The 72,089-nt window shown below is 29.9% G+C and overlaps 1 protein-coding gene across 2 annotated transcripts; it reads left to right on the top strand.

The window, feature by feature from the left end:
• Positions 1–37,005: 37,005 nt before the first annotated feature.
• Positions 37,006–71,341, top strand: LOC129969230 (uncharacterized). 2 transcript variants are annotated; one of them, XM_056083694.1, is made up of 5 exons: positions 37,006–37,167; positions 66,185–66,320; positions 66,419–66,498; positions 68,092–68,210; positions 71,110–71,341. In XM_056083694.1, the coding sequence occupies exons 2-5, from the start codon at positions 66,202–66,204 to the stop codon at positions 71,263–71,265; spliced, it is 474 nt and encodes a 157-aa protein (XP_055939669.1). In that variant the 5' UTR covers positions 37,006–37,167; positions 66,185–66,201; the 3' UTR covers positions 71,266–71,341. The 2 variants fall into 2 exon arrangements, with proteins under 2 accessions (XP_055939669.1, XP_055939677.1); XM_056083702.1 differs by lacking the exon at positions 37,006–37,167 and adding an exon at positions 55,148–55,279.
• Positions 71,342–72,089: the final 748 nt, after the last annotated feature.

Genomic DNA, 72,089 nt, shown 5'->3' with positions numbered 1-72,089 from the left:
TCTTTCTTTTACAAGAAATTAAAATAATAATAATAATAATGAATGCTTATTAATTATATTAACATATCGTAAAATTTGGATGACAAATCTAAAATGCGTTAGGCAACTAAAGATCGTGAAAATTGCCACAGCCTCTTCTTGTTTTTGAATTATTCATTGTAATGGCAATGCGCAAGATAAAAAGAAAAAATTACTTGCAAATAAGGAACCTTTTTTCATAATGTCAAATGTTATTGAATAAAACTGATAATGTGTTTTTGAAAGCCATTTTTCTTTGAAAGATTATGACAAAAATTAAGCAAAAATGTATCATCTGGTATAAGAACCACATGCTAAATTTCATCCATTAGAATTACTGGGTCATCGTATTCTCATGGGCATGAGCAGCCACAAAAACGTAATCTTAAATTTGTTATTTCAGATTCAAATGTTGAAAGAAATCTAAAACGTTAAAAGGCAACCAAATTTGGGAATCAAATTTTTGAGAAATTATGTTACTTTTTCGATGTAAGCTTTATGTATGAAAAACGTTTTTTTATACTGAAATGATTGCAAACTTTATCATCAAAATAAAATCGAATTAGATACTTATCTTTGTACAAAGTAGATAGCAAATTAGAAAATAATTCTCCATAGTTTTCTTGTAAGAGAAATAAGTTTAATAAAAATAATTTTAAAAACATACATTTATATCTATGCCAACAAGTATATCGTTTTATTTAAATTATTTCAACTTTAAAATTTTTCATTAATAATTCATTATTATAAATTTAATCTACCGGATCTATCTAAAATTGGAGTATGTCGTATTATTATGACAAATGAATGTTTCTTTTTTTTTTAAAATGTAGTATTTAAACTTTGATTTACCTGAAAAATACACCATATTATTTGCTGCAGGACAAACTCATATATTTTTCCAATTAAATTAAAAAAACATATGGGTTCAAATATTCATTTGATATGCATCACAGTATTTTTTAAATAATAAATCATTTAAGAAATATAAAGTCAAATTAAAAAAATATATGGATTCAAATACTTATTGCTGATAAACATCATAATTTTTGCTAAATAATAAAATTATTTTTTATATTTATGTAATTGCCTAAATGATAGGATTAAAATGGATACAAAACGAAACGTTATTGCGATTTAGAATATATACATGTAATGATATCTCTTAATCTTTTTTAAATCTTAATTAAGTTCCTATTTTTTTTAAACTCTTAAAATAACCCATACAACTTTATTCTAAATTGTACTCTTATTTCCTGATCCGAATCCCACTTTTTTATTTAATTATTTCTAACATATGCTTTCAAAAGTTGATGAGCATGTAATTTTCACGGTATAAGTGCAGAGATAAAAATCTCTAACACCCAAGGGATTCTTTTTAAAGATACCTGAGATTTCCTTTCCTGAATCGACACCTCAAAGAAATCCCTATGATAATCTCTCAACAAAAAAAGCATAGAGGGAAAAAACTCGATACACTTTTTCTTTTTATCCCCTCCTATAAGCCACACACTCCCATGGAAAGATGGGCCGCTGTGGCCTGGTGGTAAGGTCTCGGCTTGTGAGCCATAGGGTTTCAGGTTCGTGACCCGATTCCACCGAATAAGCATCGTGTAAGGGGGTCAGTTGCACGTTAAATGCGTCAGACGAAACGTCCTCCCGCTGGTGTGGTGCGGTGTGGAGAAGGGGTTGCCAGCTCAGGTGTCGTCCTCGTCATCTGACCGCGGTTCAAAATTACGTGGTCCGGCCCAAAATAGCCCTAGTGTTGCTTCAAACGGGACGTTAATATAACTAAACCAAACCTACTAACTAAATTAAACCCGTGGAAAGACATATTTAAGTTAATTCTAATTTTGCTCTTCTTGTCGGCTTGGCTCAAGAAAAATATGTCACATCCATGCCTTTACGCGCTAAATTATATTTGTATGGTTTATGTTAAAGAATAAAATGTTAGGGGTCTAAAATGTTGTACACTAATTATAACTAACATGATTAGTAAAATGATTAACTTTTTTCAGTTGAAAATATTACTTTGGTAATTTGAATAATAGTATAAATTTTAGGTTTCGAAAATTTAATTAAATACTTCAAATTATTCTTCGAGGGTTAACTTTTCTTATCGCTGCAATATCCTCTCATTTAATTAAATTCAAAACGGATGTTTAATAGGTGTATTTGTATTGCTTAATATATTTAAATTGTAGTTGATGTGTTTATTGATTATTTAAATAATCTTTCGATTAGGTTGTGAAATTTATTTAATTTTGCATAATAAGTTAGATGATGGGAAATTTCGGTTTTGAAATTTATAATCTATTTGTATTGCAAACTAAATGAAGGATAAAAACAAGATTAATGGAAGGTGCCGCTCATGTTATTTGTTTTAGAGTTTTAAATTGTGTTTATGTTATCTCAAGGTCTAATGACTACTAACAGGGATGTTTTTTTTTTAAAGTTGTTTTGCTATTTAAATTTTGGAAACTATGCAATTTCGATAAAAGTTTTTGACATTAATTATCTGTCAGTTATTTTGGTTGAGCAATTTTGAGGATAGGAGGGAGAAAGTGAACTCAACAATAATATTGCTTTATTCTGAACCTGGTTATTATCAAAATATGCGAAGTTGTAATCATGCATTGACAGTTCTGTCAATGCATGACAAATCAACCAGTTTTACTCAAATTCACTGTTACATAGTAAAACACTTGCGATTCTAAGTTCAATTAACTAGTAGCTAAATTCTGGAAATATCAAAATAGTATTATTTCCGAGAATTTAATTATCAAGAATACACACGGAGTATAATTTGAAAACTTTAACTTATCAGGTATGCGATTAAAAGATCGGTTACAAAATGCTGTCTTTGTAAACATGAAATAAGTCAATTTAACCCCTTAACTGTTTTGAGTGCTATATTATCTAATTAGAAAATACCTTCAGTTTCGAGAATGTACTGTATTATTGATTCAATTAAGATTCCTTTAGAATACTTGAGATGTTTGTACATTATGAACAACTCTTTTTAACGAATTAGAATGATTTAATCTCAAATTATAAGTTTTTAATGATTATAATTCGATCCTATTTGACATACGAGCACGAGAATTAAGTTGTTAAGTTTAGTTTAGTTATATTAACATCTCATTTTAAAGCAACACTAGAGCTATTTTGGGATGGACCTCGTCATTTTGAACCGTGGTCAAATGGCGAAGAGGACACCTGAATTGGCATCCCCTCTCCAAATTTCCACACCACACCAGCGGGAGGGCGTTTGCCCCCGACGGATTTTTCTTGCATCGGAGCCACTTACACGAGAATTCTTCGGTGGAATCGGGTCTCGAACCTGAAACCCTCCGGTCCCGAAGCCGAGACCTTACCCTCCAGGTCCAATTAAGTGGTTAAATAAATGTGTTTACATCAAATATTTGAAAGCAAAAACTTCGAAGGAAGTCGGAAAGAAAAAATATTCTATCAAAATAAAAGACATCCTGATTACAATTTTTAGCGAGCAATATTTTTTGAAATTACAATTATTGCAAGGAAAAAAAAAACACATTAATATTATCATCAAAATGTTTTACAAAAATGTAGATGATATAATATTCATCGTCACAAAATATTTATTAAAAATTCTTATGCAAAACACATATGATAAAAACAATTCACGCTTCAGAAAATTTTGGAACGAATTAATTCTATTTTTTCAGATGACTTGGAGTATATTTATCGGCGATATCGTCTGCTGCATATAAATTCATATCTCGAATTATGAATTTCAGTTAAAAAGAGAAATATAACTTTTCTATGTAAATTTAAATTATGGGATTTTTTATGGCATGGAAACTTCTTTCATAATGTATGGCCAAATAAAGAAAAATAATGATTGTCTCCTTAAAGAAACCCTCAAACAAATTTGCTTCATGATAAATGGATTTAAATAAAAGGAAATGATGGTGACAATTTGCTGAAAACGTTCTTTAGTAAACAAATTTGTCGCCAAATTTATGACTTAAAATTAAAGGAAATGGGTTCTAACTTCAATAAACCATTCATTCAAATGGTCACACAAGACTAACCAACCAAGTTAACATTTTAAAACTAGTAATCAGTAAACGGTTGAAAATAACATTAAGACCCTAAAAAGTCCATAATCGATTAAAATTATTTTAATCCAAATATGTTTGACTATAATAATCCTCATCTGAAGGATTTAATTTTTATATGATTAAAAATACTCTTTATAATGTGTAATTTGATTTAAGTAACAATTTTCTATTTTAAAATCAAAAATAATGTTTAAAAAATTATTTTTATAAAAATGTTTTTCAAAACACACCTCTATTAGTGTGCTTGTAGAATTTTTTTTTAATTTCAATTATTTTTAGACTTATTTATAATTCTTAATTATAAATATTATAGAGCTTTGGAATCAGTTTTATGGTCAATTTTCCTTTCTAAGCGTGCTATTCATAATGAATCAAAATTTTATTACATTATAGATTAAGTGTTAAAATTTCGAAATTCTAACTTATGTGGAAGTAAGAGAAAACCTATTCCGAAATTTCAACTTTACAAACTTGAAGCATGTCGAATTAAATTAAAGCGTGTAACTAAAGGTTTTGACTATCTGAGCTTTTATCTTTCGATCTTATAATGTACTGCCTGTAAGGATATTACAAACAATAAGAGTTGTGTAGCGAAGAATACTACTATATGTATAAGGATATAGCATATGAAAAGTAAATAATTTTTCCAATGAAATATTAAAACTCTTACAACAGCGAACGAAAATATTTATACTAAGCAGCATCATAAATATGGCGGGCTTATAACAACAAAAGAAAATGCTTAAAATCTCTAATTTTTTTTATAAAAAAAGCAAGTGTAAAAGGGAATTCGATTGAAGTTATTGAATCTAGTAGATAAATTACGTTCAGGTCTTTGCACACTGATTAAAATGGTATTTTTCCCAGTGGCAGGTTTCCGACTAGACAGGTCCTCCTACTGTTCTGGTGTGGAGAGGGAGAAGTGCCAACTCAGATGTCGTCCTCGTCATCTGACCGAGGTTTAAATTTACGAGGTCTGTCCTAAAATAGCTCTAGTGTTGCTTTAAAACGGGAAGTTAATATAACTAAACTAAACCCACTCGGCAGCCGTCTAGGGTGTCGCAGGTATAGAGAGAGTTACAAACAGATCAATTAACAGAAATTCTATTTTCCTAATTGCCAGGTAAATAATTTTGACAAGGTATAATTTGACAGATTATATATGTTTGATTTGCTAACTTTGTTATTAAAATATTTAGACATCATGCATTTGATTCAATAATTTTATAACATAAGTGAACATAAGTGTCTGTAATATAAGGATATAAATAAAAACTAAAACATTTTCGTAAAATTAATAAAGTAAGAAGGATTAATCTAAAATAAACAATTAAAGCTTTGTAACTGTATTGAAATATGAAACTAAATTATCAAACTGATTTAAAGAGAAGCCGCATTATGTACACTGCCCAGAACAGCAAAGAGCCTAAATTTTCCACTCATTTTCACTGAATTGAGAAGTACTGCGTTTGAGAGAAATACAGGATTCATTTACAACTAATTATATTTATAATTGATTATTTTAGTAAGTTTTAAAAGGTAGAATGCACTTTATTACACTTTTATTTGAAAGATTAGGACCAACTCTTGAAAACGGTGAAAAATATATTGAATAAAACACATGCAGAATTTTATCTATCTATTTCAGTGCGTTTCTGAGTTATGAGTATCTGTAATCTGAGTTAAGTATTTCTGAATTTCTGTAATGCAGACGGAAAGCCATTCTGGAATCACTTATTATTGTTTTTTACTAACTGGTACCTGGCACGTTGCTGCCGCAGAAGAAACAATTTTGGAAATATCGTTTTTGGAATATCTATCTTGTTTAAATAGGAATGGTAGAAAGAATTACGTTTATTTTCTTCCCGACAATGAATACATTCATTGAAATTGAATGATATATAAAGGAGAAGTATAAATAATATTTATTTTATTATTATTTTTAACTTTAAGTCTTCGCGCAAGTGCAAACAATAAGTTGGTAAAGTTTTATCGCAATCGGATGAACAGTACGGCAGCGGGTAAAATACGCCATTCATTTTTATACATTAGATTAAAAATAAACAATAAAACATCTCAAGATAACTTCCTAAAACAGCGAATGTGTTACTATTTTCCAGACTAAAAGTGTTAATATTTTCATTACTTAAACAGTAAGTGTTTCTGCAATGTTACTATTTTTCGTAGTTCCTTCTCCCTCCAAACGTATTTCTTACTTATTACTTAACTAGCCGCCTTTGGCGACCAGTCGGTTCGCCAATCTTAATGTTCGTTTAAATTTTAATAATTAAATATTTTATGCAATTCCTGCTTTAATAGATTCTTCATCAAAATATTTTAAAACGTCAAATTTTGATAGTCATATAATTCACTCATAATATTATAAAGGCCTTCAGTCATAACGTAATATGTATCGCTCTAATTTTCTGTTAGCTCTCGTAGAATGTATGCTTTAAATTAAAGTGGAAAGAATTAATCTGCAATTAATATAATAATATTTTTTACAGAAAAAAAAGCATTTTTTTTTCATAATATGACTACTGATAACAGAGTCACTGAGCATTTAAACTTTATGGGCACTAAAGAATATCTTTCTTAATTTATGTAATATCTCAAGAATTTGTCAACAAAATTTTCTCAGATTCATCATGAACAGATCGATTCATTAACAATGTTTCATTTTAAATGCATCAAACACTAAGAAAATAAAATGAATCGTTTAAAATAATCGGTCAAAAACATTTTTTAAAAAACTACTTAAAAAAAGATGTACTTAAAACTATAAGCATATACAAAAAAATATATACTCCAGTTGGGGTAACGCTATGCAGATTAGAAATTTTTAATTTCCTTTATTCGGTGTTATTTTAATTCAAAAGTACTTCAGAATGAAGCTGAAAGATCGATTAATTAACAATGTTTAATTTTAAGTGCATAAAACATTAAGAAAATAAACAGAATCGTTTGAAATAATCGGCCGAAAAATGTTAATCCTAGCCTCATTACTGTTGGGGAAAAAAACTGAAGCCTTACTCGTTTGGCGTTGGGGAAAATGAAGTTTAGTTTAGTTTAGTTATATTAACGTCCCGTTTGAAGCAACACTAGGGCTATTTTGGGACGGATCTCGTAATTTTGAACCGCGGTCATATGACGAGGACGACACCTGAGCTGGCACCCCCCTCTCCACACCACACCAGCGGGAGGACTGGGGAAAATGAAAAGATTTTTTGGCTGGAAAGTTAGTTTTTAATTAATAATTAAAATTCTAATGAAAAAAAGGGACCCCAGATGCACATTCCCGACCTCTAAGGTATACATGTACCAAATTTGGTAGCTGTAGGTCAAATGGTCTTTTCTGTAGAGGGCCAACACACCCACACACATTGAGCTTTATATATAAGTATAGATAACAGCTTCTCTTTCTCACAAAGATTGTCAACTGACTTTCCTTAAAAAACTGATTTAAATATCTAGGGAAGATTTTCATTAATCCAAATGCATGTTGATCAGTTAGGAACCAACAGGACTGGTTTACCTGAAATGTTCTCACATAACCCCTAATAAAATGTTACTTCCATCTCCCACCCCGCATAAAAAGGTCAAGGCAGTGAACACTAGCAGTGCTCAGTTCCGCACATTAACGCTTTCGAATTATATAGTATAATATAGAAACACGAATATGTATTTTGAAAGGTCTTTTCTTCAACATATTCTTCTATAAACCAAAATTGACACAAAACTGCAATTTAATAACAAGATCACTTGTCAAATTTTATTTATCTAAGTTTTTGCGTTTTTGTATTGGCGTATTTTCGTGTGAGCGAATCGATAGCCTTACAGATGGCCAACCCCTTGATTGATTTGGTTTAAAATGTGATAATGATCTACGTTATGCGTGCTAAATATGTGCCAAAAGCTTTTATCAATCCAGCCTTTTACATTTTGAATATATCTTGTTACTTGCACTCGAACAGGCAAAGTTCCTGTGAATGGGTTTCATTCAAAATGTAATAAAAATCTACAAATTTGGTGCTAATACGACGTTTAAAATTCAGTTCTTCCTGCTCGCGGATGTATTGAAAATTACCTAACCGTTTCTTAATTAATTGTTGTAATGTGATAATGAATCGGTATTCCTCAAGTAGGGTCATTTGACGCGTAATCGAAAGCGATGTTAGAAGTACGAGACATGGAACATGCATTGAAAGAGTGATTTGTCGAAATGAAAGAAAAAGACGGATTTGTGAGTGAATTAGTATTTATTTCTGCAGAAGACCGAAGATAGCAAGAAGACCGGTCATTAAAATAGCGTGTTCAATCTTTTAACGAACATCTTTAATACGAAAGGTTTATCTAAGGATTGCTCGATAGCTCAAAGAATACAGAGTCGGTACAAATGATAGATCCGATTTTTTAAAAATCATGTTTTCGAAACCACTGCACATATTACAATAAGTGATACATGAATTTAAAGAGAAATATACCTATTTTTTTTTAGTTACAAATGTTTGATATGTGACTCTCTTGCAGACTCAGCATATGTCCAATTTGTAATCCAGTTCGTTCCAAACATTTTGTAATATTACTCTGTCAATGGGTCTGAATGCTGCATAAAAGCGTTCTTTAAGTTCTGGCAGTGTTTTCGTCATTGGTGGTACATAAGCAATGTCTTGTCTCAATGATTTCTTTTTGTGGGGTCATATCAAAGATAACAGACAAAACAAAATGCTTCAAAATGTTTGTAACGAACTGGATTACAAATTGGACATATGCTGAGTCTGCAAGAGAGTCACATATCAAACATTTGTAACTAAAAAAAATAGGTATATTTCTCTTTAAATTCGTGTATCACTTATTGTAATATGTGCAGTAGTTTCAAAAATATGATTTTTTAAAAATCGAGTCCATCATTTGCACTCACCCTGTATATTAGACTCGATAACCCTTTTTTAAAAAAGCTTAAAATTTTAAATATTATGATATATTTTTTTATACATTATGTTTTACAATTTTATACATTGAATTTTTTTTATCTAAAATGAATGAATAATACGGGTGATGTCATGTAGTCTACTTTTACTACTGTCTTGTATACTTATAAAATTATACAATTTTTAAAGCATTTTATAAGCTCTGGTTACTATAAGCGATATCTACTGTATCACAAAATCAAGTCTCGGCGTAAAAAGGTTACATTTGCTACCCTTTTTATAGATATTTGCTAAAACATTTACTACAACTTTGTATAGGGTTTAATTAGGTATAATTAGGGATTGCAATACCGGTATACCGGGATACCGAATACCGGTATTTTGAGCCATTTGTACAATTTTGTAATACCGGTATTCACAAGTTTAAATACCGGTTTTTCGGTATTTACTAGAAATTTTTAAAATTGTCTCCACTATATGTTCAGGGATCGCCAACATAGCAAAATAGTATACGTTTTTTGTTTTTATGTCTCCCTAACGGGCGAAATTAATTAGCTAATTAATGGCTGAATTAATTGCTTAAATCTAAATTAGCGAAACATGGATTATCCTTGAAAGAAGATATTGTATCCATAACGACTGATGGAGCAACAATTATGAAAAAAGTTGGAAAGTTGATTGGTGCAAATTAGCAGTTCTGCTATGCACATGGAATTCAATTAGGAGTAATAGATGTATTATACCAAAAAGATAAAGAACAGAAGAATCCAAATGCTGTGGATATAGAAACTTCGGATTCCAACTTTGAAAAGAGTAAGAGTGAGAGCTCTATTGACAATGAAGATACTGTCAATGTAATTGTTGAAGAAGATATTGCTAATGAGGATGAAATATTAATCTATCAAGAATTGTTTCCTATAATTTATAAAGTTTGAAAAATTGTTAAGATATTTAAACGTTCCCCTATAAAAAGGATATATTACTAAAATATAAACTAACTGAAAATAAAACAAAATATATGTTAATATGAGATTCTAAAACACGTTGGAACAGTTTACTCTTAATGATGGAACGATTTTTGAAACTGAGACATCCAATCCTAAAAGCAATAATCGACTTAAACCTGTAAATTAATTTTTTAGATAGTGAATTCGACTTAATGTCCAGAACTATATCAGCTCTACTTCCAATAAAACTGACTATTCAGGCATTATGTCGGAGAGATTCTAATTTATTAACAGCTAATGCAACAATAAATTTCATGTTGCAGTCACTGGAAGAACAGCACACATCACTATCTGAAGAATTATATATTACATTGAAAAATCGCACAGAAGAAAGGCATACCGAAATAGAAAATGTCTTGTGCTTTCTTTCTTTTTCTAAAATTTCTAATACCGGTATTAAAACCGGTATTCCGGTATTAAGATTTAAAAAATACCGAATACCGGTATTGAAATTTTGGTCCGGTATTGCAATCCCTAGGTATAATTCATTATTGCATACTCTATAAATAAGACATATCGTATGTTCGACATGTAGGAGTTTACGTTAAATTTTATTTTTGATGTCACTAACGACTTAACCAGGCAGGAAATTGAGCAATTCACGAAAGGATAAGGATCCGAACGTTTCAACAAATGCACAAATGTATTTTTCTACTTGCAAGAACAACAGCAATGCGCTATTTTCCAACATTTATTTTCATTATTTCTTTCCCAGTATGCTAATGTGGTTTCAAAACAAAGACAAAACAGTTATTTCGCAACAGAAAACCATGTGAAAAGAGTTGAATGAACAGAAAAAAAGGTCCCACGCGGAGGAAGAGCCAAGGTCTTTTATTCCAGAGGAGATAAACCATATAGTACCGGCGTGCGCTTCTGTAACAGTTACTGAAAGAACAATGGAAAGGAAGAAAGCATGCAGTTTTCAGCGGCTCGACCTTGCCCATAAGTTATGGACCATTACAGCATTTTTCGCACCATTGCGCACAGCCGCTTTGCAATTTCGGAAGTTTGCACAGAACCCGTTAATTCACTTCTCTCGGCGAGTACATCAAAGGGTTGGGCTCGCTACTATGTAAAACAGACTTTTAGCAAACCTGTTTTCCTTTGCCTTTAAAGTTTTTTTTTCTTCTAGTGTTCTTTCAACCGTGCAGGAAAAGACCTTTTAAAAGGAAATCTTGAGTTACATGTATATTATGCTTTTTCAAGGTGTTGGATTTTGTGCAGATAAATAAACTGGATTACTTATCCTGGATAAACGGGATTATCTTTATTTCGTGGGATGTTCTTTCATTCGAGTAGGAAAAGGTGTTTTAAGAAGAAAGATCTTCAGTTTTCTAAGACTTATATATTTGATCAAGGTGCTACTACTGAACAAGCTGTTACTTTGAATTGTTTTTCCTAGACAATGGCGTAATTATAGTGGAAGAGGTAAGAGTAGGTGCGCCGAGCATCATATTCAGGGGGTTCAAAATGGTGGAATAAATTAGTTCCATTTAAGAGAGAAACTACTTTTTCTTCAACTCTTATTTCCTGGAACTAAAATAATACTTCCTAAAAGTAAAAATGATGGTTTTTCCTCTCATTTTAATACCTCGATGACTAGAATTATCTTGGAAATTCCTAAATCACAATTTAAATTTCATATGAAAATATCGTATCTGACATTGACGATCTAGTCAAGAACGTCTGAAAATATTTTGTGTCTAATGAACAAAAATAGATACATTGCTATATCTATTTTTGTTTATTAGAAAAAAAAATGCAGATAATATTTGATGAGGTTAAATTCAACGTGAAATAGAACTTATTATAAATAAATATAGAGGACATATTTCAATTCACCAAACATTCCATCAAGCAGAAAACAAACTGATTAGTATTTTGATACGTCAATAGAATTGCTATGTATTACTAAAATTAAATGTCATTAATAATAAAGTATAAAAATATAAGCAGAAAGAAAAGCAAACAAACCTTCGACGTGATGAAAGATGGTATACATAGATTAACGAACTATTAATCGTATGTTTTTGCTTCTTTTTTGCGTATGGAATAAATTTATTTCGTTTGAATTTTTTAAAAATGTGAACGACACTTCTTTTTTTCACAGAACTTGAAAATGAATTATTTTGCTGTAGTTACAACTGTGGTTGCTTCTCTGTTTCAATTTGAGTTTTGAAACCAATAATCATTTAATTACAGCAGAATAATTGGAAATGAATGATTAATCGAACAAGTTCTGTACTATGCATAGGCTCATTTAATTCAAGGGCGGATATAAATTTCATAAAAATTCTAAATATTTCCAAGTACTGGTGTTTAGTTTTAAATTCTTTGCTTTATCTCCCCCCCCCGAAATACAGAATTGTAATATCATAATCTTTATTTAATTTCAACGTAATATTTTTAAATTTGTTAAAAATTAACATAATTTCTTTATTTTGCAGCATAAAAGTATTAAATATTTTAATTAGCATTTTACATTAGCATTTTTTTATATATTTTTAGTGATTATATCGTCGATTGCTAAGTTATTTTCTTTAGATTAATCTGATGAAAACGATTAACCTAAAGAAATGGATCGTTAAAAATAATGCACTTCAAAGATTCCAGTGAAAGCTTATGCTAGTTGAATCTGCAAATCTGTAATAAAAATAAAACGAGTAACTGCATAATAGACATTAAATATGTACGCTCTTTCTTTTCTAAAAAGATACATCATAAAAATGTGTTTTAAAAAATTAAATTCGTCTTGAAGATTTTGAATGAATTTTTATAAAATTTTCTCAAAAAAATATTTGATATATTTATTTTTGAAACCATCGAAAAAAATGCTTAAATGAGAATTTAGAATAATTTATCTATGTGAAAATTTCGATAAGCATTCAAATCTCGCTTAATAGGTACCTTTCATAGCGAGTGATTCGTATAAGAAACAAAACAAAATGTAAATAAGTGCGTCTCTTAACGATCGATATTTTACAGAATGTATAGGAGGGGATACCGTGAAGTTACATAACGGATTCATCCGTATCAGTCTGTGCTCTAAGTGCAACTCCGAGAGTTTTGAGGACATGCCTTGTGGGCCCTTAATCGATTTTAATTAAAATTCTAATCAAAATTTCAAAGAAATAGCTTCGAGATGCACATTCCTACCCTCTAAAGTATGTATGTGCTAAGTTTAGTAATGAAATAATCAAACGTTCTGGCCTGTAAAACGCCAACACACACACAAACGCATATTCATCTTTATTATAAGTCGAAATAAAAGCTATATACAACTTTTAATTTGCACGCTCAGTGATTTGTAGTAGAATAATAACATTAAATAATTTGTAATAGATTGATTCTATTAAATTCATAATGTTTAGTCATCAAATAACAAGGTGGACTTTTCAATAAATTCATTCCAGTTTATTAATTTAATAATCAGGAAAATCAATATTGTTGGCGTACAAACTAATCGCCAAAGCTGATTAGTTTTGCTTAAAAAATGCGATAAAATCTATATCGTACCAATTTATATCATAACTGTACTAATTGTAACTATACTTTACCAATCCTATTATTAAAAGTAAGATTACTTTACTTTAAAGTAAATTTATTCCTCTGTAATTTCATTAAACTTTTTACGATTTTATCCCTATATGAACGGAAAAGAATGTTGATAAATATATGTACTTCCCTTGCCGTATCTGAAACTTCGATCAGACTTTCTTTATGGTGATTCACAAATTACTTAAGCAGTAGCTTTTATCGGTCAAATTCCTGCGAGTAGTCTTCAAAATGCTAGATTCAAATCCACGATCCGAATACCTGATAAAGGGATTAAGATGCTAAATTGGCCATTAAAGCATGACCGATATTTCTTTGTTTTTAGTTGCGACAAACGCCGATTTGCTATCAGAAGGTTATACATTCTTGGAGAATTTCTTCACGCAGGAAGAAGCATTGCGAATCGAAGATAACCGATATTGTTCGGTCGAAGAAAGAAAATGAAATATCTCCGAGCAAAATAAATTATGATATGGAAGTTATTTCTTTTTTCTCTGTAATGTAACCATGTTTAAACTTGCATTGAAACAAAATTTAGATGTTTATTTTCAAAGGAATTAAAAGTGATGTGAGCATCTAATTCGAATATGATATCATTTTAGGAATTTTTTTATTTATTTAGGATAGCCGCGTTTGGCCACTTGTTGATACACCGAGATTAATGGTTGTTAAAAATTTCAATTAAATATTTCGTGTAACTGTATGGCATCCTCAACAAACAACTTTTAAATTTCAAATTTTGGGGAAATATAATTCGTATTATTTTAGAAGTTTCACATTGTTTTATTCATTGTGCAATGCAATTCTGTAATTTCCGATCAGGTCTTTATGCATCCAATTATATCACTGGAAAGAGCATCAGTGTGTTTAAAAATGAATGCAAGTTAAAACGTTTCCGCCGTTTCTTGATTTTGTTAACTATCAATTGTAAAATCAATAAAATTTCAAAAATATTGTTAAAAGTTTATCTTAGACTGTAACGCGACTCAATATGATAAAATTTTATATAGATTATATTTTTCAAAACGTAAGCCGAATTTTTATGTCTTGATCCTCAAACAATGGTAAAAAAAAGCATGAAATATAAGTAGCAACTGTTAAAACTATTTCAGTTTCAATTCAATAATGAATCATATTTTAGAAAATTTTACACAAAATTTATTTCTGAAAAAATTGCATTTTCTGAAAAAAATTCAAATTTCCGCAGGAAAACAAATTTTTTTCTTATTTTTCAAATAACTAACATTTCAGAAGGCACATTTCTGTACTCCTAAATATATATGCACCACATTTGCTATTTCTAGGTCAAATATCCTGACGTGGAAAACGTCAACACGTACACTTTCATATTTATTATTAGTAGAAAAGGATCTTGATTTCTTTATTTTATTATTATTAAAATTGACTTTTAAATATAACAGTGGTAATGTACATGATAAAAATGTGTTTAATACTGTTCAACACGTACAGTTTCATATTTATTATTAGTAGAAAATGATCTTGATTTCTTTATTTTATTATTATTAAAATTGACTTTTAAATATAACAGTGGTAATGTACATGATAAAAATGTGTTTAATACTCTTGCGTGTATAAACTTCAGTTGCTGAAACATAAAAAGTATAAAATAACTGAAAAGATATTTCGAAAAATTTAATAAATAAGAGAAAAAAACTGTACTGAAATAAAATTGATGTCACTAAAAATAAACTTTTGTATTTTAAAGTGCTATAAAAATGATTATTGTGTAATATTATGTTCCAAAATTATTAAGAAAAAAAGCATTAAAGTTTTTATTAACTTTTTAATTAAGAATCTTATTAAAATGTTCAAAAATTCTTTCTTGATGAGTACCTACTACCCAAATAGTAGCTTGCATATTTGCCATATTTGGTGACTGCAGAGCCAACGATCTGCTCTTTAGAGCGTTTTAAGCTTTTTTTAAAAAGGCAATATAACAATTTACACATATAATTATGCTACAAATGTTTTTCTCGTTCAGTTGGTTTGATAGTTAACAATTTCAGTTGTCGTTTAACGTTGGCATTCAAATTTTCATAAACTATTATAAATAATAATAATTAAAATAAACTATTTCAGAATTTTCATAAATTATTCAACATTTTAATCAATCCACTTGTGCCATGGTAACCAGTTGATATTTTCGAACATGAAATCATGCTTGCAACGTCCGTCTAGCCTTTTATAAAATAAATTTAATCATTTGACCTATCTGTCCACCAATCTTTGCAACATATTCAGTTTCATAATTCGACTTAAGAAAATTTATTATTTGTTTCCACAAACGAATTGAAAAATATTTTATTTTGATAATTTGGTTTTAATATTCTAAGTGCGACACCATAAAAACCTCATAAAAGTTTGGCATGTTGATCTGAGCATCTTGTTTTCATATCTCGGTTTCAATTTTTGGACCATCTATGAAGCACACTTCGTCAAATGTTAATCTAATAATTATAAATATTAGTAATTGTGTTGATAGTTTATTTCGAAATTGTAGAGCATGAAAAAAGTATAATTTTCTTATAATTCATATTAAGATTTATTTCTATATTATTATTATTACCATTCATTAATAATCATTTATTAATATCATTCATTAATAATCATTCATTATTTTCATTCATTAACATCATTCATTAATATCATTCATTAATAATATCAAATAATAAAATGAAACAAAAGGCATGCAATAAAAACTCCATTTAACGATTTTTTTTTTTCTTTAAAGAACTAAATTTTCAGCAAAAACTTTACTTTGAAAGAAATTCTATGTTATTTGCAGTCCATATTACGAAAATTTTTTTTTTCTTTTTAATGAAATTTTATCGAAGTTGCAGGGAAAAAAATATCAAATTTATTCCCGTGAAGTCACGCCCTCTTGCTCTATTTCAGAACGTAAAGACAATCTAATTTTTTTTTTCCACGTGAATGAAAATTTTGATAGTTGCACATCCTACGAAGCATGAGATATTCGCGAAGATTTATGAAAAGTATGAAGACAAAACAGTGAGTGTTGAAGACGATGAAGAAAAGATTATTAAAAAATCTTCACTAGAAAATAGTACTTACTACATTTGAGATGGTACTAAAAATATTATAGATGTGTTTCAATCTTTACAAAAGAATGACATTTTTTTAATGATGAATGTAGGTATTTTTTTTAACTTAAGCCTTACAACACAGAATTACAAACTTTTTCTCCACTTGATACATGGATGATAGTCATTTAAATGGATAGGTAGGATTCAGTCTTAATTTTTTTTTTCTAATTTTTATGATTTAATTTACAAATTTCGATTAAACGAATTTTTTTTATAACGAAGTTTTTAAGTAAAACGATGGCTCTTTAAATAGAGACTCAAATGTAGTTTTTAACACATCTTTCTTGTAAAATTGCTCGAAAGGCCTGATGTGTGGAAATGCAGGATAATCAAGTTAAATTAACTATTTAAAATTTTGAGTAAAATAGTACTTTAGGAGATTTATAATTCTATATGCTTATGAAGGTTTATATTTTATTTCGGTCTTCCCAAAAAATTCTCTCATATTCTCCTATAAAGATATTCCCCTATATATCCCTACATATAAAGATATCCCCTGTAAAGGAGATCCCCTACCTTTACCCCTTCCCCATCCGCATAAAACTGTGGACCTTGGGTAATGCAGCCAAAGCTCTTCACAGCATTGGTGAAAAATAGTTATGAAATATAGATCTTTGGCCAAAATCCAGCACTTTTATTGATCTATCGGGAAAATTTGTATTTTATACGACTTTTTCCAGACCGATTGAAACCAAAATTTTGACATGGAACAGCAGTTGTAGTCATAATATCTCATACCGAATTTCATTGATAAAGTTTACGAATTATTGCATTTTACATGTATGCAACAGTACAGACCGGTTGATGATCAAACTAGATTAACTTAGTTCGAAATTTGATAAGAATCTATATTTTGCATGCTAAACATGTGTATCAAATTTCATCTGCCCACTGTTTAATATTTTGTAGTTAATAAGTTCCCTCATACACGAACAACCAGAAAACTTCCTATGAATTGATTTCGATCAAAATTTAATCAAAATCTACGAATTTGGCCATCAGTCCATGTACCAAATTTCATTCGTCTAGCTCATAGCAGAATTTGAATTATCGTGTTTACAGACAGATAGACTGAGAGACATAATCCAAAAAAATGTGTTTTCCGAACTCAGGGAGATCTAAAACGTGGAGATTCGTCAAAACACACATTCGAATTTTTTTTGACGATTACAATACTTTCTGAAAATATTTTATAAGAGAAGGTAAAAATTAAGTAGATTTCTACAGATTTTATTATTACCCTTTGCGTGGAAAATATTTCTTTATAATCACATATCGGATCGGACCAATGATTCAATCGGTTCTACATTTTTTTTTTTTTTTTTTTGGAACTGAACGTTTAGCTTTTATGCCAGATTGAAATAAGGACATGAAAAACGAATATAAAAATGCAACTACAGAGATGCAAGTTTGTTTATAGCAATTAAAAATAAATAAATATAAAATGAAAGTGCGCAATTTAATATTTGTGAAGATGACTTTGAAATAAATTGTATATATATGTAAGATATGGAAGAACATAAAATTCAATGCGATCAATTCATGCTCATATGATAAAGATATGTCTCAGATAAATTCAAATTGTGAATTTATTCCAAGTCGCTACAATGAACTCTTTTAATTGTGGAAATAATTTCTTTATCTTTCCTTTTGAAAACACTTCTTTATTTTTTCCTTTAACTTTTATGTTAAAATATAAAGTCATATCACTGACTCTCCGACCCGCCCGAAGGCACACGGATAAAGAAAACTGAATGATCGGACCGCCGCAACAGTAACACTGGCAGGAACTGTGGTTGAGTCCTAAGGCCATCACCGGCCAAGGTACAATCCTTCCCGAAGGAAGTACGTCCCGTTATCGATGGGAGGAGCCAGATCCCCCACCTTCTTGTGTACCCTAGAGGGTGGCGAGATCCAACTACCATACCGGAAGCATCTCATCCTCTTTTCGAGGTGCCTCTCCGGAGTCTCTGTAATAATATAAAATTATAATTCTCACATTGCAAGTTTAACTGATATATTTGATATTTCTTAAATGTTGCTCAATTAATTTCAAATCTTTTTTATATTTACAATAGGATCCTTCGTGAATGGTAGTGTCAGAAATGTAAAATTGCGAAGCATTGAGGAATTAATTTAATCACTTCAACAACAAAATTTTAAATGGGCGAAATTTAATTTATAGTTTGCCTCTTTAGTTATTTTTAAATAATTGGATTTATTATAATAATTTTTTTAGATCTTATTAATAATTTAGTAGAATTATCATTGCTTAACGCTTTTCCTGATTTTCGTCCACTAGCATTGTTACGTTCTCACATCCGCTGCTGAAATATGGGCAATGATTAAGAAAGATGAAGAGACTCTTAATGTATCTGAAAGAAGAATTTTAATAAGCAAATTTGGTGGAATTAAATATGATAATTATTGGAGAAGAAGAATCAACTCGAAAATTTGCAAATTATTTAAAGAGCCAAGTATTTTTTATAGCAATATAAAGAATTAAATGGGCAGAACATTTAAGATTGGGTAAAAATAGAGCAGAGGAAGGCCAGGGCCAAACCGAGGCGGCTGTGACAGTGAAGAAGGAGCATTATTACAGTAAGCTTAATCTACATTGTTATCATGATTTATAAAATACTAGCCGCCTTTGGCGACCAGCCGGTTCGCCAATCTTAATGTTCGTTAAAATTTTAATAATTAAAAATTTTATGCAATTCCTACTTTAATAGCTTCTTCATCAAAATATTTTAAAACTTCAAATTTTGATTGACATATAATTCATTCATAATACTATAAAGGCCTTCAGTTATAACGTAATATATATCTCTCTAATTTTCTGTTAGCACCCGTAGAATTTATGCTTTAAATTAAAGTGGAAAGAATTAATCTTCAATTAATATAATAATATTTTTTACTGAAACAAAGCATTTTTTTTATAATCTAATTACTGAAAATAGAGTCACTCAGCGTTAAAACTTTATGGGCACTAAAGAATATCTTTTTTAATTTATGTAATATCCCAAGAATTTGTCAACAAAATTTTCTCAGATTCATCATGAACAGATCGATTCATTAACAATGTTTCATTTTAAATGCATCAAATACTAAGAAAATAAAACAAATCCTTTAAAATAAACGGTTGAAAACAGGTTTAAAAAAAAACTACTTAAAAAACGATGTACTTAAAACTATAAGCATATACAAAAAATATATAACTAACATAAATACATTTTAATTACAAAAGCATACAACGAACCTAAAAATAATTTAAATCCAGTCCGCATCTGTTGATAATAATTGTCAACACAATGCGAAATTCAGAACACAATGCTCGTGCGTGAATTTTCAACGCCAGTTACGTAACGCAAATACGTGATTTTTTCTACGCCAGTTGGGGTAACGCTATGCGGATTAGACATTTTTAATTTCCTTTATTCTGTTTTATTTTAATTCAAAAGTACTTCAGAATGAATCTGAAAGATCGATTAATTAACAATGTTTAATTTTAAATACATCAAACATTAAGAAAATAAACAGAATCGTTTGAAATAATCCGGCGAAAAATATTAACCCTAGCCTCATTACTGTTGGGAGGAAAAAAAAAACTGAAACCTTTCTCGTTTGGCGCTGGGGATAATGGAAGATTTTTTTGGCGGAAAAGTTGGCGGTGGGGAAAATGGAAGATTTTTTTGGCGGGAAAGTTAGTTTTTAATTAATAATTAAAATTCTAATTAAAAATTCGACCCCAGGTGCACATTCGCAACCTCCAAGGTATACATGTACCAAATTTGGTAGCTGTAGGTCAAACGGTCTGGCCTGTAGAGCGCCAACACACACACACACACACACACACACACACACTGAGCTTTATTATAAGTATATAGATAATAATAATATATTTAGTTAATGCAACGAAAATCTTTTATTTGATTACATTTTTTTAAAAAAATATTAATATAAATGCTCTAGTTAAATAAAATTTTGCACTTAAACGAAAGTATTCTGATGTTCGTCGAATTCTCAATCAGTTAGTCTTTTACTATTATGAATTCGTATACGCTAATTTTGACAACCTCATACATTTTCATACATACTCTAACTCATACATTTTCGAGCGCATAGTTGGAATGAAAGGGGGAAAGGTGATTCGTGGCTAGCAGTTCATATGAAAGGGACGATATCATTCTATTTTCGTGCTCGAAAAATTAACCCGGGGTTTTGAGGTACTGGAATTCTTATACTACCAAGCCCATAGAGTTAATAACTAAGGACTTCTGAGTGAAAACTTAAAAGACCTTTTCATATATTAATCGAATGTCGCAAATACATTTTAATAGACAAATGTTGCATAGAACAGCATTTTTATATGAAGGATGCAAAGAGAATATTCTGCAATCGGTTAAAAAAAAAAATCAGATGTTGCATTTCAATAAATTTCCGTCTTTTAAACCACTCAAAGATTGAAAAGAAAACACTTTTGGAATTCTGCCTGTGTATCGATCCATGTATCAATACAACACTTTAAAGAGTCAAAGACCTAGGTAAATGAAAATTGAAATAGCCTTGCGATTTGAATTACAGATTTAAATTAGGTTTTTGAACCGTCCTTCAATCAGTTTATTCATGCGAAGCGAATATGATAACTCAAAAACGCAACGGGTTAGATCTATGAATTTTAGCATAACAGTTTTACGCCAAAATCGGTGATCAGTATCTAATTTTGGAGTAGAAACAAACACTAATTCCAAAATACAAGGTAAAAAATTGAAATTTAGTATGTGATACCGACAACAAAATTATAGATCTTTATCAAATTTTATTGCCTAAAAGCTCAAAGAGATTAGGACCAAAAGGCATAATTCTATTCATTATATTACAAAGTTAAATTCAAAACGCAACATATTGACAAGTTTACAGCAAAATCGATTGAAGAACAATCTTTTGGTTTCAACTCAAAAAGTTCGTGTAAAATGTAACTACAGAGTACGGTGTTAGGTAATAATCGGCAGGCATATTTTGCCATGCCGCTTAACATTTACATTTGTTGCTTAGATGGGATGTGCAATTTCCTTTGTCATGTGCTTCCTGGCATATGAATTTAGCTTTGTTGCTTTTAAATGACACTTTTGATGAACATTTCTATATTTTGTTGTGGACATTCCTTTTCAATTTCCTTTTTTGCCTCTCAAATTGTATTAATTTTTCAAAGCTATTTGACTAATTTTCGAATGATAAACAAAAGTAAAATCCTTACATTTAAATTCAAGTGAGCTAAATTTGCACAATGAGCCATCATGCTACTGTCGTTGTTTGGTGAAAACCTTATTTGTGTTTCCGCAATTCTCTTTCATCTAAATATTGTTAGTTGATAAATGATAGCATTCTGTTTCCTAGAATGAAACCACTCCCACTTTTGTCTCCTTTAAATAAATTTCTACTTCTAGAATTGAAAAATTATTCATTAACATTGTACTTTGCTTTATAAAGGCATTAAGTCATTTCTGTAACAGTATTGTAAAATGTTTATAGGTTTGATCTCTCTATTCTTAATCAAATACAATGTGTCTGCTCTAAACCTGCTCCAATAGCTGATTTCTAAATTTTTGAAGATAGATATATATATCTAATTTGATAAAAACTCTGACCGACTTAAAAAATTATATTTTATGCTTTTTGAGCCAATAACTGTATTTAAAAAGACCTATTCAAAGCCTATTATTATTTCTACCCTAAATTTTAAAGTAGTTCTCCCAGTATTATTATTTATATTAAAATATTCTTGATATGCTAACATTCTTTTTAAAAATACTTCACACTTATACGTCTAAAATGACTGATTTATATGAAGTTTTTAATTTCGTTATTTTTAAGCCAATCAAGAACCGTCTAGAGGAAAGGACACCTGTTGATTGGTAAAGGCCTTTGAATGGTTTGAATCATATGAAATAGCAATATTCAAATCTTCGTAATCACAGAAGAGATAATTTTTTTATAATATAAGTATGACAGGAATATCATTCTAAATATGACTATTTGGACAAAATTACGGTACAATAATTTAGATTTTCTAGCTTTTCCAGCATTTCATTTAAGTCTCAAACAACAGAAAACATTCTTTATGTTATGTAGAATTATGTTATGTAGTGCTGGAAGTATGACTATCTCTAACAAAAATTAGCTGTTGGATCTGGATTAGTCTGTATGTATATGTATATGGAACCTCTATTACGTACTAATCACTTTGGGGGAAAAGATGATACATCATATTACTGTGAAACGATGAGTTTCAATAAAAAAAATTTATGCATGACTTAGTCGTAATGATTAACCCAGTAAATTACTTTTAAACTTCTTTCACTACTTATTTTTAAGTTAAAAAATTTATAATTGCTACAAAACTTTTTAAAAAAATATTAAATCTATGCTTTGCGAAAAAAATCTAAAAATGACATTTTCTTACCTTGGTGTTCAACAGTGGAAGAAATCTCAGGATGTCATATTTGTAGCAGCAATGAAAACAATTTAGTTTCCTTACGACAATAGACTATATTGCTACAAAATATGTCTAAAATATTTTAAAAAATTATTAAAAAAATTATATATAAAAAGAAACCTGCGATCACAAATTTCAAGTTATCATGTGAGAACATTATTATTTTTTAAGTCATTATTTGTCTTTGATTAATTTAAGTCATCAAGCAGTTTAAACCGGTTTCAAACAATCACGAGATTTCACTATTGGTCTTTATCCCTCTCTACAAGGTGTCTGCTCGATCGATTTTGAGATGAAATAACAGCTATGATGTCATAGTTCTAAGTCAACTTTTTAAAAACACATCTGCTATCTGATAAAGCAGTACGCAATAATAAAGCAATGCTGGTAAAAGCAGGTCAACCTTTTAAAAACGCGTCTGCTTTCAAAGAAGCATACATAATAATAATGCAATACTGGTAAAAGCAAGTAAAAAACTATATGCTATTAAAAGATGATGATGAAAATTGCCATTTATGCTTTATTCATTGCCTACGCGATTTGGAGCTTCAAAACCCCCTAACCAAAACAACATCATAGTTCTCATATGATAATAAAATATTTTATGGAAACTAAAGTAACATCAAGGGAAAAGTAGTTTTTACTGGAGATATTAATTTTATGCTACAATATTTTCGGAATTCGTCAAAGAAAAATGCTGTAACTTTTCTTATTTTTTTAATTAATTAAAAATAAAAAAAACCTTTCGATATATTCATTTCTATCCTCCAAATTATGTTTGTGCCAGATTTTATGCTCAGGTCCAGTGATCTAGCCTGTAGAGCTCCAACACATAAACATACATTCTACTCACAGAGAAGGAGATCTCTTTCCCTGTGATTTTACTTTACTAATAGTAGAGATTAGGAATACAAATATGCAATTAGAAATAATTTGTAAACATAAATAGGATTTTTTTCGTTACTTATTATTGCCTTTTTGATTAGAATTAGAATTAGAATTTTTTTTTTTTAATTCTGTCTATTTGAAATGCGTTTAATTCTGAGTTTCACTCTGGTTACAGAAAAGATAATTAAAAACGTAAACAGAATTAAAATTTTACATAAAAATAAATTTTATTAGTAATTTAATTAATTTTGATGATAACGTTAGTATCTTTCAAGAAAGATTATTAAAATTAATCTTTCATTTATAATCTGATTATAGTTATTTTTTCACTTTTCAGACAATGAAATGCATAGAACATCTTCTCATACTCACATCTTGTAATCATTAGGATTATTGAATGGTTGAATGAGTATGAAAAGGTTAGCTTCGTTAAGGATCAAAGACACACAAAAAAGAATCTTTACAGATTTTCTTATAACAATACCAGTACACGTTATAAACGTAAAGAAAACATTTGAATGACTATGTTGATGTCAATCATAACATGGGAACAAAACAGAAAATTATGGCTTGAGAAATTATAAAATAAAAACAAATGAACACTGCTGTACCACAAAAAAACAATACACTATATTATTTATATTAAAAATAAGGCAATTTTTCTTTAAAAAAAGGAAATAATTTTTTTAAATTAGAAAAAAATAAGAAAAAACATAAAAATATTGTAAATAATATAAATATAAGACATTGCGATTTTCTATGAATTTATGCATATTTCACATTTTTAATTAAGTAAATGACTGGAATTGATCCAAACCTTTCACAGACCTTGTTTAAGACAAAGAATGAATAATTTTTGAGCAGAAATAATTAATATTCTATTAATTAGAAAGTAAGAAAAATCTTCTAATTTCCACAATAAGTCAAAAGCAAATTATTCCATAAAAATATTTTTATACTTTCTTAAAATTCAAAATTTTACCTTTTAAATAATGCCAATTTCATTTCAAAGTAATTTTTCTTTTAATTTTATTACTTTTCAAAATTTAATCAATAATTGAAAATGCGTAAAATATTTTAAAGTAAAAAGATTTATAAATATTCCATAGTTATGAAATCATTTTTTAATTGTTAAAGAATAAGAATACATAAGAAGAACTGTTGCCAGTACACATTAACAGAATTCTTGAAGAAACACTGAAAGAAATGTTTAAAAGTATATGATTAACAATTTCTAAAAAAAACAACTGTTGTTTTGGTTTGTTTTAATTTTTTATGATCAAAAATTTAGTTATTTAATTAATTATCTCAAAATGTTCATATACTTCAGTATTTTCAATAAATGTTAGAAGTTATGAAAAAAATATTTACTATTTTCGAGAAAATTAGCTATCGGCGGTATCAAAAAAATCGTTTGGTTCAATTGATATTCTCATATTTGCATTTTAATAAAAAAATCATTACAAGTTTCAAATGATAAAGTAATTTGTATAAAATATTTTATTATAACACGCACACACACACACGCACACACACATACACACACACACACATACACACACACACACACACATATATATATATATATATATATATATATATATATATATATATATTCTTAAGGTTTATATTCTAAAAGGTTTATTTCTCTTGTGAATCCAAGAGAAATCACTCATAATTGCCAATAAAACTTGACATCGAGATTTTGATGGATTTTGATATTTTAGATCTCTGAAAAAAATGGGATTGTGGGGGGGGGGAGATTATTTCTGTATGGATATATATTTGTCTGTTTGCCATAAATGCACAAACTTAAAAATGTGAGCTAAATAGACTAATTTGACATTTAAAAATGTGAAATAATATACCTTATGTTAAAATTTTATACTTTAATCAAATTTAGTGTTAGATCTGTAAACGGGAAGACACAATCTAGACTCATTTAATACACTATGAAACTACTAGAACTATATCTATCTAATATTCGTGCTGCCATTAGTGTCGAGAGGAAATACTAGATGAATTTTTAATTTTATGTATGAGCGTGAAAGTATGAATTTATTTATGCACCATTTATCCTGTAATTCAAAATGAATTTTTAAGTAATTATAAATATCAGGAAATAGATATCAAAACAATCAAACTGGTTTCTTTAAGTAAATTATATTTCAAATTTTTAAATGGCAAACGATAAAATTTAAACTCGAAAAAGACATATAAATTCCAAAAAACATGTTTTCAATTCAAAAAATAATGGTAGAAATCTGTGAATGAAAAGAAAAACAATTCTTGATATTTCTACAGGATATTTATTAATATCAAACGAGAACTTTTAGTTGAATAACATATGAGTAAAAACATTTCTGACTTTAAGTGCTAAGCTACATTCTTTTGTGGAAACAAGGAAAAAAGTCAAAGTAAGAACTCTCTCGATATTTATTTTATTTTTTAAAGCATTCTCTCACTACGTTTTTATTCAATAAGAATTACGCAATTTTTCTAAAGAGAAAAAGGTTGACGATATTTATGATCTAGCGATGGAAAAAACGTAGATCGAATTGGATTTTATTTTTCCAGTTTTTCTTTTCTTTTTTTTTTTTTTTTTTTTTTTCCCCAACATCAGCGTATCTAACGCCATCAAGTTTTTAGCATTAAATCATATTTCTAAAAAACATGCTGTAATTCCAAAATAATCAATTTACTTTAATTGTCATTTAAAAAAGTTCTTAAATATCAAATTAATTCGTAAAGCATTTAAATAATCAATTAATGTACGTTTGCAGCTGGTTTAATGAATCGTTTCAAACGATTCATTAAACCAGCTTCATCATGAATTAGATAAGTAAACTACGAGAATTCTTATTCGCCTCCCATTTGGAATTTTTAAAATTTTAGAATACACAAAGTGTTTATCAATAAATATTCCTACTTTGTAAATACTATATTAAAATAAAATGAAATGAAATAAAATACAGCCTTTTTATTCAGCGGAAATCAAAAATATTAATTGAATGAAATGGAAGTTGGATTTTAATGGCACAGCATCCAAATTTGGTCATGTTGCGCCAAAAAATTGTGTTAAATATTTAGGTATATGGCAAATAACAGTTTGGTAAATAACGTATGGTAAATAAGATATGGTGAATAACAGTTGAAAGTTTAAATTCAACGCAGTTAATATGAACACCACAGGAAATGCAAAGGATATCGAAGAAGTACATTAACTCTTTCCACAACATTTTTTTTTTTTTTTTTTTTGCATGCTCGATGTGAAATTTAAAAATAATATAGATATGGGTATGAAAAGATTTTTTTTCTGGGTTACAAAATAACTTTCTGTTCTACTGCTACCAACGAACTTAATACATGCATTATCTGCGGATTTTCAAAGCGTGACATCAGAGATGCTAAAAAAGTATGGGTAACTTGTCGTATCACCTTGATATCGTCGTATCTTTGGAGGGGGCTTACAATGAATGCTTATAACTGTGTTCAATTTAAACTTCCATCTATTTGTAATTTCCGATGAACAACAAGACTGCACTTTGTTTTATTTTCATTTAATGGCTCTGCGAAGTTTGGATATTCGTTTATAAACAGCCTATAATACGAAAACAAAATTCAAAACTAATAAATACAATTAGTAAAAAATAAAAAAAATAAAATTTGTCTATTCTTTTTAAAAATGAGCCATACGCGATGTCAGAAATTGACCAAGTCGTTCGTGTAATACTACAAAGTTTTCCATCTTGTCATAGAGTTCATTACATTTGGAAGTTGATAGTAATAATGATGTCGATGAGTTGTTAGACTCGCACAGCAATGAGCAGACAGTCGATGAACTTATAGGGATAGATAATCAAATATCTTGTCTAGAAATCTGCTTCGCAGACAGGATTCGACAAAAAAGTAAAATTCAATTTCAAGCTAGATAGAATGTAATCTTACAAATTTTGAAGACAATAGATTATTATTATCAAAACATTTTAGCTAAAGGGTAAGGAATAAAAAAACATATCAAGTTGCTACGAAGTAATTTTACGTGAAAGAAAAGTCGTTAGCTCATCAGACAATTCTATATTTTATGAAGCATGGACATCAAAATAATTCTGTTTATATGAAACTTAATCGAGTTTATCCACTTTTTTTTAATCGAATGTGTGAAAATTAAATTCTTTATTATATACTTTTGTTTCAAACAATTGTTCTCGTTGCTTTCCTGTAATTAATTAAAATTTTCCTATTGTAATAATAAAATCAAACTTACATACATAAATCCGATTTAGGCGCATTATTATCTTTCTTATTTGCTGCGTCATCTATTTAGCTATGTCATCTTGGCTATTAGATTGTAAAGAAGTAGGTCTTCTCATTGGATATTAGGTTAGAGGCAAAGGTGATTTATAAAGCTATAATAAGTGAAAAATTGTATGAAAAAAGATTGATTTGATAAAATTTTAGAAAATTTTATTTTAAATAAAAAAATATAATTAAAGTGAATTTGTTTTCCCTAATTGTTGCTATACGGTTAAAATACGGTTTGTAATTGAATGAAACAGTGTTCCGAATTCGAATGATAACCCTGTTCATTCCAATCTTTATCAACAAAAAGGCTATACTGGAAAAAAATAGATTTAAATCTTCTAAAAATATTCAGCTTCTAATGAATTTCTTTTTTAGTCCAATTTATCCGTAAACATATGGAATAGGATTGCTCTAATATGACCAACATCGGCGAATTAGCTTTAAGGAGTAATACTAAAAGAAATAGCAAAATATAATTTCTAAGAATAGCCTCTATTCCGAATTCACTCTTGAAATTTTTTTAAATTATTCCTTGTAATTGAATTTTTGTTATTTATTTACATAATTTTTGGATTTTATCTAGTATCTCCTTGCCTTAGTCTGAGTCTTTGATCTCGTATTCACTTTATTAAAGTATTCTAAGTTCAGTTGAGTAAATCTGGATACATTAATTTAATTAATATAAAATATTCAAAATTTCTAAATAACTTATCACATAGGTGAATAGATAAACTGGGTCATATCAAAGTTGAGTTTTGTTCAATATCACATTTGATTCATTGGCAGATTTGAATATCAGAATTTTTGCAGGAAATTTAAAATCTGGAGTTGGTAATTTTCTGATTTATGGTATTATCTCTATCTCTACTAATAATAAAGATGAATATGCACGTTGGGGCTCTAAAAGATCAGATTTGGCATGCATATTCTTCGGAAGAGGAAGAAAATGTACATTTTGCAGAGATTTATTTTTAAAATTTCCAAATTAATTAAATTTAATTAATAATGAATTATTTAAAATTAAGCGAAATTTTAGCATTTTTTTCCGAAAATATTACAGTACAAAGATAACTTTTACACCATTCTAAGATTTTTTTAAAAAAATTATCATTTTAATTATACCAATTTTGCCAAATTTTTTTTCTATCTTTAATTAATTTTAAAAAGACTTAGCTTATTTTACAACAACACATTTCATTCTTGATGTAAAACTCAAATCGTTTTCATCGTTGCTACTAATATTTAATTCTGTTTTTTCCATTGTTCATCATTAAATATGAATATTCAAGCTTAGTTTTCCATGTTGAGTAGGTTTCGATATAAAACAGACATTTAATACAATTTTTGATATCTTCTTGTATTTACAATTAAGGTTTCACTTCAGAATCAAATTATGGTGAAATTTTTTGTAATGTGTGATAGTTTTTAAACACTGAAGCTCTTTATGGTATAATTGAATGCGTAGAAAAATCCAGGAAATGCATAACAGTATGAACAATACAGTGTAAGTCTTCTAAAATAGTATATTTTATCAAAAATTTTAATTTAATATATATTTTTCTGAGTAAGCTATAAAGAATAAACTATACAAAATATATAATTAAAATTTTTAGTGATCATTATTAATATTTTATCAACAATTGAACAATAGTGAACAAAGTCGGCTAGTTCTAAAATTAAAGAAATCCTTTAATTCTTAACTGTCTTGTTTGATTCTTTGAAATACTTTTAAGGGAACCGTTTTGTAGTGAAATAAGTAAAAAGGCTTATGGATTCCTGTAAAAAAAAAAAAAAAAATATTTTTAAAAGCCTTTTGAAATAAGCAAAGATTGTAACATTTTAATTCGTTAAGAATCGAATTCTTATCAAATAAAAACCATTTTGATATAAAAATGGGAAATTTTGAAATTTTTCACATGAAAATTTTTTTTTTCCTTCTCTTTGAAATGTGTTTCCAGACATGTTCTGAACAAACTTTGCACTAAAGAAAGCAAAATTATTTGCTTGAAAATCTTTCGTCTCGAACCATTCGAAAACCTCGCAACTTCCTTTCGTGAATAGTTCAAAGTATTTACAAAACAAAATCGATTGCTTTATTTATGAATCCTGAATATTGTATCTGTGCTTATAAAAGGAAGAATATGCGTGCACGCGTGTGTGTGTGAGAGGTGAAAAGTCCCATCTTGAGGCGAATTTTGAAATTGTAATTAATTAAAAAAATATTTGACGTTTGTCCGCCATGATTTCCGAAAATATCAAGGAAAAATTCGTTTTTTACACATTTCAAAACTTTTTAGGATTGTCTTTTAATGACACCAGCTTCATTGCCGTGAATTTTTTTCAGAATTACATCAATTTTTTATGATTTTGAACAATAGATTTCATTGTTGCAATAACTTTCAAACCATTTTTATTGTTCAGTCAAGTATTTATGTAGGAAGGTGTCAGGGGTAAAGTGAAATTTGAAAAAGAATACTAATAACCGAATTAAACAAACAATTAATTTATTAAGATTAAATAGAATTAAACATTTCAATAATTACAATATTAGACTATTTACTGAAAGAGGATAAGCCATTTTAAATAAGGAGCATGGTTCACCCATGAGATGGAGATGCCAAACATGGTCAAGGCCTAAAGAGGGTTTGCTTCCGTTTTTCCTTTTAAACCAGAGCTTCAGCTTCAGACCTCACACGTTAATTACCGGCGGGAGATTCGAGTGCTATTCTCTCAGAAGCCTTTTAATAGCCCTGACATCATATGCGCGCGAACTTCTCTCATTGGATGTTAAAATTCAGCTAGATCTGATTTGATATGATTGGCATCGCCATTTCTTACAATCGAAATAAATTAAATACTTTAATTAATTATTATCCTTGAAACAAGTTTACATTTCTTAATATTACTTACTACATTTATTCGAGTGACTTTATACCACTGTTGAAAGCTAAGGCTAAAGAAATTCTTCTAATTATGTGACCAAATTGCATAAGAAATACGAAAGTGAGATTATATTACCGTGAAAGATAACATTCTATTTGAAATAAACTACCCAAGCATTTATAAATTTTTAATGGCTTTATGATTTAATGGGACTTGACTTTATAAAAGTTCTTCTTTGTTGAGAGAATCATGATTATCAAGTTAGGTTTAAGTGATTTATTTGAAATGAAACGAAGCCAAAAATCCCGGCAGATCAACTGATATCCAAAGACTGCTAGTCAAAGATAAAATCGATTATTTACATTTCCTCTCAGTTATCTTTCTGTATCATTTCAAGTAAGAAATGAAAAATATCTATAATGTGAGTAAAACTAGATTGAGTGAGTAGTAGAAGAAGAAAAATGCTAAGGATTTAATGAACGACAGCAGTCAGCAAATAATATCTGTTAACATATTTATTTCAAAATAAATACATTTCAAAAAAATATATAAACAGTCGTTAATGTTTTCAAATGCAGCGCATTTCATTATTTTGCAATTCATTACTTTTTCCCTTTTTAAGTAACGTTTTAAAAGCATTATATCTTGTTATTTTGCCATCAATGATTTAGAATATAAAGGAATTCATTCTCTGTCAAAACTTATAAATTTTGGAATGGTTGAAAAGTTCCGATTTCGAAATCAGCTTCAATTACTCCTCGCTAGACAACAATAAAGACATGACAATAACAATAAGGAAATAAATGGTTGTTTTTAGTGACGAAAGCAACAACAAATTAAACGTGAAAATAAAGACAATGACACAAAGTATCAATTAAAGAAGAAAAGAAAACAGAAGCGAGGAGCATCTGCATCATGTGAATGTTTAAACCCTATCAATGACATAATCTCTTCTGCTGAACAGACGTATTTCAATGTTTAGGGAACAGCTGGATGGGTTTAGAGAAGAAAGCATAGACTTTATCAATAGTAGCTGTTAAATCGCCTGCAGTATTCTTCAAATAATATCACTCACTGCACTGCGGTAGGCCTATTTCTCTTCGGGATCAAAGTAGATCCTGTTCCCTGCTGTGGTGTCTATCTGAAACGCATTCTTCTCGTTTCTGTGGTTAAAGGAAAGGATGACTTCTCATTCCCAAGCGAAAAACAAAAAATTATTCAGTCACTGGAAATTTTCAAAAAAAAAAGAATCGTTTCACTTTGTGATGTATTAAAAATTAGCATAAATTAAAAATAAAAGCATCAAATTAGTAAACGCAAATTTCATTTGGCATGAACCCACAATAATAAGAACCACGAAAATTATGATGTTATTAAACTAAAAATCTTTACTAGATTGTGACAGAGATAAAATATTCTGAAAGAATCTGGCTATTTAGAAGATTTTTTTAAAATTTAATTCGAACGCTTTAATTAAACGTAACCACTACAACCACTATTGCTACGGCAGTAGAAGTTCCTTTATATCATAAATTTTACTGACGTCAAGAATTAATCTCTTCTCTTAGGTGTCAGTGTTTTTTTATCTGAAAACACCACATAATATTCCCCGCCTTTCACCAAAGATCTCCTCCTTTCCGTTGGAATGAGACTCGTTAAATTGAATAATTTTTACCCATTCATCAATACCATTTAAAAATATGTAAAAATGAAACGAGATATCGCATTGAGGCAGTCATCAAACTAACGGTTATTGGTTGGTGCGTGAAGATTAAAAGAATGTATGCTAAGAAATAAAAATGAAAGTGAAAATGTTACCTGACTGTTAATGTCTAAAGAAAGCATTGTTTTATAATTTTAACAGTGACAAAAATGCACGAGTCAAGAATTTGGCAAACTAATAAAATTTAATTGAATTTAATTATAACTACAGATAGAATTATTATATATTTAATATGAATGTTGAAATATTTATTAAAATGAAAGAAAATTGTACGGTAATCTATTTGGTTTCATTCAACAACAACTGACTGCTCCTTAAAATATATAAATCATTGCAAGGCGATAATTTTTTCAAAGATTATTAGCGAAAAATGGAGCAAAAAATGCCGAGGTTTGATTTGAGTTTTGTTGATTAATTAAATATCTTACCAATGAATTAATTTGGAAGTTGAAAATATCACATGTGACTTCGAAATGATTATCCAAATTTCATATCGCCATGATGCTCATATTTTAGGTGAAATTCTTGTAGCATACGAACATGCATGTTTTTTTTTTTGTTATATATTATAGATGTATTGATTGTTCACGAAATGAACTGAAACACTTCCAATAAGAATTTTTTTATTACAAAAAGTATTCAATTTCTAATAAGACAATTCATAGGATCTACCTTAAATTAAAATTCATGTGCATATATTTTTCAAATAAATTATCACCATTCCAAGTTCTGGTCAATAAAAGTCTAAAAACTTTAATTTATATATCTAAAGTAATGAGAAAGGAAGAACCAACCCAAAAAGATCTTTTACAGTTTTTATTTCTTACTAATTACTATACCCGGTGTGGCTCGAGATTAAAATCCTTTCATGCATAATATTTTCAATGCAAAAATTACTTTCGCATAAAATCCTTTTATTGACTAAAATCTTTATCGACTGCTTTTAATTAAAGTTAGAATGATCCAAACGATTTTTAAGACCCATGGACAACTAACTGTCCCTATAAATAATAAATATTTTTTATATTAGCACAAGTTTTGTTCAAAATTGCGGAACTAAACAAGTGTCTTCATTTGAATGATTGATTTAAGCTTAGTTTTAAAACTTCAATGTTTCACTACTTTCAGACTAATAAAAACGTGTTGTTCAAAAGACGTATTAAAATAAAAGATAAATTTTGAAAAATGGTGGTAGAGTTCTTCAAAGTGAAAAAAAGACATTTTTTTTAAAAAATTATAATTAAGTGAATATTTAATAAATTTTTGTACTTAGTATTCTTTCTTATGTCTTATATAATAAGTGTACAAACTTTGATTCATTCGGACCAGTTGATTAGGAAGAGACACGGGATATACGTACACAGGTCATAATGGCTTCTATTTATATTAAGATGAAAGCTCACGACACGAAGGTCATGAGCTATCTCATCAATATTTGAACAGACCTCTCTTTGATTTTTGACCAATATCTTAAAAATACTACTTTATAATGCATTCTGTATGGGAAAAACCACCAGACCAATTATAGTACGGATTTAGCTCATTTATATTTCATATGAAAATAGTGCCCCCCTTGAAACGTGATCATCTCTTGCTATCTCTCTTTCTCTCTGTCTGTCTTTTTGAGCGGCATCACAAATTAAAACTTTGACTTTTTCTTCAGTAATTGGATCGATTTCGCCAATTAATTCTCTTACTTTGCAAGCGTAGCTAATCAATTAAATTGTTCAATACTCATTCTGAAAACATTATTTAAAGTAAATGTTCTTTTATTTTGATGAAATGCATTTCATAAAAGTTGATCGAAGTGATTAAAATAATGTTATTAATATAGTGGATGAACATCAGGTGTAACATAACTAATAAAATTAAGTAAAAAAAATTATTTTTCTAATGATTTTTGATATTTTTTAAAAATATTTTTGGAAAATGGTCAAAAGTATGAAAACAAATGTATTTTCAAGATTCATAAAATATGTACTTACACTTCGCATGTATTATCTCAAAAAAAAAAAAAAATGCAATAAGGATAAAATTTATGATTTTTTTTTTTTAATTCTGCATGATTCTTGCCATTTTGAATCTGACATATTTTTAAAAAAGAAAATTATTTTTATTTGACGCAGAATTAGATTTAAGATCTTTTTTTTTTTTTTTGTTATTTAAAATTTCGCTACAAATTTTATACAAATTCAAAATTTAATAATATTGTTAAGTTATCAAATATAATTGGCATTCACTTATAATAATTGATAAATAAACATTTTAAATTTAAATAATTAATTTAAAAAATTCAATTTCATATTAATCAAAATAAATTTCATGAGTGATAATATAGAAGAGAATTCTTCATTCTCGATTAATATTCAAATTAATTTTGTTCAATTCACGTTTGTACCAGTAGCAGGATATTCATTTTTACTTTCTAAGTGAAATACAGAAAGAGAAAAGACTAACATCTAAAAATTAGAGTTCGAATTTGGTGAAATCCGCTGTTTTAACAAGATTATTGGCAGACATATAATTTGCAAATTGTCACGATGCAATAATTATTAAAAACGTTCTACAGTGTAGACAATGAAATCTAGTGCGACCGATTTTGAAATGAAATTACTATTAATATGTAAATGCTCTCTGAAATTTAAAAAAAAATTAATAAGATTTAAATTTAAGCTTAAAAATAATTTTAATAAGAATCAATTAAAAATTTTAAGTTTTTCTCAAAAACTTCGGAACATATTATTGCAGAAAAGTCATTTTTACAACACTTTAAAATTCAGAAAAATAGTAATAATCTTTACTTTATAATAACAAAGATTAATGTGCGTTTGAATGTGTATTCGCGCTTTACAGGCTACACCGTTTGATCTACAGCTACAAAACTTCGCAAGCCTATCAAGATGTAATAAAGGTAACTTTAACTGTCTTAACCTGCGGCCCTAGCTATTTTTTAGTTTCGATTCCAGCGTTACTCCCGAAAACGTGTATCCCCCCCCTTTTCTATACCGTTAAAATCTGCGAACTTGCTTTTCCGTTTTTTCTTTGCTTCCTTAACATTCTTGGAGCTGAAGCTGCTCCTTATTTCTGTTCAATGGTCATGGGTCGGACTTGTTGAAATAATATCGAAAATCGAATTTGAATTTCCTTTGAAACAATTAAATTATCAGTAAACAAAATTAAGACTATTTTTGAACAACTGCAGATTTTATGCCAGAAATATGCAACTTTTTAAATAAAAAAGTGTCTTCGTCTGAAAACAACAGCATTACAAAATATTACTGTGACAATCCATTGGCGAAAAAGGTAATTTTTTGATATTTTTCGTAAAATTTTTATTAATGTTAATTAAACTCAATCAGTGTTCACTCGCCCAAAGAATTTTTTTTAACGAAATTTATAAACCCCATCATTCAGTAAAAATATTCAAGAAAATCAAGGTCAGATAACTAATTTTTTCATTTATTAAAAATCAGCATAATATAAAATTCCCTAAATCTAATAAATTTTGCACGATTGAGTTTTCATTTATTTAAATTTTCATTATAAAATTTAAAAGAATAAATTTCATTTCCTAATTTATTATATAACTGCATATAATAAAATAAAGCTTTCACATTATTTAATAACTAAAAAAATAATGCCTACTGCGGTGTAATTGACAAAAAAAAATCTTTTCTTTTTTTCTGGCTCAATTACCCAATAAAAGAAATTAAAATCTCAAATCTCAAATTTTCGAAGATACCACAAAGTAAAATAATTCACTTATTATACGCTTTCTTATTATACTTTTGAAATGAATCCACGTGCAATTCGAAACCAAAAGGCGGCCCTGTGAATGAAAAGCCGCTCACAAACCGTTATTACGACCACAAACGCGGGCGAGACAAAGCATCACTTGTTGCATTCTTGGCTGTTGTTTGGCGACCATCACTCATCTTTTTCTGGCAACCCGCGGCACTCGCAAGGAGGTAAACCAGTTCCACATGAGCGAACAACTTACAAGCAAGAATACCACATGTATTCTGTCGTAGCTCAGGCACGTCAAAAAAGCAGCCTTTTTTCCTCCTCGCGCGATATTACAGTGGCCTCTCCGCTCCACGCTGACCTCTTATCTTTCTCACGGAAATAAGGTAAGCTATGTCATTCCGATCCCCAACCACCAAACGATTATTTTTTCATTGTCTTTTGGAGTTCGAAAGAATTCAGTTTGTTTAAGATACGACACTCGTTCGAGTGACAGCCCACAAGTGGTTGGTTGACCTGCTTTTAAGTATAGACACTCGTTTCTTCCGGGCTGGGCTAGGTTTTTTTTTTATCTCCAAAATGACGTCTTGGATAAATTAATTCGCATTTAAATAGAATTTTTTTAGTCGCTTTGATTTGTAAGTAAACATTGCTTGTACTATGGATTATTTTGCTTAAAGCTTCAAAATTTAAATTTGATTGTATTTCTATGATTGCGTGTTTGAAATTATTATAGAAATCTGGGTTTTTTTTAAAAATGTTTATTAGTAACTTATGTAATTTTATGTTCACAAGTTTGAAATTCTGCTTCTATTAAATTAAATAAAGCTAAGACATTACATTGAAAATCAAATTATTTATTCATTTAGTATTCTGAATGGGAATATTGGTAGTAATTATAATTCTTTAAATGTTGAAAATATAAATCAATTCTATATTATCAGGTAACAGGTGTGTGCATTAAAAGCATTGTCCACATTGAAAAATTTTATTACAAATTTAGAAATATTTATGTATAGATTTAAAATTAAGTTTTTTTTCTGTATTTTTTGTTGAAATGGATCATTTGTTTTAAATGAAACATTACACATTTATTCTGATATAATATGGATTCATCTGATTCTAAATTATTATAAAAGCTATTTTTCACTCTCTATTATTGATGTTATAATGTAGAATATTGTATGATGTAATTTGTCTTTAAAAAAATAAGTTGTTGGAATTTGAGTAAAAATGATTGTAATGAAGATTGTTAAAAAAAACAAAAACAAAAAACGATTAAATCAGTTATGTGATCTTTTATGGAAAAAATGGTTCAGAATATCTATCAGTGGTTCAGAATAATTAAAATAAAATTTTTGATTTTAGTTTATAATTATATTTAGATTTAAAGAAATTAAGAATAAATTATTGAAAAACATTGTGAATACATTTTTAAAGACCATAAAGAACTGTTGGGATGTCATTTGTTGATAAACAGTTCTTTTAAATTTTTTTCGAATGTTTAAAGTTTTAAAAATATTCTATAACATGAAATAAACAAGATTCAGTTTTGAAAACTCTGGATGAAAAAATAAATTAAATCCTGATAAAATCAAATACATCAATTTAGTTCGTCTGAAAGTTAATTTAAGGTAGAATTCCGAATCATAACTGAAAGATAAAATAAAAATTTAATAATAATTTAATCTCATATTTTCTCCAAAAGTAACAATAAAAATTATTGTATAACATATGGTAACGTCAATATTTTTTTATTGCGATGGATTTCGTAGATGATGCAACTTCTAACCAACTGGCATAAATTAAGCATTTGAGTAAACACTCCCAACCTATAGCCTTCAGAGTATTTGCCAGATGCTTCAAATTTATATTATCTTTTCTTATTATTTTTTTATAGTTCTGTCAGTGATAAAGGCTGTAACATTTGAAATTCAATGAAAATAAAAAGCCGAATATTATTCGTTCAAAAAGAATAACCATGATTTCACTTTTCTGAAGTAATCAAGCCTCTACACTATAATAAAACATTCAGTTTAATTGATAGTGTTATTTCTTTCGGCACATAAAAGTAAAACTATAAATAATGTTAGGAAAAAATTTCTTACAAGCTTAATGTACTGTATTTTAAACTGAATTTTTTCTCTAAATTTTAAATAACAAAATACATTAAAGCAATTTCAGCTTTATTTCGTTCGACTAAAAATTGACTTCTTAGTTATTAATTTACCAATACCTCAGCTATTATAATTTATTATAATATCTGTCGTATTTGAAAACTGAAAAAATGTTGAAAAGGTATTATAATAATACTTTTTCATTATTACTGACTTTATAAACGAATCTGTATTTATTTTTGGGAGTATTATAAAATTAAATCTGTTCTGTATTTTTAGTTTAATAATTTTTTTCCCGAAATTTATTTTCTTCTTTTTTTAAAAAAACTTTTTAACTACCAACGCATATATCTTCTGAGGATAAGTTTAAAAATAACACACAATTCAGAAAAGAGACTAGTTTTATTTACCAATTTATGTTGCAACTCAATTATTATCAGCGATTTTAAATGTCATTTTTATAAAAATTTGATAATTTATTTTGGCATCTGTTCCAATTAATTCGGACTATCCAAACCACAGAGCATATTGAATTTTTATTTGTGGAATCGTTTTGAATTTTTTTTTTTATTGAATACAATTCTATTATCTATATCTAAGATTCCATTGCAGCATTATAATGAAATAATACAGACTGAGTATTTAAAAATATGAAATTCAACAAGAAAATTTGATTGATAATTTGAAATTTATACCAATTACGTTATTTCATAATATGTTTCAATAGGAAATTCTCTGAAATTATACCCATCCGATTAATAGTGAAATTATTTATAATTTAACTACTGATATTCTGGTAAAAATGTGGTATAATTTATTTTTAATTCATATGATTTAAATGCATCCTAAAATTAAATTGTTTTTACCTTTAATATTAAATTGTTTTTACCTTTAATATTACATGTTGTTCCTGAAAACAAATTCAGAATAATCTTCGAAATGATGCATTTTTAATAAGCATCAAAAGTAATAAGCGTTGAATCATAGATTAAGTGAATAAAAATGAATTTTTTTGGTTATAATATTCATATTAAATTCCAAATTACTTTAACCTGGAGCATATGTCGATCATTTTAACAAATATTATATTCCATTATATTCTAGTTATATTCTATTGTGGAAATCATTTTCTTTAATATAATGTGCATTATCTGGTATACTGTCTGCATGATGCGACATATATAATGAAAAATTCTTTTAAAACATTCTATACGGCGAATCGTTGAATCAAGAGCTTAACATATTTGGGATTATGGGACATCTTGGATAGTAGTAACTGAAAAAAAAAGGGTTTTCAAAATTTTGGTTAGATTTTTTAATTGATATTAAACACTAATCGAACATTTAACGTTTTTATTTTTTTCTGGATAACCATATAAATATATTATTATACAAAAAATAATTAAAATTTTTAAAAAGATTTTTACCATTATTATTTCTTTACGGTTTCTTTTTCTATTATTATTAATTTTAATTTGCAACAATACTTTTTATTGTATTTTAATTGCCGATTTACATTTTCGTAACGAAGATAATAAATACATTTTTATGTGCATGCGCACGTTATCGTCACTATATATTTAAGAATAAATTTTGAAAATAAAATGAAGGTTGACGAATCAAGCCTGAAATATTATATTTCATTGTTTCAAACAAAAAGTTCTTTTTTTCTTATTGAATTCAGCAAATAGAACGTGACGATGCAATTGATTCCCCTCCCCTTTATTTCCAGCCATACAGACATAAATAGATCTTTTTTTAGATCATACATAAAAAGGAATGGAAGCATGAAATAATTGCATCATCATCATCCAGTTGCAACCACAATGCGCAAAGTAAAATAACTGTACGAATGGCGTGTCTGTTAATAAAGCCAGTCCTGACCTCCTCTTTGCTTATTGTTCCAGACAAGGGATTAAGGCCAAAACATGGAATTATCTGCTCGATTGGCAGAATATTCCTTTATCTGCCGTAGAGATTCGCGAGTCTGATAACCTTTTCTCTCCTCCTCATGGTTTGATACGTCTGATACTCGCTATAAATAATGTAATTCAAAACACGTCACTAGTGGAGCTTTCCGTTTAATCAAATGATTAGTAAGCTATATCGGACGTCAGTGCATAAATTTGAAGCCTTAATGAATCTCAAGTTAAAATTTATTTTCTTGTTTTAATTAATTTTTATATGACAAAATGTTTTCTGCATTTTTTCGTATTTATATTAATTTTAATCAAAGTAATGGTAGCAGATGTGCAATTGTTATTGCTAACCAGTGAACATTTTATGATATATTTTGCGTTAAGTTTTGTAGTATGCTGAAGAGAATGGAGGTCCATTTTGAGCCTCTTTAATTTAATTGGATGTAAGATTTAATATTAATCAACAATTTAATTATCAAAATCGCAATCTTATTTCATTTATCCATTGTTATATACATGACGACGGATACAATCTGTTCTTTAATCAATTGGATAAAAAAATCTGACTAAGTTATTTATTTTTAATGAAAAGAACATGCATTAGATTTCATATATCTGGCACTTTGCGATATTGTGTGATCTCGTTCGCATCACTCGACATAGTACCAGGGGATTATCAATCCGTTCATGATATTTCAAGAAATTTAATCTATAATTCTGGTAATAAAAATATATAATGAATTTCATTCATCTAGTTCAATGTGGGTTTTAGTTTTTGTATTCAATTTCGCTGTGACAGACTGACAAGCAGACTTTTCATTATGCATTTCAAAATTGAAGCATCATTCATTTTCATTAATGCAGTGATAAAAATTGTGATCGAAATGTATGTTTTTGGTATGAAGACCATGTACAAAATTTCATTTATCTAGTTTAAAATGCTTTCAAGTTTCGTGTTCATAAAGATTCAGTCATAATTCCAAAAATGTTTTTATTCTAAAAATGTTGAACACATAAAAATTCTTCAAAATGTATTGAATCAGGGGAATCTTAAACTGTTCGCCATTTCTCCTTGCATGCTTCCTAGAAGATGAACAAAATATTAATTTGCCTTAATTTTACTTAGCATGGACACGAGCATATTTTACTCCGCTGAATGTCAATATGCATTTGTTTCAGATACACGGCAGATCTTTCGGTAGCATCAGGATTCGAGCTCAAAGTAGTCTTAACATCATGGACATCGACGATAAAATATTGAATAAATAGTGAATTATGACTAAAATGCAGATCATTATGTTTTGAACTTCATAATTCATATATTGCATTTTACATATTGTGTTAGATTGTTGCAACTACCATGTTCCGTACTCTTTCAACCCGTTTCTTAATGTTTTAGATTATATGCATGCCCTTTATGCATTTGTAATAATATAAAGCTTTCTTGTCAAAAAATATTTAAAACATGCCTATAAGCCCTGGGTTTCTAGACCTGGTAAACATCGAGTCTAAAAACCCAGAACATGTGGATATGAAAGGTGTTAAATAACAAAAATGAAAGCATATCACCTTTCTTAATAGGATATGCTTGATGGGAGAAAAAATATGAAAAACAGAACAAGGATTTTTTCCGATGCATTAGCGCTATTTGAATCCTACGCCTTTCATGTTCCTTTTGTTCAATCAACATCTGTACGAACTGAAAAATAAAAATGAAAAAAGAGCATGCGTTATCAAAAACTGTTAAAAAAATAAAATAGTTTTAAAAAAATAGCGTTCTTGTGTCTCGCCTACATAATATCGAGTGTCTGGAGAATTTCTTTTGCAACAGGTGTTTGTCTCCTTTTCAACTGAGGGCGCGCCACGGCCATTAAAATTTCCCCCCTCCCTGATATCCCTCACTCCTCTCCAGCCATTACCCCCCTCCCTTCCGTACTAATAACTGTATCCTCAAAGATGCACCTTTTAAACCTCAAATATCCTTTTTCTCAGTTATAGGCGATGTAATTTTCTTGTATTTTATTTTGCATTTTTTAACCTCAGGTATTCAGAATAAAAATAATGCAAAATTTTTCTCGGAAAAATGGATATCCAACCGCAGATATCTCAGAAAACATTTGGGTAACTAATTTGTTGAAGTCACCAGGTGAATAATGTATAATTAGATCCAAATTCTGTTTTACTTCAGAAAGCGTGCAAATTGAGTTCATGTTTTTACGTTAAATATTTGGAGATGAATTTTAAATTGCATGAGCTTGAATTATTTTTTATTTTTGCAAGTCATCCATTTATTTATTTTTGTGATTTGATATTGTCTTATGTAATATTGTCCATATATTATTATTATTTTGTTTATTCGTTGTTATTTGTTGGAATTCTGTTTTGTCATTAACGATTTTTATAGTGCATAATTTTCGATATATTTTAAATTGTAGTGCAAATAAGCGAGCATATATTGTGCATTTTTCACAGTGTGTACAATTACTATGTGCACATAGACTGAACTCATGTTTCAGACACAATTACTTTTTTGATTGAAAGTACTGAAAATATAAATTCGACTTAAGGTCGGATCAACTTAGATTTGTCAGTAGTTGGAATAGGTCTCTATCATAAACCAATGAGACTTTATAGTGATTTTGATTTGTTAGTTGTAAGTCCTGTTTTGAAGTTGCATCAGAGATATTTGAAAACGAATTTCATCATTTTGCATCGTGATTGACACCTAGACATTTATTCTTGTATCGAATTTTTACTCTACAGTAGCGGTAGGATATGACTATAAGGGTCAAATATAGTGGATAACAGGCTGACATATTCGTGGATCTCGGGAGCGTTAATTTTTCGAACCACTCTCCAGGCATCGCGACTATATGTAAATTAGTGGAAACGAGATCGTTTGTTATGTAAGAAGAATGATCTCTTTGAGTAACAGTGAAAGATTTATCTTCAAAATGTTCATATTATCCATTAAAAATAAATTCATGCTCCATATTTATGATGATTATCACTCAAGCTCTTAACAAATTCTTGATTATTTTTTGCGATATCTAATTTGTTATACAAAAGCGTCTATTGTATTTTCAAATTTAGTGTTTTCTAAATGGCATTTTGTATGCTCGTATTATTTTTTTTTTCCATTATATATTTTGTTTTAATGCCTGAGCATACGGATACATTTCATATACCGCGTTCTAAAAATATTAAAGCTGGTTTATCTGAATCGCAAGAAATTGATCACTTCAAAATGTAAGAATTGTAACTGTGAAGCATTTCTTGAAATGATCGTTGAAGCATTTCTTTAAAATAATATTTGGAAAACTCTTTCTATAAGATTGAGAGTAGTTATAGAGTGGCTTAGAATTTTTTCGCTGCCATTTGTCAGCAGTGACTTCGTAAATGTAAATAGTACACAGGGCTGTATCTCATCATATTTGATTAAAAATGGCGAATAATCATGCCGAAGTTTTGTCACCACGGCACTCTCTGAAAGTGGCATTGATGCATCTATATCCCATTACCCCTACTTTCTCCACCTTAATTACGCCACTGAGTAATTCCATTTTATTTTTAAACCGATCTTTCTCAAACCACATCATTTCTTTCATTTTCCGCGCGTGAAATTTCATTGTCAAGTGAGAAATCAGCAACAAATGTCAGGCAACACCTGATGTTTTGGGACTGGGAAGTAATAAACCTGTTTGAACCGGTAAGGGATGGCGCACCCTTTAGCAAACAGTCTTTCACCAGAAGAAAGGCGGATAGATTTAGAAGATAGTCTGCCATTTCAAATAGAAGGCCTCCTTTCAGCTGATGAATGGAGTGCAGGATAATTGAGATGGCTGACTCAGTAGCCTCCCTGCTGGGGCGAATGGCACAAATATTTTGCCGGCGCCAGTCGCAATCGATAAAGTTGGGGTTTGCCAATTTCACACTGCTGAATATCCCCCAGTCCTCCGAATTCAGCATCCAGGAATGTTTTTCTCGGAAGCTTTCAAAAGAAGACATCTTCAAGAAACTGATGCGATCGATAAAAGGATTATTTTCCACTGTGTAATTTCCTGGTGTCACTTCTTAGAGATAAGTCGCATCAGGATGAGTGGCAGCCTTCGCCTTTCCTAGAATAGAAAGCGCAAATAATTAAAAGTCAACAAATGCGCCGCCCTTTCATTCTAAGAATCGATTTTTAGTTTTAATGTTTATCTATAAATGCATCTGCTTCTCTTTTTTTTGTTAATGTCTAAAGCTGTGGTTCTCTTAAAATTTGTTTCAATTTCCTAACAGTCTTTTCCCCCCCTCCTTATATTGTCTCTTCTATAAATAAATCTTTCAATTTATTCAATTAAAAATATATTTTGTTACTGGCGTGCATTTACTTAATTTTAAAGGTGAATGGTAGTAGTTGCATTAAGGGAACTTTTACAGCATCAAACAAAAATAATTATTCAATTTTATTCTGATAAAGTAGAGGGCATTTCACTATTTTATACAATTGTACAAAAATGTACAATTATATAGTTTTGGAAAATCGAAAATTTGTAAGTTATCCTTTAACAATGCATCTAACAGGAATTCCTAAGATAGAAAGATATGAGTTATTTACCTTTTTTTTTCGAAATGTGTGAGTGCTTTCAAATTTCGGTAGGCATAGAACACATTCCGTTCATTATAATCATAGGAAACCTTACATAATAATATTTACAAATATTATGCATCTGTTAAACATATATTCTTTCTGCACTGTTGTAATAATCTTGGTTATTTATTACATAAAATATTATTTTTTTTTCAAGATTTTCAAATTGCATGACATTCATTATTTTTTTGAAGCTTTTATTATTAGGATATACAAATTAAGTTCACTAAATATTAAATCTATGCTCATATATTATGTTAGTTTTGGATTGATTTTACTCAGAATTATTTTTTTCTGAGCATGCTTAACGCATTTTAAAGTTATGTTTGTCATAGTCAGACATTTTCCAACAATGTCTTTTTCAAACTGAGTGAAGTCTTAAAATGTGGAGATTTGTCGAATTCGATTATAATATTTTCTTTATATTTCGATACCAGAAAGTAAAAATGCGATAAATAGGTGCTCGTACGGATTAAGAAATTAAAAATCTTCCTTTATATTCGAAATATATGAGAAACCTTTTATGCTGAATCCAATGGATGAAAGAGAATATGATGCACCGCAAAAAGTACTGATATTCCAGAGCCTCCCACTTAATAAAGTTAAATATAACAAGGGGCGAAGAAAAATTCTTTTGCCCGAGGCGCTACTGTCCTCTTCCACGTCACTGAAAGTAATATATTATTGAATATTTGCTTTCAGTAAAAGAAATAATTTTAAAGTTACTGCTTTTAGTTGAATGCTTACTTTTTTCAATTTTTATGAGCTTTTGGTTTGTATTAATAATATTCTTATATCAAAATATTTTTGTTAGTTTGCATAAATTTATTGAAAATCGAATTCACTTGGAAACAAATGATTACTTCATTATTATTATAATCAATATGGAAAAGAGTGTTTTTCCTGTAGTCTTATTCCAAGCGGTTCATTTTAAAAAAAAATGTTTATTTTTAACAAATGAAATTTAATGAGCCAGTATCTCCTCTCCAAGAATCTGGACCACACCACAGTAGGAGACGATATTTGATCCCAACAGATTTAGCGTAACTTGCTTTTCCCGCAGTTCTTTGAAGAAATCGATTTTTAAAGATGGAATCCTCTGGCCAAGCGCTAAATTCCAGCATCCGCGGTTCGATTTGAATGATCGAAAAAGTTTTAGGCACTCGGGGACACTTTTTATGACAACTTGCGAACTGTATTTGGTTATAAAAGTCTGTAAGTCTAAAGTTTAAGTCTATAAAAATATTTTTAGAAATGTAGAATAATTAGAATTACACGCTTCTGTTTAAAGCAATGTAGAAACAAAAAAGAATAGTGGTAAAGTCGCCGATTCTGCATGTACATATTTCAAAATATGAGTAAAAGATGAACAAATTTGAAATTTGGTATACTCGATCATTTTTAACATAAAATTCGACTTAATATACTTTAATAAATTTGACTGTAACATTTCTAAATCAGTTATATTTCGTAATTAGAATATATCATGACTTTCAGAGAATTAATACAGGATAATTGATTTTGATTTATACGACAAATTATTTTCATTTTTGAAACTTTTCTGCGTTGATTCGTTTCCCCATATTTTGCAACAATCACTATCCATACATGGAATGCCGTCTAAATAAAAGTCATAAGAAGCTGTGGATTGAAATTATTTTTATATAAGTTCGTAAATTGCTTCAATTAAGCTGATTTCTCTTCCACTGTTCAAGTAAATCAATTAAGATGAAAGCTTTTTTAGAAATCGTTTTGCATTCTTAGAACAGAATTGGTGTGTTGGGTGGAACCCGCTCTTCTCAAGAAAATATTTTCCTTCTCATTATAATCTCGTCGATGTCAGTTTTCCTGGAATCATTTTGCTATTTCTGGAATACTTCGGGAAAATGCGAGCATCTGAAAATTGCATGCCAAGAAAACTTTTAGAAAAATGCATTAAGGAATTTCTTTTTTAAACAAAGAAAGCTAATGGATTTCATATAATATATAATATATACAGTCATATAATTCGTATTAAATATAAGATTGAAATGCAGTAAAATTATATATAGAATATTCAATAGCTTAACCTTTTCTAAAAGTGTGGAAAATATATAGAAACAATATATATACATAAACTAACTTCCTTTTTGAAATTGTGATGATCGAAAATTGAAACTTTTCAACTTAATTAACTCGTGATTTTGACGAATTTCCACGTTTTAGATCTCCCTCAGTTCGGAAAACACATTTTTGGAAAATGACCATCTGTGACAAAAATAACTTAAAAACGCTCTGAGCTATACGGATGAAATTTCGTATATTTTTTTTTATACAAATTTGAAGATTTCTATCAAATTTTGAGCTAAATTCGTTCAGAGGAAGTCTGTCCATATGGCTGTTCGAATATAGGTTAATACGATAATTACAAGACGAAGAGAGTTAGATAGATGAAATTCGGTAAGCAGATTTAACATCTCTAGTGTAGACTCCCTGTCAGATTTTAAGCCAAATCCAGCAACGAGTTGATTGTCTGTCGGTCTGTGCTTTCAGAAACATGTAAATGCGATAGTTCAAAAACGCTATTACTTAAATGTATCAAATTTGGTATATGTTTTTGTGACTAAAAGTGCAGTTTTTGTGTCAAATCTTTGCTTCAATTGATTGATGAAAACGTGTCTAAAGTACAAATTTGATTTTCGGATACTATGCCAGAGATCAGTCGCCAAGGATGGCACGATAGATTCAGGAAAAATGCCAAAGTCACGCCAAAAGTTAATATTTCGTAACTGTTGCACGCCAATGTCATGCAAAGCTTTCTCTGGTATGACAAGTTCATCAGAGAGTATGCGAGAAAGTTTTGGGGAGACAACTCCCGCTGGTTATATAATTTATCCTTTTCTTATAATTCTCCTCTATCCACCATGACGTGCTAATTCTGTCTGCTCCTTTAAATAGTTTTTTTTATATTAGTACTTGGAAATAAAAGGTGTTTTTTTTTATAAATGATCAAATTAAATATTGTTGGTGATCCGGACTTGATTTAGGAGACTTGATAGGATACTTTTTAAAATCAACACTTCTGTTCGCATGAATTTCGTAGGAAATTCAGGTAAATACAAATATTATCACAAAATAATAAACTATTTACAGGAACATGTAGAATCATAGTGATAAAGAAAAGGAGAATTTTAATAGCAAGATGAATTATATAAAAATGTCATTTGAGTTGTCTCGATCTTTGATCATAACAGAAGGATTTGCAGCTAAATCTATTCAACAAAAGGAATTCGAATTCCATATACAGGGCTGAAAGACATAAAAAGATGAATCCTGTGCTTAAAAAAAGTACCTTATGTTGCCAGTTGGTGTTACTGGGAAATTCACATAATGTAGGTAAATAATGCAAGTTTCCTTTGCATATGAGAAAAAATCTTTTATAGCAAAGGGAGAGCCCACGTTCAGCCAATGAATCGATCGACTCCTGATTTGTGTTTAATATTTGTCCTTTCATATTGGAATGCATATTATACTTAAGATGTTTTGTAATAAAATACAATGCTGCTGAGGCTGTTGCTGTTTTAGAATGCTTCACACACAGGTAAAATGCCTGCTATAATACTAAGAGCAATGATTAACTTGTTTACTGGATAACTGTTTAACTCATATCCAACTCGTTCCGAATCAAGTATTTTGTCACACCCAGATAACAGGTTAAAAATTCCAGGTAATTCTATCGCTAAGATTTAGAGTTTGTAAAAGATAAAAAAAGCAACCTCAGACAATGCAATAACAGGAGTTCTTACAAACATCCAAAGCTACATTTTATGTATAAAAGTATCGGTTGACGATGCACTCTTATGTGACGTTACATGAATGTAGTCAAAGCAATCATATTTTACAAGTAGCAGTAGGAAATGTTATATAAGACGGGGAAGATCAGAACATAGAGAATTTCCACCTGGTTCAGGGAATCCGAATGTAGATTAATGTAAAAGATTATTTTCTGTGAATTTCATATTTTATACCATTTATTTCTATTTTATACCATGTGCATTTTTCTGTAAGTTAAACATTAATAAAATTTTGTATAATACATGTAGTTATGTACATACATGTACATACAGTTTGTACGTACATACATAAGATTGTACATAAAATGTTGTATATACATGTACATACAGTTTGTACGTACATACATAAGATTGTACATAAAATGTTGTATATACATGTACATACAGTTTGTACGTACATACATAAGATTGTACATAAAATGTTGTATATACATGTACATACAGTTTGTACGTACATACATAAGATTGTACATAAAATGTTGTATATACATGTACATACAGTTTGTACGTACATACATAAGATTGTACATAAAATGTTGTATATACATGTACATACAGTTTGTACGTACATACATAAGATTGTACATAAAATGTTGTATATACATGTACATACATAAGATTGTACATAAAATGTTGTATATACATGTACATACAGTTTGTACGTACATACATAAGATTGTACATAAAATGTTGTATATACATGTACATACAGTTTGTACGTACATACATAAGATTGTACATAAAATGTTGTATATACATGTACATACATAAGATTGTACATAAAATGTTGTATATACATGTACATACAGTTTGTAGTACATACATAAGATTGTACATAAAATGTTGTATATACATGTACATACAGTTTGTACGTACATACATAAGATTGTACATAAAATGTTGTATATACATGTACATACATACATAAAATGTTGCATATATATATGTACAGAATGTATTATACATTTGTATAATACATTCGTGTGTTCATCGTAATTATTGACTTATTTGGAATATTATTGAATTACAGTATGAACGGAATATTATGGTAACATTCATTCTAATTACTGAATTAATTATTCCAACAGCACCAAAATCTTTTCCTATTGGTGAGGTTTCTATTTGTTTTTTTATAATCTTTCCATGACTTTCACAACCTGTGAACAAAAATTGGTTTCATTCATTTTAGCTGCAGATACTTCCAAGGAAAGTTATTTTTATCGATATCCAGTACTTATTAACAAATTCATCAATTTTTAAATGTTATCGTATATTACTTTTCCGACTAGACATATCACTTAATAATTCCAAAAATTATTAATGAATGCTTTGACTACATAATAATTATCTTTTTTTGAACCACTTGCGCTGTCAAAAGTATCACAGGTGTTCGTGTCCTCCCCGCTTTTGCTGAAATCAAGATAAGAGAGTCTGTCCACACAAATTCGAAAATCCCGAGATATAAATAGCATGTCCAGACGGTTTTCTGAGAACAACTGGCTAAGAGACGAACTGGATGAGTTCCATTAAAATTTCATTAGCTGTTAAATAATGATTCCTTTTTTAGATCGACGGATCACTAGATAATAACCTCTAATGCGTTTCTTGAACGTGGAATATTATATTAAGGAGATCGTTCTCTCCCCTGTTTTCTCGTATATTTTGACACAAGAAGTGATCTTCAACATGTGATCAAAAATTATTGCTCTTGCGTGTTATGCTTCTCATGTTTTCGCGATTGGCATGATAAAAAAAAATATTCTAAACTTACCTTCTCATTTGATAATATACCTCTATTGCTTTTAGTTTTATTATTTTAATGTGTTGAAATGTAATGTAAAAATGACAATATTCTTAGCTTTTCAATCGAAAAGTTATGGTTAGTGTAATGTTGTTCTGAATTATTACACACACACATGCTGCTGTCCAAACAACTATTTAATTATATAATAGCCATTCTGGCGCTTTCGGTCATCTGATGCTTATCAATAAGCCACTGGCATTGGAAAGACGTGACGTGCGAAACACGTTCTAGTACTTTTGTTTCAGAATAGCCAACGACGTGCAACACACGTGAGCAGGCAATTGTTACAGAAGTAAAAATGATTTTCTTGACTTGTTGACTGAGATCGTTTGCAGGTACATAGTTTACTGGAGCACAGTCTTATGTCAAAAATTAATTCATTTAAAATGTATATATAACTCTTTTTCCGATTTCTACAAGGTATCGAATACGTGGGCTGTTTCGGAACGCTCACCTTTGAATTTCTTGCCACCACAAGTGTGGTTAAAGAGTTAGAGATAATGAATATGTAAAGTTATCATCAATATAGAATAAAAGAAATCCCCATCAATTTAACTGTACGTTTAAATGCCGAAGTCTGCTTCTTCTTTAGATTACAGACAGTAGTCAACACTGGCAGCTTTTGGAATTGATTTATGATCTTAGTTATCACATGAGATCATTGAATAGGACAGGGGAGTAAAATAATCTACCAAGTCATTAGATCAGAAGCAGTTTGGCTGTATTTAGCTCTCGTACGACATTTACAAATATCATTTGCTTTCACTTGAATACTTTTTGATCTCTTTTCCAACATTGTGAGCCACGGAGCTTCTTTCTAATACAAGCACTTAAATGTCTCTCTTAGAATTCTTGTTCCCATGTGATATATTTCGAAGACTCGCTTTTGGTTTGGACTTAATATCAAACTGCACCGAACCATTTATCTAATTAGATGACTCCTTCTGTACTGTAGTCAAGAAAAAGCAGAGAAGGGATCATCTGATTAGATAGATAGTCCAAATTATGGGCGGGAATCGTGGTAGTGAATATGTTAACATTCCTGGCCTAAGACTTTTATTGCTTTGGAAAAAGGGAAGAGAGAAAGTCTTCTTATAATATTCAGATATATAGACAATCATTCTCTGTTCTCTTTGCTGCTTATCAAGAAGTGCTCACCGCATGCATCTGTAAAGATATCATCAATTATTCGCCTCTGAATCCATATACTATCGTCAATTCCAATGTAACGTTTGTTTAGAATCAATACAAGAGCTATTTGAGGGGTGGATTTCGTAACTTTGAAACTTGGTCGGATGACAAAGTATGGTGTTTAACGATGAAAAATAACTGTGGATTTTGAGTAATATTTATGGCTTCTCTACTTCTGTATCTGACTTTTTACAAAGTACCTCAGTCAGAATACATTAACATACAGTTTTATAGTTCTCAACGAGAATGGAATACAATACAGCTGTTGCACAAAGTGTGTTACTCGACAGTTCCGCATTTAACACTTCTCTCATTCAGATCGTGAGCAGGTTCGCTATCCTCAAGTGTATCGTTTATAAAAATTAAAAGAAATAATCCCAAGTTCTGTGTTTATAATTGCTGACTTAATCTAGATCAGGATTTTCAAAATATAATATAAGGTTGGTACTTTGGCCAGTGATTATCCTCTCTGACAAAGTTCAAACATGTCCGTGATTTCAGCGAATAGATGGTTGAACTTCGACATCATATTTAATGAACTGTCGGGTTTTAAATATGTAAGTCTCCTATCTAGAATCCGGTCTCGAAAAGAAGACCTTGTGATTAGCCACCGCAGTTCCTATGAAATTTGTAAAAAAAGTTTTAGGTTTGCATCGTATTGTGTTTTTTAAGCATTAATGTTATTCTGGTGAAATCATTCATTAATGTTTTAAAGTAAGAAAAAGGTTCTAATAAATCAAGCAAAGTTGAATAAGTATTTTATTAACCTGAGAAACATCATGTAATTTATTTTCTTCCACAAAAATCTTAATGAGTTTGATAATATATCGTGCTACTAGTGGAACAGATTTGAATTTCCTTGTTTTGATGTTAAAATATTAAATAAAGACGAATGCTGAGTTAAAAAAAAATATTGAATACACAGTTTTATCAGTTACTGTGCAAACTCTTTCCAGCCTTTTATCTTTACCACACATCATAAATGAAACATCTGGCTGATAAAACATCAGAGCAAATGAAGATTAAGAAATGTATAAAATCGAAATTCTTATAAAATAGTTATTTTTTCATTTAAAGTATTTGTATTAGAAATGTCGCATATTTCCAATGCTTGTCCGTGTGTTTTTAATAGATTAAATGTAATCATATAACCCTTTGCACACGGATGGCTGCTCTTAGGCACCATTCAAGACGGTACTTCATTTTGCTCATGTATTATTTATTACAATTTACACATTATTTATTTTTTAAATGTTAATTGTAACTAACTTGTTCCACTAACAATGGCGTATACTTAGAATCATGGACGGAGTAATTAGTCACGTATTTGGGATCTCCCTGTTGAGATTCCGTTACTTGAATATTCCTAGTGTTTGTGAATATGCGAGATCCTTGCTATCTTTGAAATGTTTTTATTTTTCTCCGCCGCGCATGTCGCTAAGATTTACCACCATGGCTTCAAATGAAGCCCCCCCCCCCTAACTTGTATGCAAATGAGTGAAAAAATTAATAAATTGTTATTTTCATTTTCGTATTTTGTATTTAATTTAGCTTAATCAATTTCCACTTGAAATTCAGTAGTTTTATGTTCTATTCCTCTGACTTTTGATTCAAGAAGTTTGAAACGCGATTTCGCCGAAGAACCGACGTATAAATGAACCGGATACACACTAAATCCGCCGGTGTCAAATGCCTTCTCAATGGTATGACACTGAAATTTGGAGAAGTAGGTGCCGGTTTAGGTGTGATCATCATTATCTGACGACTGTTCAAAATTACGAACTCTCCTCCGGCATAGCTCTCGAATTGCTTTAAAACAGGATTAAATATAACTAAACTTTATTAAGACATTTTATAGTCTATACACTTCTCAAACTACTTATATATTAAAAATATTTTTATTTAACTAATATATTCATATCTATCTGAAAAAGTTATTTAGCGCAATTGGTAATTTGAAAAATTGCTTAAAATTGATAATTTGAAATTCTTGTTGATTCAATTATATGTAATGATTTTGGTTTGAATTGGATAGAAACAAAATGATTGGATACAATTTTTGTCACTTTATTATGTTACGTAGCCACTTCCTCATCTTAACTCTTTTAAACTGCAACTCTATTATTGCAACTGAAAGGGGAATTTTCGATATGAATCGCAGCCAAACTGCAGCTCTATTATTGCAACTGAAAGGGGAATTTTCGATATGAATCGCAGCCAAACTGCAGCTCTATTATTGCAACTGAAAGGGGAATTTTCGATATGAATCGCAGCCAAACTGCAGCTCTATTATTGCAACTGAAAGGGGAATTTTCGATATGAATCGCAGCCAAACTGCAACTCTATTATTGCAACTGAAAGGGGAATTTTCGATATGAATCGCAGTCTACGGAAATCTCCAAAAGCCATTTTTGTATTTCAAAATAAAATATAAAATTTCTTTCTTCTAATGCGAGATTGATTTTGAAATCTTTCACATTTTATTTCTGACATTGCATATGTCTTCACTACGGAAGTCATTTGACTTTCTCCAACAAAATACGGAAAAAGGTATCTGTAAAAAGATTTAACTAAAAAGAAGAAAAAAAATTAAGGCAGGAAAAATGCCATGGAATCGTACAAATCGTTTAAAATGCTAAATACTACGTGCTTGACTACACAAAGTACAACTAAGTTCACGTTTTTCTCGAGATATCTTTGATTAAACAAACGGAAGCGGGGGAGGGTAGGATTCCGTTTTCACGCACGGATTACCAACTGAATAGCTTGTCAACGATTTCTACGACTTTTGGAACGTGACCAGACTGCAAATGGGCATTGCGATGCATCAGGTGAATAAAAAAGAATATATAAAAAAATAGGTTCCCAGAAGGAGAAGGGGGAAAAAAGAAGCTTGCAGAATTTGAAATGACATGTCATCACGTCGTTCGGAACATGTGGCTGGAGCTTTAAAGAGTGTTACTGAAAATCGTTCGCAAGTATTCAGCGGTTCTTAAAGGTAAGGCGGGAATTTGAATTTACGCAAGCTTTTAACAGTTCATTTTCATTTATTGAAAAATATTTTTCAAGAAGATGCAAAAAAATTGTAAATTTTACAAGAATTATTTGCAAGGTTTTTAATTAATTTTATTTTATTAAATTATTATAGACTTAATTAGTTCTGTGAAGTTAGGTTTGTAATACAGTCAAATATTTTAAACGGCAATAAAAGTTTTGTTCGCAAAATTATCATATTTAAAATAGCTCTGTACTCAGACTATATGATCCAAAGATTAGTATGTACGATATAATTCAAAATTTTAAAAAATGTGCTTAAACTTATTATAATACAAGTCAGCGCTTCAGGTAACAGTCAACTCGCTTTACATCTCACTGTTGCTGCGACGATGACATTGATATTTACGCCCAAAAAGCATATAAAAGATTTTTTTTTTTCGAATAGTAGTTTTGTTACTCTTTTGTAACTACATGCTTTTGGTTTCCAATCAAAATGATTATGGTGTCTTTCAAAGAATGTCCCGCAAAGCATATAAGCATCTAATTAGTTTATAGGAGGCAGATGACGCTTGAGTGTAATGTTCTCTGCTTACTGTGCAAGTATAATATTATAATTTGAATAGAACTATCATTTGTTGTGATCAGATGTAGTTCATTAAAATTGGTTGCGATAGTTAATACTATTAAATATGACGAGCAAGCAGCTGTTCGGGGTGGGCGATTAGTTGGGTTTTTAAAAAATGCATATAAGGTAATTGGCAACTAATGAAAGAATGCATTAAAATGTTAACACTTTCAGCGTTACCGACGAGATATCTCGCCTTTCAGATACTTCCAATTACAGGTTTCTGTGGGCTAAAATTTGTCTCTTATGCCAGTTTAGATAAAAGTAAAGGTATTCTTCAGATATGTAGAAGAAAGTTCAACCTATCTAAACTGGCATAAGAGACAAATTTTAACCCACAGAAACCTGTAATTGGAAGTATCTGAAAGACGAGATATCTCATCAGTAGTGTTGAAAGTGTTAATACGTGACAGCAATTAATAGATTTATAACTTCAGATTATAAAAAAAGAAAAAAAAAGGAACTTTATCGAAGGAATTATGATTCAGTCTCTATCAAACGTCTTTTCGATTATCAGAAGTATTTACAGTTGCAGTGGAATGATATTGAAATTTTACTGTTTAAGATGTGCTATATTTATTGGATGCATTTAGAAAAGTTTATAAATCGTTCATTTACAAGTGAATAAGAAAAATTCTGATTCTTAACCCTTTAACCTACAACTATGCCAGTTTAGCCCGTAGTACGATGATCAGGTTAGAACTACAAATAAGTATTATTTTTTTATTTATGTTATATTTTAGAAATTGATAATAATTCTTTTGTATATCTACCACAATTATTACATCAGGTTGCAATTACCTATCAAATATCCCACAAAATTAAACCAGTTGTGTCTTATACACAGTATTTACATTCCATAAGTCGTGCGCGTACAATTTAGGACCGATTTGCCGAAACATGGAATGGCTCGAAGTCAGCGCGACCTTGTTTACGTTTTTGACCTAAACTTTTGGAACGTATATCGTATGTTAAGAGGTTAAAAAACATTTTTCAGTTCTATCAATTTTATTTATCAACCTATTAACAGTCTGATAGTGTTAACAGCAGTAAATCTGAAATTCGCAAAATTTGTAGATTGTTCCAAACCGGGTAACTTGATCCAATTAAATCGAATTGCATCGTCTTCATTGTTTCTCCTCATGTATAGTTAACAACTTATAAAAACATGAAATTCACTTTTCTGTCGGAATGGCCCATTATCTTCCACCATTTCCAGCGGCAGATAATTCCCCAGTTATTCTGCTGCATCATAAATCAAAGCTCTCTTACGATGGAGTGGATACGTTCTTGTTTTGTGATCCACACTCGGTGAAGGCTTGTTATTGTGTTCCATGGCAAAACAAACGCAAGTGACAAATCGCTGCCTCTGTGCCCATGACAGATCATTAATTAGAAATTGTGTTTGTGACTTTTTCGCTTCCTCCGATCTCGGCCTGCCATTGTTGGAAATCTATGCAGTGCGGAATTCAGGTACAACTACTTTTACCTTATCCCGCGGCCATTTATGATGAATATTGCGTCGGAGTAGAGTTGCTGATGGCGTACGTGTAGAAGAAAATGACTCCGGTGTCATTAAAGTAGGCTGTCTTGCCGTTTCGAGTTGCAACCTTCATTCTCGATTGCCCTGCTAATCACAAGGTTCAGTTTTAGTTGTATGACTGCTTTCTCTTTTTTTTACTTCTCTGGCAATCAAATTTGAATATTGTTATTTCTTTATGTTGAGGAATTGAGCTCTGGCAATGAGGTATAGGATTTTTTTTCTTCTGGTATGCTCAGTTAAGGTAAATCTGTTCATATGCGTATCGAGGTTTCCAGATTTTGAAACATGTAATGAAAGAAATTGAAAAATGGAGTTATTTCTGTATTATAAGTATGTAAAAGGTATTGAAAATAGCTTTGACTTTGATACAACAAGAATATCCAAGATCTAGAAACCCGACCAATTCAAAGTCGATAATACAAGATATGATACAAAAATATCAATAAATATATAAAATAAATGACAATTTTACCATTTTATTACAAATTTTCAATATCGCCTTCATTACAAATAGGCATCTTAACAAATTCGAATTTCTAGAGTAATTTAGCGTTGCATCAGAGTTATATGTAAGGATTTCAGCACCTATGGTCAAAGAAATTATACCCACTCAGTAAAATTGGAAGAAAACTCACGTTTTTATTTATTTATTTTAGCTTAAAAATTCCCCAAATTGTCTCCTACTGATATTTAAAACTATAAATAATTTTTATGATTCAAGATTATAACAAATCAATAAATTCATAGATTATTTTTCAGAGTCATTGTCACCCGTGTGTGTTGGTGTCATAGGCCAGTTAGCCATTGGATGAAACGGCTTGACACAAGTTATAACACAGTGTAAACTCACCACGCGAAATTCCGATGAGCGATCATAAGATAGTTGTTGGAACGAGTAATAAGTCTGTGAATAATCCAATATTTCAAATATCGCTTTATATTGCATCACTTACCAGAGAATTTTTGAAATAATTTTTTTCATTGAAAAAGAAACCTTATGTATGGAATGCTTACACCGTAAATTATTTCCAAATCTAATTAATTTTTTTATTTGTTTTATAATTTTTTATCCATTTTGTACTTATACAAAATTATATATTACTTAGACATCAACAGGAGGTAACTTTTATAAGTTCATATTTGCATATTGTTACGAACAATTAGCATTTTAATTTTTACTACTTTAGAAAATTACTTTTAATTTTTCACCAACATTATTAAGATACATGTAATCTTTAGTTACATTGCATTTTAAGTAACCTGTTGCACAACAAACAACTTAAAATGTAATAATTATTAATTGTGAGAAAGTGAAGCATGGCTTTTTTCTCCCTTTATTTTTTGATTGAAGCAGTTTATATTTCAGAATACTTTTTCAAAATTTCAAACAGTGGGAATGGTTTCTCAAAAACTTTCTCGCATCTTCTCTATTAAATGTGCGTGTGTATTATTATACAATTTACTTAAAATATATTATGTACAGCATAGTAATACAATATACAGAATATATAAGAAAGCATCAAACATTTTCTTGGTTTTTAATTGATTTATATTTTAATTTATCTTTTGGATTTTGAAAAACGACGATGACTTTCTTCTTGTCTTGAAGATCACGTGTCCCAAATTTCATCAAGGTCAGACAAAACTGTAAATTTCTGTAAAAGATATACAAATAAACATTCATTATTATACCCATAGATTAAGTTTTGAAATGGATTAAATTAATATTTTTCGAATATTAACGTGCATTTTTACTCTCTCGCATACAAAGTACACAAAGAGTAAGTATTGTAGTCATCAAAAATTCGAACTCGAAATTTTGATAGATTTTAGACCTCCGAGTCCGGGGGGGGAGCATTTTTACCATTATATCTGTTTGTCTGTGAACACGATAATTCAAAAACTTTGATGCAGATTGCTGAAATTCAATATCCGGAATTACAGCATTTCTAGATTTCTGTCAAATTTTGAACTAAATTCATTTCCAGGAAGTCTGTCTGACAGTTCGTGTTGTACAAGTGAATTCGATAACTGCGAAACTCAGAGCTAGGTAGATAACATTTGGTGCATAAGTTAAACATGCTGTCTATGGATCTGTACTATTTCAAGCATGTAAACGCAATAACACAGTGACTTAAATCCATGAAATTTGGTATGTTATCTTGTGACCACAACAGTTGTTTTGTGTCAAATGTTGCTGTCAGTCGGCCGGCAAAAAGGCGACCAAAATACATATTCTGTTATTCTTTGAGGGAAAATACTCCTAGTTTTTTTTTAATAAACTAAAATGCAAAATTGTTGTTTCATTTTCCCAAGCATTCGCATCTATCTCAAATAATTTGTCTGATGTGTTGTACTGATCCACCACTGAGAGGCGGATTTAGTGTTTTGAGGCCCCAGGAGTGCAAATTATAAGGACTTAACAAACTGGTCAATTTATTTCCACATTTTAAATTTAATATCACGTTAATGATTTCTTTTACGTTGAATTTTGATATTCATTAACTTTGTAAAAACCCATGATTTCTAATTATGACTATGCTATGAGAACAAGTATCCATGCTTGTTCTCATAATGAAGCAATTTGGAAACTGACCAATTACATTTGGTAAAAGTGTCAATATTATCTTTATAATTCATAAAATTTGTTTTAAAAATTTATTTGACAATTGATTTAATAACATCTTTTAAATCGACCTGAATCTGGAAGTCATGCTCCCAGTCTAACGACCCTAGACAGCCGTCGAGTTGGAAATACCCCCTTCGATTGCGTTTTTACTAATTGTTGGAAATATAATTTATCTATTCTCTATATCTGCTCTCATATTTACGTTTAAATTTATTTCGAAAATCTATAAGAGGCTTTACACGAAATTCTGGAATTAATCGAAATTTATTACAGATCTTTTATGGTAGCTTTTCTTTTTGTCTTCTAATTATGCTTTTAAAAATAATTCTGAGCGCGAAACTGCATGAATTGGATACAATTGATCATGATGTGGAAGTCTAAAATTATGTTTTTGTCTAGCCAGCGAATGTTCATTCGATCTTGTATGTGCAATTAATTGGTCCGATCGAAATCGGAAGAGGCGAGATGAAATTAAATTGGCTGTTTTTTTTTATCAGGTGTAAGCCATTCATTTGCGCAAGTGGATTGATTGTACTACTTTTTTGGACGTTCTCGGTATGGTCATACGGGGAAAATTGAATATAAGCTTTGATATTCTTAAAAGCTAATATTTCAAATCCGGGAACAGTACTTCTTGTTCTTATAGGTTCTTTAATTACAGATGAAATAGTGTGACGTAGTTAGAGTGATATTTTTAGAAGACATTTAGCGGTAGACTTAGCTTCAGCAGAAATCAGCTTGCTTCCGTGAATCCACTGTCTGTTCAAAGCTCCTTTATCTTAAGCTGAATGCACAATAAAAAAAAAAAAATATGCCGCCTTAATGCAATCTGTGAAATGTTAGGGTATTCGAAATACTGATTCAGAGTGAATCACAGTTTGGTTTTCTTTTTGTCTATTGTCTGTCTTTGGCGACCAGCTTGCTCTTCCGGAATACATTTTTGTTGTTGTCGTTGATTAAATTGTTTATATGAAATTTTGTTATTTAAATTTTTATTTTGTTATCTGATTAAACTAAAAAATATAAATTTAATGCAGTCAGTCTACTACAAATCATTGCGCGTACAAATTTAAATATATATATACACACACTACTAAATAAAGCTGGAAGTGAAAGCCCTTCTTCGAGACACATTTCTCTTCTTGTCTTGTCAGGCATGACACCTTCCTTGGACCGATTCTGTTAAACTTTTAAGCAAAATCTTTTACCTTCCTCCCCCCTCCCTTTTCTATTCTCTTTTTTATTATTTCTTTATTCACGCCACAACTGCAAAATATTATAATTTTGTTAGATACTTTGATGGTTATTTTTTCAATCAATATCCTTTATGTAATTATAGTTTGTGGCGGCGTCATGGCTTAGGAGTAACGCGTCTTCCCCGTGATCTGGGCATCCCAGGTTCGAGTTATGGTTGTTCTTTACCCTGTGTTCTATCTATAAGATGTGTGAAAGAGCCCCCCTGTAAAAAGGGGTTGTGGAAGCGAGCGTGTGTATGTCATCTTCATATGAGCTAGAAGTCAGGCTTCTGCCCTCAGGTGCTAAGGGCCCTTTACTATTTAGAAGCTACTGCACAAAATCTCGACTTAAAATCGCTGACTTTGTCAGCGGGCTTGTCTATGACAAGTGCCATAAGTAACAACACATTTGTCTTGTGTTACTTTTCAGCACTGTTAGGTCCGGAAATTAATAATTTTGAGTTCAAATACTCCGCAATCAGTCCTTCAAATCAGCAAAATTAGTTTAATTATATGTTAACGTCCGGTTTTTCCCAAGCAACACTAGGGTTACTTAGAGAAGAATTTCGTAATATTGAACCAAGATCAAATGACGAGGATGACACCCGATACACTTCCTCTCCACACTACCGCATACATCACCGGGAGGTATTTGGCTCCACGCATTTAACGTATACACCATACCCACTTACACGATTGCTCAATGAGATCGGGTGTCGAATCTGGAAATTCCCGGTCGCGAAACCGTGACCACCACGCCTTTGCAGTCCACCCTACTTCAGAGATAAAGCCCAAAGAGAGAAATTTTTTATATTAATTTTAGAATTGACAAAAGCACTAGATTGAATGGTTTGATGGGACAATGTGATTAGTCTGAATTTCATCATAACAATAAAAACATCACAGATTTTATATTAAATCAAATTTTAGAAATTTATTAAACTTTGAGAAAGAAAATTGGTGTCTCCAGAAACATAATGTTTTTAGCTTGAAGATAATGTAAAAATAATTTTTATGGGGTAATATTTTCGGAAAGTTAACTCATTTAAAATGGCACTTATTATTTTTTTTAAACCATTCCCATCTCATACTGATTTTTTTTAATTTTTTTTTAACCATTTCCATGTCATACTGACTGATCATTGCAATTCAATAGCACTGCACACCCGTCTTTTTGGTTTGGAAATTCTTTGCACACACTTTATCGATCCGTGTCGAATGGGTTAAAGGTCTAATCTTGCGAACGAAAAATTCAGCAGTCATAGAATAGCGGAAATAAATGAAATTATAAATCCTCGCGTGACTTTTGAAAAATAAGACTTCAATGGGTTATAAAATTAACACACAAAATATTTCTAACGATTCATAGAATTCCGACAGAACTTGATTCGTGAATACTTGATTACCGTACTTGATACAGTATCAAAAATGGTAACAATTATTGAGGATAATTTTTTTAACCCAACGTTTTTGAATTAAATTCCGTTATATGTGTGCCTGATTTGAATCTACACTTAAGCTCTTTTCAAATGGAATGGACATAAATATGGGTCAGATGATGATACCAAGCGAAATCGCACCTTCCTACACAAACTTCCAAATCATATTTCATACCACGTATACACGTATAACCTATCATTGGATCATGGATATTTGACCCTCTACAGATATAACAGCCTCCAGGCCCTTATGATGGCAGATCTTCCATGGAATGGAGCCTCTATCTTAATATCTATTTAAAGTTCAGTTCAGTTATATTAACGTCCCGTTTTGAAGCAACACGGACCTTGTAATTTTGAACCGCAATCAGATGACGAGGGAGATACCTGAACTGGCATCCTAATCTCCAAACTTCCACAAAACACCAGCGGGAGAACATTTGGCCCAGAAGGATTTAACGAGCACCAGACCGGCTTTCACGACGTTTCTTCAGTGGATTCGGGTCTAGAACCTCAAACCTCGGTTCCGAAGCCGATATTTCACCACCAGGCCATCGCGATCCTTTTCTGTTAAGAGATACAGCTCATTATGTATTACATTACAAAAAGAAAAAGAAAAATTGATGTGGTTTTTTTTTTTAATGAAATGCTGTATTTTTAAATACTCTACCGTATGTGTTGGATTTGATTTATTTTTGCATGGCAAACCGCACACATTTTATGTACAATTTATAGTAGGTAATCCATAAAATGGTAGTTAGTTCCTGTTTATATAGCTCGCATTAAAATAGTAAAAGCTTCTTTGTATCGAATGACAATTAGGGGTATATGCGAAAGAATCAATTTGTAAAATAAGTTGTATCCGATAAAATAAGAACTTGACACATGTCAACTTAGTCTTGGTAAAACTAAAAATTATTCTTCATTCTGGGACCATAAACTATCAATTAATCGAATAGAATCCATTTACGGCGTCCTATATGAATGGATTCTACTTTTCCTAAAGCCTCCCATCTCCATTGCTATATGTTCTCGTGTGGTTTTTATTAGAATCTTTATGCATTAAGTCACGTGTATCGATTTCATTTATATATTTCAGAGAAATGTTTTCCCTCTGCTCATAAAATAAGTATAGCGGAAAGAGAGAGAGACAGAATCTGTAACATACAGTCTTTCGCTTCATGCAATTTCGCGATTTTATAATTAACTGAATGAACCTTTAACTGAACATACAGAATGGTTATAAAATTACATTACGGATATACGAGTTTTATCAACTACGACAATCAATGGAGACGAATGAAAAACGAAATATAGATATTTCAAAGTATGCGATCCTGAATAAAAAGAGCAAAAACCGCGGTCAGATGACGAGGACGACACCTGAGCTGAACCCCCCCCCCCTCTCCACACCAGCGAGAGGACGGATTTAACGTGCACCAGACCCGCTTACATGACGGTTCTTCGGTGAAATTGGGTCACGAACCTGAAACCCTCCGGTTCCAAAGCCTAGACCTTACCACCAGGCCTCCGCGGCCCCCGAATTCTTAGGAATACTGCTACAGTGTCGAATTTTTTAAAAATGCAGACAGTTACCATTTTTTTATGTATTATTAAATTATTTGCTTGATTAAAAACAAACTGAATTTTACATTTTATGGATGATCTTTCAACGGCATCCATAAAATGCAAAAACAAGCAAAATTTTATGTTTTATTGATGACCTTTAAATGGCATCTATAAAACGTTAAAGGCATACGTCAGATATAAAATAAAAATTATGGTAACAATTTACCACGACAAGAGAATAAATAAGGGCACAAGTTTTTTTCCTTACTTTTTAATTAGTTCTTCAAATAAAACAGATTTTTTTTTATTTTAATTTTTTTGACGTCGCCTGTTTAGTGTATTTTCTGTGTTTATATTATGTTACAAATATATTTTGTATGTTTTTTATTATTTTTTTATTTCATTTTTTCTGTTATCTTTTCAATCTTTCCCACTGATGTTCACGCGTTTTGCATCCTTTTCGGTGGATTGAACTGGTAAGGGTTGAATAAATAATGAAAATATAAAAAAAATATCCCACTTGCTTGCTGTCACGCACAATGAACTTTGCACGCGGGAGATGTTAGACAGCAGTGAAACGCGTATTGATGGATGGGTTTCCGAATCCACAAATTGTATTTGACATTCGAGAGGCGCCATCGGGGACCCACCATCAAGTAGGAAACTAACTAGATGCCCCCGACATCTCGAGATTATTTTGCCATTTTTTAGGGTTTTAAATATTTATGATATCAATTGATCTCCAAGTCGTGTGCTTAAAAATATACAAATAAAAATCAAGTATCGTTTAAATTTCATATTGAAAATAAATATGGAATTAGTGAAAAAAATATATGAAGTTAAAATAATTCATATCAAATATAATTCTTTTTTTTTTTTTTTTTTTTTTTTTTTAGTCGTTTGCAAATCTTTTGTGCAGTTCACTGACTGAATCAGAATTCTGCAATCCTGGCTAATTTTGTCTGATTATTTCGAATATGTTACAATTTTAATAATTTTTTGTACCTATTTTTTTTTTTTTTACACGTTATACAACAACCAACTCTCATGAATGTTTGTTGTAATATGAGCTACTTAAAAACTGTTTATATTGGGATAAAATCGATAAACAAACTTTAATTTTGGGAATTTGAAAAAAGAACCTCTGGAACTGGCGTTTTCTAAGGGTCTTTGCAGAATTTATTCTGATCTTGTTTTTCATAAGTTCTTTTAAAGTTATTGCATGACTATCCTGTATGTTTAAATTATTTTTCGAAACTTATTCTTTAAGAACCAGCTTTGTACAAGATCTATCTATATGCGTATCTTCCATTGTTTAATGGAAGATTATCAGTGAAAATAGAGATCTTTTCTTGCCTCCCTAGCTCTCAACGTCAAGTGTCATACTCACAAAGACCAAGGGGAAAATAAAAAGCACCACAGATTCTTCACATACATTTGCATTCATAAATATCAACCAAACAGAGTTTTTCTTTGTTGAAAATCTTCCTTTCAAAGTTGAAAATCTTTGTAAACTGTTTCATTTTCTTTTAATTTCTTAAATGTTTGTAAATTCTCTACATAGTTATTTTGGTTTTTCCTGCTGTAAATATTTTGATATTTAATAAAATTCCCGTAACACGCCCACCAAAACATTCGGTGACCAGAATGATTTACGGGGATATGCGATGGCGTTCTGTTCTATATGTATATCTTATCTACACATATCGAACAAGATCGTTTGCTATATGCGCAAGATCTATTCGATGGGACAAAATGAAATGAATTGAATTGCCTCTAAAAATTCCTTTAATCATTATTTAATTTTTGATGCTTTTCATTAATGTTTATTTTTATTCGATGTATTAAATTGTATTATTTTTTCAGAGGCTATTAAGTGTATTATGAGGTTACAAAAATGCTACTTCACGAGTGTGGCAGCTCTCATCCTGTTCCTCATTGTGCCATCTCACGGAAAGAAAGCTCATTACAACAGAGGCTCGAAACATAGCCATTTAGAGAGGTAATTTTTTGCAAGCTGTGTGAATTTATCTAATTCCAGTTCATTGATTCGTACTGTTTCGATTGAAACTAATTCCTGTTTTCCTTATTGTGTTACAGAATAATAGAAAAAGAAGATATATTACATCCTGATCAGAACAAAGAAATACATAACCACTTAGCCAAACATGACGATCAAGGTACTTTTTTTCCTTTTAAAATTACTCTCAAATTTTAGTAAGTTATACAGATTTAACGTGTATATGTCCTTGGAGTATTTCATTTAAGCATTATATCGGATTGGTAATGATTCGATATTGATTGTTGGTAGGGATATAGTTTAACCAGTTTAACTTCGGAAAATACGCATTTAAATTTTCAAACATATATATATTATAAAAATATAGTAAATAATTAATTATAAATATAATAATTGTCTTTGAATAAACTCGTCATAACGCAAAATGTTGTTCTTTTTCCCATGCTGAGTATACTCGTCAAAAACAAAGTTAACTGATTAATATTGTCAGGACATATATATATATATATATTAAGTTTTTAGCGAAGATTAATATTAGAATATTTCAGTTAGATAATACAGTAAACATTTATTATTATTGTGGTATTTGATACAAATTTATATTTTATTTATTCGTGGTTAGACCACAAAAGTAACTGGAAAAAAAAAACACAAATCAACACCAAAATGCGTTTGGAAAAAAATATACTCAGCCGGAGGCATATGCATACAATTATAACTTAATAAAACAGTAGATTTTTGTATTTGGTTTATCACTTTCCAAAATTTCGATAATTTTTCACTTTTGAAGCTCCTTTTTTTAAAAAAAAATGAATAAATATGTAATTGGATTTTTAAAATTATATTTTGAAATAACCGTTTGCGAATAATCAAGAATTTACTATATTTAAAATGTTGCGAAAAATATAAATTAATAAAGTCTAAGAAGTGTGTTTGTTCTATAAAATCTTAATGCTGTCCTGTGAATACATTTAGGACAGCATTATAATGTCTCAGCTTCGGAGTCAAAGGACTACGCATTAGAGACCCGATTTTAATTTTTGAGAAAATATAGTTGCGTGTTTAATCTCATCTCTTAAAGAACATTTTTCTATAAATTTTATAGTATTGAATAATTAAATTAAAATATTTATTGTAGATAAAACAAATATATGCAGAGTGTCACAAAATCTTTTCGATGCAAAAAAATTATTGTAAAAAATCTATTATAATTTTGTCTATAGTTATTTCGACATATTGTAAAAACGTTTATAAAAAATTGAATGAACCATTTAATTTTAGTAAATTTCAATGTGGTAACTCTAAGAGTGTCAAAACAGTATTCCGATTCTTGCTAAATTTTGCCATCAATTTGGTTGTCTCTCTAGACATAACATCTGTGATTTTAACTTTGAATGTACCAATACCTTCAACTGGCATTGCAAACACTCTGTCCTTTACGTAACGTCAAAACGGTCACTAAAGAATATATCCATTATGGAGTAGAAGAACAACTGATTGAACTTTTCTCCTCGTTGACGCCATTTCTATAACAGTTGAAATTAAAATCACTATTTATGCATTCCTTATACTATATGTTGGATTTTAAAAAAAGTCCCTTAGTAAAAATTTTATAGTATAATTTTCAATTATTCTTTCGTACTAAGAGAAAGACTTTATGACTACCCTATATATTTATTATCTTGAAGGAACAATTTCTTATTCCTTTGAATCAAAACTAAAGCTTTAATTTATGTTGTTCTTCCTCTTTCAGATGAATGCCATAAAGCAGCGCTTCACAAATGTGGCCAAACTTTTCTTAGGGCTCACAAGTTGTTATCTTACTTAGATGACGATTTGGTAGCTTTTAGAACAAGATGCGGCGTGAGAACGGTAAGTATCCCTTTTTCACTAAGGTAATAAATGGAAATGAATCTATCAAATTTTATTGATAAACAGAAACTACTGTAGTTTTGTTGTAATATCTCGGCTTCAAGGCCTGTTTTTACTCGTGTATGATCGATCAGGGCAAAATGTCATCGCGGTATATCGCAGAAGCTGTAGGTGGATTGTCTGCTCAGATATCATCTTCATCATCTGATCATGGTTTCAAAATTATATGGTCTCGTGTTGCTTCAAAATGGGATGTTAATACAAGTAATCTAAACTGTTAGTTCAGGAAGAACGAAATATGTATTTAAACTAGGAAAGTATTCTCTTTTATAGGGATCGTCTTATGTTCTGGAAAAAAAGCGTAATAAGTGCGTGCACACTTGTAGGCAGCTGAAAAGGAATCTATGGTGGCGGGAAAAAAATGGAAAGGGACCAGCCATCTTTATTCTGCAGTCCATCATTGTATATGAAAATTAAAAATATTATTTTAAAGCAGTAATGTATACTAAAAGATGCTTGCCGGAAATGTTCATAAGGGTTTTTCTACATATTTAAAATTGTATAAACGAAAATTTATATGGGAGCCATTTTGATTAAAAGCAAAATGAATTCATTAAAAATAGAATTTACAAATGACAGCTTTTATCATTCAGATATATTAAATGGAGTAATAAAAACAATAAAAAAGAATTCAAAAAATCCTAATAATATATATAAATTCCGTTTATCAACAACATAATAATGTTTCAAGTTCTTTTCAGAAGTTTACAAGAACAGCATCTTTAATTCGTTTAAACATAATTATTTGACAAATCACGTATGTTTAACCCTTTGCTCTCGGGAAAAGTAATTCGATGCATGATTATTCATCTAATACGAGGACTTGTTTTTCATCACTTATCATTTAATACAAGTCCTTCGAAAAATGTATATTATTATTGTAAGTTAAATTTCCCGAAAAATGAATTACATCATCTTACCAGTCTATAGATATTTTAAATAATCGAAATTTAAAAAATAATAATAATAAAACGTCAAAATAATGCATCTTCATGAATAGTGTCTGAGAGGAAGCATCAGAGTGCAAAGTATTAAGAATCACCGTAAATATTTTAATTCACTTATAATCTCTTGTCTTTTCTGTAAGTATAAAATCTTTTTTTTTAACAAAGAAATAATTTAAAAGTGAATTTTATTCAAAATATTTTGTATTTTGTAATAAAAAATTTTTGTTCACAAAAGAAATCTTTACAAAGCTTTATTTTCTCAGAAGTTTATTCATTTCAACATTCAAATGGAGTAAAATTTATAATTTTAAATTTTATTTGATCCGTTTCTATTCTTTATTTAAATATAAGGTAAAAAAATGTGTAAATGGATGCTGACAAAATGAGCGGTAATCTGAAATATTAATATTTCTTTCATTATTAAAATTATTTCTATTAGGAAATAAATGTAAAATATTTTTTGCAACAAAAAATAATACTAAACGCATTATCTAATAATAATGTTTTAATATTCGATTTTTATTTTTTATTCCTTTTATGATTATATACAGTTTTATAATTACAAATATGGCTGAGTCATTTTATTGAAATTCGAGTTGTTTACAAGAAATCGTGAATGCATGGAACAAACAAAATGGACTCTTTCTTTCTTGCAAAAAGCAGAGTTCGTTTTCTGTTAATTTAGGAATTTTTCCTTATGACAGCCAATGGAAGGGTTTAAGTATTGATATTCAAAACTTCTTAAAGTAATCAGCTTTTGTATAAAGAAACGTGATTTTTGTGTAAGCGTAAATATGGTATGGCTTAATGAATATGATCTGGAAACTGAATAAAAATGTAAAAATTGCAATTTTTTCAACATTTTTATTGAAATCAAACATAAAATATAATTCTTTATCATTTAAATCTTTTTCGAATCGTAAATTATATATTTACACTTACACTAACGATTTTAAAATTAGCTATTGCGCCTCCATTAGCGTGGGCAGCGTGTATATATATGAATCTGACTGTATTATTATACGCCATCCGGCGACCTTATGCTGGTATCCCGCGAAAACTAATCTTAAACTGAGCTTATGATCATCCCGCCACCACTGAACTTAATAGTATCAACAAGATTTGTTGTGGCCGACTGAAGTCTTTATCATAATCCACCTATATCACTAGCTAATTCACCGAATTGGCATCCTCTTCCAGGCTGTTGGCCCCAGCCACAAGGTGGCCCATCTCTGAACTTCCTGCTTAACTTCCCCTACATCGTCCTACGAAAACTATTAGGCAAGTGCCAGAGACACCACATTGAAGCTTGGCAAAAACTATCTGATCTAATGGATCGATTGGTACAGAATTCACCTTCCAAGGTATATATGTGCCAAATATGGTAGCTGTAGGTCAAATGATGTGACCGACAGAGCGCCAACACACACACTCACATTCATGTTAATTATTAGTAAAGATAAAGCCACTTTCCGACGACATGTGGCCTTACGGATTTGGTTATAAATCTGCCAACTGATCCATTGTTGAATCACCCCCACCTGTGGACGGCGATCGGGAGCTTCCTGCAAATTGTCAGTAAAATGAAGAACCCAAGAGAGGGAAAAGAAGGCAAAATGTGCCAGACTCAATTCAGACACAGGCTGTCAGAACAGGCTTAAGACGGATTATCTGGATCAGGCCTACCGACGCCAAATAAAAGAATCCCGATTGGACATGCGATGACATAAGCAAAATATATCCACATTCGAATCCTTTATACCTTTTAGGAATTTTTGAATTTGAATCGCGATTACTCCTTTTTTCAATACAATGTTTTTATTTAATGTTCCATTTTTGTTTTGACTGGCATTTAATAACAACTAATTTTTTTTTCTTTCGTTTTGTTTAAGGCATTCTTCGAATGCTTGAAGACGACCCGAGAGAAAATCTGCAGCCGACAGTACCGCCACCTGTTCAAGGTAGACGGGGAGTTCCGAAAGAAGCTCACCGACGCTCTGTGGTCCACGCGCGTCTGCGTGCTGGGACTCAAGAGCGTCAAGAAATGAAGACGATTGCCAAAACTTATTTTATGTTTGTGCGTCATTTCTTTTTTGTTTGAAATAAAGTGTTTTTTTTATACAAGTAGTGTATTTTTGATAAAAAAAATGTTGGCATATTAACAATTTATTAAAAAATCATTAGTTAAAAAAGATTTTTTTAAATAAAACAAAGGTACACCAAAAAGTTTATTAAAAGATTATTAACAAAAGATTCTTTTTAATTGAATACAAGTGTGCTACAAGTTTAGTAAACAATCATTAGCAAGAAAATATTATTAATGGAGCACTGGTACATTGAACAATTTATTTAAAAAATCATTAATAAAAAAAGTTATTTTTGTTAGAACATTGATACACTAACAGTTTATTAAAAAATCGTTAGCAAAAAAATATTCGTTTTAATTTAACATCGATACATTGACAGTTTATTAAAAGATCATTAATAAAAACGATTCTTTTTAATAAAATATTGGCGCACTAATAGTTTATTTAATCATCATTAATAAAAAAAGGTTTTTTAATAGAATACTGGTGCACTACAATTTATTAAAAGATCATTAATACAAAGAATTTCGATAATATTTACAAGATGCCTTATTATATATGAATTATGACGTACATGGTGAGAAAATCATTCAAAAAAACTCTGTAGCTCACACCACTAGACACGTAGTTACTTCTTAAATGGTAATTAATCACTAAAAAAGCGTTTTTAAACTTTCTTTTATTCTTTATTGAAAACTAATCAAAACTTTGCTTTTTTCGTCGCAAATTTTATCACTAACATTTCGTATCAATTTAAAATACAAAAAAGTTTTTCAGTGATACCA

Source organism: Argiope bruennichi, chromosome 1 (assembly GCF_947563725.1).
Source record: "Argiope bruennichi chromosome 1, qqArgBrue1.1, whole genome shotgun sequence".
In the NCBI taxonomy this organism is placed as follows: Eukaryota; Metazoa; Arthropoda; class Arachnida; order Araneae; family Araneidae; genus Argiope; species Argiope bruennichi.
Note: the sequence above shows the minus strand (reverse complement) of the source record. Positions and strands in the feature narration are given on the sequence as shown.

What these genes read in the sequence shown, in the direction of transcription:
- LOC129969230 (XM_056083694.1), top strand. Translation starts at nt 66,202, where the DNA reads ATGAGGTTACAAAAATGCTACTTCACGAGTGTGGCAGCTCTCATCCTG. An exon ending in AAACATAGCCATTTAGAGAG is followed by an intron (nt 66,321 to 66,418) that starts GTAATTTTTTGC and finishes ATTGTGTTACAG; the next exon opens with AATAATAGAAAAAGAAGATA. An exon ending in CAAGATGCGGCGTGAGAACG is followed by an intron (nt 68,211 to 71,109) that starts GTAAGTATCCCT and finishes GTTTTGTTTAAG; the next exon opens with GCATTCTTCGAATGCTTGAA.